Source organism: Anastrepha obliqua, chromosome 1 (assembly GCF_027943255.1).
Source record: "Anastrepha obliqua isolate idAnaObli1 chromosome 1, idAnaObli1_1.0, whole genome shotgun sequence".
Taxonomy (NCBI): domain Eukaryota; kingdom Metazoa; phylum Arthropoda; class Insecta; order Diptera; family Tephritidae; genus Anastrepha; species Anastrepha obliqua.
The window spans coordinates 26,347,183-26,419,271 of NC_072892.1; the positions used below are offsets into that span (position 1 = coordinate 26,347,183).

Sequence of the window (72,089 nt, forward strand, 5' to 3'; positions counted from 1 at the left end):
GACAGGGTTACTTCGGACAATTGATTACCTAATGAAAACTCTTTGATTTTTTGATTTCAGATGATCCAATGCTGAGAAAAACTGTCCACGGCAAATTGCCTTTATTTTCGAGACGTCTGCGTAGATCTGCTGTCAACGGCTCAATTTTGTATATTTTCTTGTGAAATTTTTTGAAAATATTTTTGAAATATGAGTTTACAGTATACTAATTGGATAAATAAATTTACATGAATCATCTTTCCAAAAAAAAATTCATAAATAAGTGCATATTTTTAGTGGAATTAACCCTACCCCCCCTTAATGACGCCGTTCAGAAACTCTGAGGAAGGGTCTCCACAAAGAATATACCACAAACAACATGCTAAAGCGAGAAGAATCATTGAGAGAACAATTGGAGTCGTGAAAAATCGATTTAGATGTTTGTTGCAGGCAACAGCTCTTCACTATTCTCCAAAAAAAGCAACACGGATTATTATTATTACAACATTTGCTTGTTTTATAATGTTCAACTTCCGGATGAAGAGTTATCCGATGAGACCCTCAACGATGATGCTGAAGATATTGAAGTGGAGTCAAATAACGGAGAAGCAGAAAACATAAGAAATGAAATTCTCAGAATATTATAGAAAAATCTAAAAAGTATTAAATAGAGACCTTTATGTCATAGTTTCTGTTTTATTTTTGTTATAAATTTTCTTTATGCAATTATTCGTCATTCGAAAAAAATATGTATTTCAGTTCCTCTACGTATTTCAGCCCATACCTGCCAAGGAAAAATAAAAATGTATTTCTATAAACATCACAAAAACAAAAACCATTATTAACCTTAATCAATTTTGCTGCCGTTCTAATTGGTGGTCCCAAGCAATTCAGCTCCGTTGTAAATTCCTCCCATTTTTTTGCTGCTTGAACTTTGGTGCAAATCCCTTTTGCGAATTGTGGATTCTCTTTCATTAATGCAACTAGCCTTTCTAATTGCTGTTTGGTACTCACGACTTTCGACCTGCATAAAATTAACAAAATTAGTATAGGTATATTTATTATTTGGTTACTATAAAACCATAAATAGCCGCAAACAACTTACATTTTAACAAGTTTTCCCACAATACGCTGCACAATCGGAAGCAAAATTGCATTCGACTCTAAATTCGGTATTCAACGAAAATTTCGACAGGGTTTCACCGCTCATAATACCAAATTGACATTCGATTTTCGATTTTCGATCTTCGACAACCAACGAATATCGAAGATCGAATCCAACTCATAATAGGGGCCAATATTTTTTATTTCCTGCTTGATTTTTTATCTATGGCTAGAATCTCTTCAATCTGGCTTCTTAAATAATCAATTCTCGGCACTTTTTAGGCAGAGTGTATAACCCCATAGTACTTACATGCTCATGATTTGCATGAAGTGCCTTTTTGTAGGTGTAGAGGTGCTTTCAACTGTATGTATTCGTATGTGTGTGTAAGTGGTCTCTTAAGGCCGCACTCCATGTAATTTCGTTGAATAACCATTGGTGTTGGGTATAATTTATGCCCTGCTTTTCGCCTTGATTTCCATGCAAATTTGAATTTGTGACTGGAATTTAAATTTTTGTATTGCTCAGCAGGAAGCCACACGCAGGTAAACATATGTATGTATGTATGTATGCATGTATGTACGATTGTGTTTACGAAGTGTTTTTCTAATATGACTTTTGTATATAATTTTAATGGTGGAGCTTCTTAATTCAAATAACAGTGATTTGCATAGTTACATACATAGATACATACACATATACATACATATATGCATAAGTAAATGCTATACAAAATTAGTATTCAAAATTTCAAATTAAAACCTTAAGTGGAATTATGAACGGACAAATCATAAAATTAAATAATAAATCCAAGCGTTTGAGGCGATTCACTCATATTGCGATGTTGGCTTTTCACATAGAGAGTGAGTCTGTCAGAAAATTATCTTCAAATGTATAAATGATAATAAATATACATATATATAATTGGCGCGGAACACCTTTTTTGGGTGTTTGGCCGAGTTCCTCCTCCTATTTGTGGTGTGCGTCTTGATGTTGTTCCACAAATGGAGGGACCTACAGTTTCAAGCCGACTCCGAACGGCAGATATTTTTTATGAGGAACTTTTCCATGGCAGAAATACACTCGGAGGTTTGCCATTGCCTGCCGAGAAGCGACCGCTATTAGAAAAATATTTTTCTTAATTTTGGTGCTTCACCGAGATTCGAACCTACGTTGTCTCTGTGAATTCCGAATGGTAGTCACGCACCAACCCATTCGGCTACGGCGGCCGCCATACAAATCAGAAATATTGTTGGAATTAGTATTTTTTTCGCCAAATATCCAGGAGTTGCATGATCCATTCGATCAGTGGCTACTTTTTCAGTAAATCTGAAAATCGATAAGGTCAACGATTCCGTTATGATAATACGAACGTCAAAGTTGAAGCACGCTGTTGGGAGTCAATCGTCAAAAATGTCGAGGAAATCATAGAAACCGTCAGTTCGGACCTAAAACAGATGATTCTAACTACAAGGTGAAGTCCAAAATAAACAAGACTGGTGTCATAAAAATGTCTTTGTCTTTTTAATGAGCTAGTGCGTTGGAAGTTACATCTCTAGCTGACTTCTAGTAAAAGCGTGGTGACATTCGATTGAGTGGAAGCGAGGTTATCTATACTAATATTATAAAGAGGAAAACTTTGTTTGTTTGTAATGAATAGGCTCAAAAACTACTGGACCGATTTTAAAAATTCTTTCACCATTCGAAAGCTACATCATCCACGAGTAACATGGATTATATTTTATTTTGGAAATAGGGCTCGAGATATAGGTCAAAACGTGGACCCGGGTAACCTTCGGATGTGTATGTACAATATGGGTATCAAATGGAAGCTGTTGGTGAATGCTTTAGTTCAAAGTATTTCCATCCGCTCCGTGACTAGGGTCTCGAGATAGAGACCAAAACGGCAACGAAAAATTCATGATGATCAGGAAAAAAGACGATTGTTTATTCATATGCGTTGATTTGAAATTTAAAAACAATCTTCTTTTTTCCTGATTTTCAATTTATATTTTATATTTACTCAAAAACAAATAGAAAAACAAAAAATATTGTTTATGCCAAAGCGCTTGAATAAAGAATAAAGAAATAAATAGTATGAAACCCATATATTTTCTGTTCTAAACCATATCTATTCTATTTTAGTGTGCCCAGCGAAGGGGGCCGGGTTTGCTAGTTACGTATAAAGTGGCAGTATGTTTGTGTCACCGGTGCAAAAATGAGTTTCGAACAAAGAGCTAATATCAAATTTAGTTTTAAAATCGGTAAAACGTTTACCGAAACATTTGATTTGATGAAAAAAGTTTATGGCCATGATGGTCTATCTCGCGCCAGAGTTCATGAGTGGTTTACACGTTTCGGAGATGGTTGCGAGGACATAAGTGACAATGAACACACGCCCAAAATCAGTAATCCCCGAAAACTTCATCGAAATTGTTCGTAAATTTATCAAAAATGAACCAAAATCATCGCTGATATTCATGAAATCGGAGTTGAATATTCCAAAAACATCGATGACATACGAAAGGTCTGCGCAAGTTTCATTACGCAAAAGTTAACTGAGGACCAAAAATTGCTCAGAATTCAACATTCGAAAGACCTCATTAAAGAGGCGAGAAAAGACGAGAACTTCATTTACAACATTGTAACTGGTGAAAAAACGTGATATTTCCAACACGAACCTGAAACCTGAAACTAAACGTTAAAGTGCCGAGTGGAAAGCCTCAGACGAGCCACCACTCAAAACATCGCGTTTGGAAAAGTCAAAAATCAAGTCGATGCTCATTTGCTTTTCCGATTCCAAGTGAATTGTACACAAGGAGTTCATGCCAACGGGACAAACAGTTAATGCAATTTTCTATCTTGGCGTTTCAAAGTGTTTGTTGCATCGCATTCGTCGAATTCGCCCTGAATACCGTAAAGGAGGAAGCTGGCGCTTATTGCATGATAATGCACCATCTCATCGATTTACTCTTGTGACTGATTTTTTGACTACAAATCGCATTTTAACCATCAATCACTCACTGTATGCGCCTGATATAGCTCCCTGTGACGTCTACCTATTCGAAAAATTGCATTTGGCCATGAAAGGAAAATGTGTTGCGTCCGTCGAGGCCACCCAAAAGGTTTGTACCGACATCCTGAGGGACATTCCGGATTCCGGTCAATGAGCTGAAACACTTTTTCGAAAAGCTTTTAGATCACGCAGTGTATCGAGGCCAGATGTGACTATTTTGAATAAATAAAATCGAAGTTATTAGAACAAAGTTCCTGTCATTTCTATTTTAGCCCAGTCTTGTTTATTTTGGGCTTCACCTTGTTGAATTAACTGCCATGCCTATCAACTACCCGACTAGAAATTTTGGTAAGGCGGTGATTAGGCGCTAATAAGGCAGACCGCATTCCAAATTTCCGCCTCATAAGGCAGCCAAACTAGGCCCAAGTCCCGAAAGATATCGCCACACATCTGCCTCATTAGGCGCAGGTTCGAAAAACCGAACTTCGGTAATACTCCGGATGCTCTTCTACAAATCAGTTAGGGATTCCAATTTATGCCTAAGTGCACAGTAAAAAATGATGGTTTATATTTAATACCAGTTGCTATTGAATTTATACAATTTTAGAATTAAATTTGATTTTTAATTCTAAAAAGTTTTATTTTAAGACGATGAAATATTCTTGCAATTAATTTAAATCCAAAATGGGTTTAAAACAAAACTTTAATTGGTGCTGAGCGTTGCGTTTTTGAAATTTAATACCTATTAGATTTAACGTAAGACCAAAAAAACATTAAAATGCTCTCTTTAATGTTTCAAGCTATTTCGGTTTCAGTTTCAGTTTAAGTTTCAATTATATTCAATTTAAAATTTAAAAGTAAAACCAAAAAAGTATTAAAAAATTTTCTCACTCTCTGTCACTCACTCACTCTCAGTGTCATTTTTTCCACTATTCTAGAAGCATGTTTTTAAAAGTGAAATACCACGCGGAAGGAAAGCGATGATAGCGAGGTAATTTCTGAAGAAGATCTTCGTTTTTTTCAAAACTGCATAGTTAAAGACGAACTGAATCTGGTGCAGCAGAAATTGTGAGAAACGTTAAAATCGAGACAAAAATTTATCGCAACTGCGTTGAATGTTTTGGAAATATGAAAGCAGTGTGGAACAAATTTTTATTGCTGCGAGTGGCGGTTCTAATTTGGGAAACTGTACAGAATGGACGTCTGAAGTAATACCTTATTTGATTTTCTTAAAGTTGCTGCCATCCACTGCCAGTGGACGCGAACAAAAAAAAGCAAAATTCCAAAAATCTGTCGACAGTTTTATTTTTGAAAACGTAATTTACTATAAATTTTTTCATCATTTTTCGATTTTGTGTACACAATTGAGAACGCTGTATTGAACCAATCAGGCTTTACAATAGCTCATTTTAAAGATAATTAAATTGTTTTCAATGTGACATTAAGTGTTTTTTTAAAAAAAAAGATTTTCATATTTTTTTGTAATTTTAAAGTCAATTTTTATGCATGAAAAATCACTTTTAACATAAAACTGGGTAAAAAATATCAATTTCGACATTTTTTTTTTAAATCAAAATGTCACATCGAAGGTATTATCCTAAAGTTTTAAAAAAAATTTGGTTTTTTTATTTCAGAAAAAAATTCAGAGCGCTAGAATGTACACAGATAGAATGAGGTGCCATGGACGAGGTGTATATTTCCATACTTAAAATGTTTTTTTTCTTCTCCGAAAATTTTTGTAGACAGTCAAGACATTTATTAAAGTACTTTATGAATTACAAAACGTTTGAAGTTATTTTACCTGAGAAAAAAATTCCCAAAAATGATGCATTTTTCGACCGTCTAAATGAGGGTCCCCCCTTAATGGGCATAAATAAAAAAATTTGTTTTTACAGCTTAGAAGAATATAAAATAACGTCTGGTCAGCCCACAATCGTTGCAGTTGGACAAGACAAAGCCACGATTTGCCAATATTTTATAACAATTGATGGTAAGAAGATAGCAGTTCCCGAGCATTATGAATTTAGGCAAGTTTTTGTTTTGTATTTTGAAGCATTTTACGTATTTAATACACAGTTTGATGTAACTTATATATATGTTGTCGATAACGAAATTTACTTAAGTTTAGAAATCTTTGTCACTAAGGAATTTAATTCCATTTTGCAGTGTTATGAAATTATTTCAACAGATCTTTCAGAACTAATTAAATTTAATAGCCTTAAAAATGTAAAACCATTTGAAGTGTACTTTATAGATTCAAAAATGTTTTTATTAATTCCATGTGAAATTATAGAATAAAATTTAAATATATTATTATTTCACTTATGTATATAAATTTATGTCATTTTAAATAAAACGTAAATTTGTATTTAAAAAATTTATTTTGTTTTTTGTTTTGAGGATTCGTCAACAATGTACTAAATCTACTACAATTTTGGTTTGGATTCAATTCCTTTTTGGAATTAAAATATCATTCAAGGGTTTACTTTCAATTCCAAGAAAGTTCTACATTCAATTCAATTTTGGATTAACTTTAATTCTAATTATTATTAATTTTATTTCAATTCTCGTATAAAGTCAAAACCATTTTAGGATTATTTTTAAACCCTTAAAAGTATATAATTTAGTCTCATTCTTGGTTTTTTAAAGAGAATATTTTTATTAACTTCTCTCTCTCTCTCTTTTCTGAAACCGGAATGGTTTTAATCTTATACTTTCTGGAATTGTTATATATAAACACCAAATTGGTATTAATATTAAACTAAAATTTTTACTGTGTGAGACACTGCCACAGATTTTCGTGCCCACAACCAAATTTGGTATTGTTCTGGTATACCAATCTTTGTCTTGCCTAACGTGGGCCTGGTAAGGTAATAGTGAGGCGTGCCGCAGTAAGGCAGTAATGCTTTCCAAAGGACAATCATTCTTATTTATTAAAACCGAAACTGTGGAACAACCCCAAGTTTATTAGCCTCTGCGCGCATAGCGTCGGCAAATGTAGAACATTCGCGAATGCGTCGCGCATTTATCAACATTTTCATATCCAATTATGCATTCGCAATTGTAATCGCCAACATGTTTGTGGTCATTTGCTCTACAATTTTCGCATTCATTCAAAAAAGGTGTGCGTGCATATGTCAGACCTCTCACCCTTCCGCCCAATTATCGCAATGACTTTTACATACATATAAATATTTATATCCAATGCAAAGTTGTAGATATGAAATTTCTCTGTTGAGCGCGTTCCATTTCGTCGCGATAAGACATAAAGTAATTATGATTATTATCCTTATGTTAAGCGGATCCTTCGCTGCACAAATGACGTGCACGTCCAAGGCGCGTTTTGCCGTGGAACAGAAGTGGCTACTTGTGCGTACTGGGCAACGCGCCACTGCGGCGACTCAGACGCGCAGCTGCGTTTTTCACCGAACTAGTTTCCACTGCACTTTTGCTTGCCACACATAAATTTGCGCATATTAATGCGGAAAATCTACTTTGTTGGGCTTGCAAATACACTTGACATTTATTGTTTTTGTTTTGCAATTACTCGTTAGTCAGAGTTGGCGCTTGTTCGAAATGTTTGACAGGCCGATTAAAGCGAAGGCATTTCTGGAGCAGATGTGTGCTATCGGTTCGTAGTTGTGCCAAACCGGTTATTCGGCTGCAACTTAGTGTGGTGAGGTGTCTGCGCGTATTGCCATTTGATGCCACTATCAATTGCCTCAAATTGCACTTGTTGCAAGGTGCAAGTTATTACTGCGTGCTATTGGCTCCCCTAATGCCCTTCTTATTCGTCTTCATATGCTGTAAAAAATTGAAAATGCAACTGAATTGCTTGTAAGAATTTCCAATGTCTTCATGTTTTAATCGGAATTGTGCGCATAACTGCATTCGAAATTAGTCCTTTGGGCTCGCTTTGGTGAATACCGACGACACACGAGTACCTTGGTATGTTTATACCTACTTATGTATGTATGTGAGTGTGTCATTTTTAATTTCAATAGGCAGCACAGGAGTAAATGTCTTTCATGCAGCAGACAAAGTTTCGTTGTACAGTTTTTCTATTGCGGCGCATCACGTGATGTGATATCACATCACTTCTTCTTTGGATGGCGCATAAAAGGCATGCGAATGTAAACTCAAGGGCTTGAATATGGGGAAGGCTAACCTGATAGTGAATATCAAAGATAGGATAACCTGCCAATAATCAATCTTATTATTCCTGAAAAGTGGAAGAGCTTCACATGACACCTGGGGAATCCGCAAACCAAGAGCAGTTATTTCTTCTGATAACGCTTCTTTCCTCAGTACTGGAGATTCTTTAATTTGTTTTTTCATAAAATGTGAATATAATCCTTTAGAATGTAAATTTAAGTATTTCTTATATTATAGATCGTCAACCGTGACAACTTTATTCTTTACGTTCGAGCGCTGGGAGAGGAATTTTCATGCATTCAAACTCTAGACGCATTTTTCTCATAATTTCTCAAAATTGGCGTACACCATAACTCAAAAAGTTATTGACCGATCTCCCTGAAATTTTGCACACATATTTTTTATGATATTACTTTCTATGGGAATTTACAATTTCGAAATTTTTTCAAAAAAATATTTTTTTCGAAGCAAAAATAGTAGGAAAATTCGACCCAAAATTTATTTTTTTTGAGGATTTTATTCCGTGAACTTTTTTTTCATTTGTTTTTAATTCATATAGAAATTATGACATTAATAAACAAACAAATTTTTGGTTTTTGTATTCAGGTCACTAACGCCGACGCTACAATACCCGCCGATTGAGAAGCCCCGCTGCGACCTTCCTGGAAGAATTGGTCCCACCCCTCGACCAATTTGTTGATGCCGCTCCGCCAAAAATCGCCTGATCTGGTGTCAAAGAAGTTGTTAAGCAGTTTCTAAGGTTTTCTTTATTATCGAAGGTAACACCCTTCATATGGTTTGACAGGGAGCGTAAAAGATGGTAATCGGTCGGTGCAAGGTCTGAAGAATACGGTGGATGCTGTAGGACCTCCCATCCGATATCTTGGAGTGTGGCTTTGACGACTTGTGCAACATGGACCCTGGCCTTGTCGTGAAGGAGCATGGCTTGACCATGTCGATCAGGTATTTTCAGTCGAATAGCCTCATACACGCGGTGTAGCTGGGAAATGTAGAGCTCCTTGTTGACCGTGGTATTCTTTTCGCGCATTTCCTAGTGCAACACGCCCTCCCAGTCCTACCAAATAGCCTTCATGATCTTCTTTGGATGAAGAACCGGCTTGACTCTCGACTTTGGCGTATCTCCTGGAGCCACCCACTCCTTTCTTTGCCTGATATTGATGTACAGTCACCATTTCTCATCTCCTGTGACGTTTCAGTAGAAAAAGTATTGTTTATGACCGCGTGTTGCTCGATGGCGGGCGAGATGCTGAGAAGTAATTTGAAGGCGACTTTCTTTGTTTATTTTTTGTTGAGCTCGAGAGGCACCCAGGCTCATAGGCTCCCAGTTTTTCGAGAAATCCCATTGAATGAAAGTGACTGAGAATCGTTTTATGATCGCAGTTTATTTTTTCCGCCAATTCACGGTTGGTTTGGCGACAGTTCTCCTTCAAAAGTGATTTGAGACATTCTTCATCGAACTCAGAAGACCTTCCGCTGTGGGACGTGTCATCGACGTCAAAGTCATCTGTAGACTCGCCTACGACACCTTCTTCGTACATGTCGCAAATGTCCCGTACTACTTCGGCAGCTTTTTGACCTCAATGAAAAGCAAAGAGGAGCAGGTGTCGAAAATTTTGATTTTTGCCTTCTGGATAGTCCTTTTCTAAGTCTCAAAACTAATAAAAAATTAAATAACTCAAAAATAGAATTAAAATAGTTTTGTAGAGCAGAGAGAATTCTATCGAATGAATGCTTAACCTTTGCTAAACAGCAAACAAATCGTTGTAAAATGAAAGAAAATAGAAAAAACGCTATGAACTTATTCCCCAACCCAAAATTAGATGGCCGTTTTAATATACATTTGTATTTTACATTCAAACGTATATCATTCCTAAAAATCAAAGGAAGCTCAAATCAATCACAGCGCAATTTAAAAAAATTATTTAATAAAAAAAAAAAATAAAAAATAAAAAATTACACAGCTGATCATTGCTCCCAGATCAAAAAGCGAAAAATTCAAGCAACCAACTGCAATTGCATTGTAATTTGTCGGCAACACGCATTTGCCAGCAATTCACTTTAAACAGATGGTTATTTAAAAACAAATATGTATTGTTGTTGCTGCCGTGCACGCTAAATGGGCGGCAACGTTTAACCGATCAATCGTCTTATTAAATGCAATCAAAGTGTCAATTGCTAGCGACGAATAGCCCAACCACCCCAAACCCCACACTATCAAATGCCAATTGGCAATCGCAGTGGCAATTTTTCCCATTGCCATAAATTGTTGTTGACGTAAAAATGTTAAGAAACTAACGCGCGATTGATGTTGGTCGTATCGTTAATGCAGTTGTTGTTACGATTTACTGCATTTCCATGAGCTGCTAATACATGCCGACGCTGCTTGTCTAGCTGCTCTCTCGCTCACAGCTGCAACCAATCATCCCAGCCAATCAATCGGTGAGCAAAAACAAAAAATAAAAATGCAAAAAAAAACGGCAATCGTTCAAGCAATCGCTTGATCGCACGATCAACCAGCCGCTCAATCGTTTTCCCAATGCCGACTATATTGCGCTTGCACTTTTGTACAATCGACCGATCCATCGATTGGATCAATCGATTGTATCGACTGGCTTCGTCTACTCAATCGGCAAGTGCGAGTGTGTGGGGTGCGAGTGCTAGCAACTGTAGCAGCAGCAGTTGGTTGTCTATCAAATGTCAAATGGCGCTACCTTGCAACTGCTTTATTTTCCATTTATTTGTACGTCTCTTTAATCTCCGCTTTTTAGCTTTTTCACGCTGGGAAAATGCTACATGCGTGTTATTTCGTTCAGGTGGTCGTTATAAATTTAGGTGAAAGAGCTGCACGCAATCGAGAGGAATTTCTGCAACTCAATGTTCATTATTATCTCCTTTTAGCCATATCACTTTTGACCTTGGCTAATAAAGTGAAGCAAATCGAAGGTGAAGCGTTATTCATTATCGGTTTCCTGTTTTTTGTTGAATTATCAATATTTTAACAGAAATATCTTACAATTTTTAGTGGGGTTGAATATATATTTACTCGACTGCACTAGTTGGTCTACCCTCACTTGAGGTCGTCATCCAAGGAGAGGCCTTGAAGGCCATCTGAAGGCTGAAACACAATGGGAATTGGTATGGCCTCTGTTCGGCATTGGACAACAGAGTAGGCATGGACTTCGTTCCAACGATCCTTGCCATGCCTCTTGACTCCATGCCATCAAGAGTCGTGTTTGACAAGAGGTACAGTGTGGTGCTGCCAGAGTCTCAATCGTGGTCAACTCTGAAAATGAGCCCGGCAACACTGTTTTCGCATTTTCACGGATGGCTCCAGGACCGAGCACGGCTCCGGCTCTGGGGTCTACGTGGAATCCAGCAGGACAAAACTGCACTTTGTTCTTGGAATGCATTCATCTGTGTTTCAATCGGAGGTGTATGCTGTTCAGGAGGCGATAAAATTTGTTGTGCAAAATAGATGGAGAGACTGATCTTTATGTGTCTCCCTTAGACAGCCCCCCATCCACATCGGGAGTAGTCGAGTCCTGTAAATCCAGGCTGAACTATATCGTTAGACATAATAGCTTGATGCTAACATGGGTCCCGGGACACGTGGGTATCGCGGGTAACGAAATCTCTGACTCTTTATTCAGAATGGGCTCTGAGGCCAACTTCCCAGAGCCCGTTCTGCCACTCCCTTCTGAAGCCATCAAAGCCACGTTTAGCAAATGGGTTACTCTAATCCACAAGCGAGCTTGGCAGGCTGAGAGAGGCTACAGATGGACTAAACTGATGTTACCTGTCATGTCCGAGCGACTGTTGCAAATAAGCAGAAGGGACTGCACACAGCTGGTTGGACTGATGACGGGTCACTTTCTGTGGGCGAAGCACATGGAAAAGGTAGGCATCTCAGACAGTGTACTCTGTCCAGCTTGTGAAGAGAATGATGAGACGGCGGAGCACTTCCTGTGCGTCTGCCCCGCCTCCGCTCGAATCAGGCTTGAGGTCCTTGGCACTGATGTGTCAAGAAGCGACCACCTGGGCTCCTTGGCACCACAAAATCTACTGAGATTTCTGGAGGTCGAGTAGATTTAAAGAAAATTAGAAGGAAATCCGTGTGCAGTACAATGGACTTAATTGTGTCTGAGTGCTGTACTTGCTAGTTGACAAAAAAATATATATATTTACTCCTTCGAACATCGTACAAGTATACAAACAGTGAGAATTCAAAAACGCACACACAAATTTAGAAGATGCGCCGCTCTTAACTGGAGCATAGGGCGGAGTAAACTAGACTCTTTCAGCGGTTCCTATCATACGCATAGTTCTTAATTTGACTCCATGGGTTCTTTTTCCTTGTGGGTTCCATTCGAAAGCCATTTTACTGCGTTACTGTTATCTGTACGCAACGTGAGGTCAATTCAATTCCATTTTCACTTCTTGATTTCCAGATTCCAGACAGATTTTTCGGAGGAATTTATTTACGAAAGCTTGTAGTTTATTGCAGATCACATTAATCACTTCCCAAGTTTCCGATCCATACAGGAGAATAGATTTGATGCTTGTATTGAAGATTCTGAGTTAAGTCTTTCGCTGGATAGAATATTGGAGTCCCAAATGTTTTCCAATTTGCACAAGCGCGCATCAACATCTGCGTCTGCACCTCGGTCCTTTGCTATCACACAGCGCAAAGAGGTGAACTGCTCAACATCAGTGATTGTCTTAGTGTTGCCATTTATCCGAATGCTTAAAGGGTCTTTCACTGGTGTCTTCATGTGTATAAGTTTGGTTTTTGCCATGTTTTCTCACCAACTCCGCGTTTTAAACAAGGATTTCTAGTTTCATCTTAGTGCCATGCAGTGAGTAAGACAGGAAACAAATATCAACTGCATAGTCCAGGTCGTTCAACTCTTGGAAGGGATTCCATTGAATTCCATCCGGGGCTTCGTGACCAGTTTTCCTTAAGACTCCATTCAGCGGTAACCTTTCTCTAATCTGGGTTCCAGGACATAGAAACATAGAGGGAAATGAAATTCCTGATGAGATTGCCAGGAAGGGGACTGAATTGGCCTAATTGACCCCCTACCCGGGCATCCGTATCCCCCTGACAGTTGTTAAAAGGAAACTGCACAGATTATTTTCCACGAAAGTGCCGAAAAGATGGAGCTCCATTTCTATTTCTATTCCGAAACACTTTTGACCTCAGTACGCTATATATCAGAAAATCCTTTGGACTCCTCGCCATTCAATTTCTAAACTCTTAGTTGTGTTTACCCGACACTGGACGATCGGTACACACGCAGAAAAGCTAGGATTATCATTTAACCCCCATTGCAGAAGCTGTGGTGACCTTTCAGAGGAGGAGACTGTTGAGCACTTTCTCTGTAAATGTCCAGGCTTGGCAGCTAGACGGTTAAGATCACTTAGGGCTCCTTTCTTCGACAGCCTGGGTCAGTGCAATAACCTAAATCTCATCAATCTTCTCCATTACATCAATAGCTCTGGCTGGTTGTAGATATCTGCCTATTGGAGGTCTCATAATGGTAACAAAACGGCGCTTCAGTGCTACTTGAGGACCGCCAGACTGGTACTTTAATCATTCCACCTACCTACCATTCACCGCTAATATGAAAGCAGAGATGACAAAACACAGCCTAGATGTACCGCTTTAGCTATTCCAAATTTCTTGCTATCCTTTCCTTCGAAATGGATGCTACACATCCGCATTTTATCTAGAATGCCTCTATTTTGTAGTGCTTCCCAAAAGGTGCATCTAGTTTTGGTATCAAATGCTCTTTTAATGTGCCCAAAAAGTACGAACGAAGAAGAGTTCCATTCAGCTGAGTGTTCGATGATGATCCTGAAGGTGTTTACGTGGTCAACGCTGGATCTTTGTGGGCTAAAGCCATGTTGCTCTGTCCTTAGCAAGGTGTTCGAAATCCGAAAAATACGGTCGAGAATGATAAAGGATGGACTTATTTGAATGCTGTTTAGCAGTGGGGCATATACTTAGGCCCTCTTTCGTAGGTATTGTAAGTACAACTCCTTTTTTCCATTCTTTAGGTATTTCCTCCGTTGCTCACACTTCCTTCAATCGCTCTGAACCGTACCTCATCAGCTCAGTAGGTATGTTGTCGGCCCTATCAGCTATGCTATTTTTGAGTTTTCTTACTGCAACTTTGATTTCTGCTAGCGAAGAGTGATCAGTGGAGATATTTCTATTTCTATTTCTATTTGGGTTGAATAAGATTCTCGCTAACTGCATACAATCGACTGCGATCGCACTTGTAAAGGAAAAAAATGGAAAACAACGCGACTAATGAATACGGCCGTAATTGACCAGACGTATTGAAATACAACAGAAGATGATATAGTCGATCTTTGTTTCTTTACCAGCGAGTCTGAAGACGCACTATTAGAAATACAAAACATCGTTTGGGATGTACCTACTATCGAAGTACAGAAACCATTTAGATTGTCGTTAGATTAGTTTGTTGGTGCTAATTACCTCTTTATAGTTTGTTCCATTTTGGAAACTTGAGCTTTGAATTCATAAACTAGACTGTAGTTTGTCTTGATAAAATTGATACCGCATTCCAAAAATGTGAATTGACAGGCAAGATGACTATAAGTAAGAATTTTTTTCAGGAACATTCAGCATATACCCAAGGGTGGCAGTAAGAATGATGTTTGTAATTAAAGACATATTTCTAAGCTACCTAAGGTGTCCAAACTCTTTGAGGACATCACACTGTGTGACAAAAAAAAAAATTAAATATACTTTTATGGAGACCTAGCACAACTTGTGGGTATAGAAAAACTAAAAAAAATGGTATAGCAGAAATTTCCAATACACCCCAAAATCTCATTTTATGGCCAAAAAACCGTTTAGTAGGTTGATGTGAATAATCACTCCTAACTTCGCCAATTTCCATCCGATTTCGAATTTGTTTTTTTAGTTCGAAAGAACAAAAACAGGCCTTTTTGACAGTTTGTTGCAAATTTTTCTGAAATGATAACTGACGAGGCTGAGACGGAAGTATTTGGATTTTTTTTATTTTTTCTTTAATTTTTCAACTTTGACATCATTTTTACGACATTATCCGATATTGAGGATGTTTTTTGGTACACTACTGTTATAGTAAATCTAATTGTGCATCGAATGAGCTATATTTGACTGTAATTGAATTAAAATTCATAGAGTTGTGTGAGTTTTAATATTTTATTTTTTTTACTAATTTTGTAGGTACGTATAGCTGAGCTAAATGGGAATAAGGGCGCGTTTCGAAGCATGAAAATGATAACAAGTAGTCAGTATAAACACATCATATTTATTGGAGTATAGATATACAGTACAGTGCAGCACTGTACGGTATGGTACGGTGCGGTACGGTGCAGTATACAACGGAACTAGTTCCAAACTTAAAAATGCATTGGAAACGGCTCTTTGGAGTTTATAATGGCACGGTACAGTATATTACGGTACACTATAGTACAGTACAGTGTAGTATATTACAGAACAGTACATTAAATAACAGCATATTGTAAAACAGAAAAAAAATGACATAACATTACTTAACCGGAATAGAACAGTACCAAACAGTACAGGTTTAAAATTTTAAAAGGTTTCGGGAAAAACTAGTCTTGATTTTAAAAATGTTTGCTAGACCTGCTCCGTTTTGCTTGTTTTACGTTTCAAGGACCAGCAATAATCAGCAAGCATGTTGATGGAGTTCTTCCCTTGAAAACGTTTTTCGATGACTCCTATCTCCTAGTGAAATCGTTCACCCTGTTCATCGCTCATCTGGCCCAGGTTTTCCGGGAAAAAATTCAAATGTGAGTGCAGGAAGTGTATCTTGATGGACATATTGCATTCCATTTTTTCGTACGCACTCAAAAACTCTTTGACGACTTCAACACAATCAGAGCTCTTTTCATTTCCAAGGAACTTCTCACACAATGATTTAAAACTTCCCCATGCCCGTCTTTCCACTGCACTGAGCTTACTCGTAAATTTCTCATCTCGCATGAGTTTTCGAATCTGAGGCCCGACACGGATCCCTAAAATTGTAATAAACTGTAAACTACTATTAACAAATATGAGAATAATGTGTTACATCCTCTTAGCTTTGCATTGCTGACTTTAGGGAATGCAACTTCTTTCATGCGACGAAACGCTTCGCCAACGACTTTTAGTTTTTTCAAAAACTGCTTCGCATACCCAAGTTTCAGGTGCAGTGGTGGCAAGATAACATTTTCTGGTCGGACAAGTGAACTGTTCAAAACATTTTTTTGACCAATTTTGTAGAGTTGACGAGTTGGCCATTCAGTTTTTGCATAGCGATTCGGGGCACGGCTATCCCATTCACAAAGATAGCAAGGATACTTGGTGTATCCACCTTGCATACCGAACAAAATTGTCAATACTTTTAGGTCGCTTACTATTTGCCATTTATATGCACTGTAATTGATAAGGCGAAGTATTTTTTCCAAATTTTCATATGTTTCCATCATGTCAGTCAATTGCGTATGCTAATAGAACTGATGGTAATATATTTTCGTTGTGTAATAACACAACTTTCAAACCTAGAATAATAATAGTATCACACAAATTTTAATTTCAAGATGCAAGTGGGGAATATTTATTTATTTATTTGGGAGAGCACTTACTCATGCATGCTCCATCAATGAAAAGTCGCCACTCATTTAATTCGTGGTAATAGTCCAAGAGGTAGAATAATTCTTTTACATTCGAGCAATAAACAAGTTTGTCATTCTCTTCAACAGTTTTGAATGCTTCCCTGTGAGAAATTCGATCATCATCTTTCCGGAAGTCGTCATCAACTAAATTCCATTGTTTTAATCGAGAAGCGAGCGTTTCAGATTGTCTTCCCGATAGAAGTAAATCACGAAAAATATCCTGAAAATCTGAATTTGATACAAAGTGTCGTTCTGAAGACTTAAAACCAGACGGAAAGTACTCTTCATCATCACGTTCATTGTTATCAGTTTGATCATCATCAGCAATGAGTTGAACTTCCTTCAATTCATGACCTGCAGTTGGGGCAATCATATCGTCCAAGACTACGGATTTCATAACAGTTGCAACATCAGCATACTTTATGTGCTTTCGAGTTTTATAATGATGACCGTTTAAGTCCGTTTTACAAAAATAACCATATCATCGGAGAATATAAGGAAATTCGACTTTTCAAGCAACGTTTTGATTTATATCTCTTGAATTTCAATTAATACTCAGTACAAGCAAATTCCGGTTCATACCAGCGATCAGAAGTAGTATATGTAAGCTTAAAGAAATCGTTGTAGCCATCAACCAGAGCTTTATTATTCTGTAACTTCAAACGATGCTTTTGATCCACCAACAAACCACATATGAAAAAAAAATTATTGCGATTATCACACATTTATTTTTCACAAATTGAAGCAAAACAATAAATCTTTGACGTTTTAATAAGGTTATTTTATAATAACAAACTTCAATGTACAGTGTGAACTTAGGTACACTTGCGAGCTTTTTCATATTTCTATTGAAAAAGAAATGCGTGATAATATGTTAGATATTTTCGAAAGTTCTAACCAGTTCTGTTATATGCAGTACAGTGTACTCGTATGTATACATATATACTCCAATAAATATTATGTATCTATCATATAATATAATAACGCATTACAACACGCCCTTATTCCCATTTAGCTCAGCTATACGTACCTACAAAATTAGTAAAAAAAATAAAATATTAAAACTCACACAACTCTATGAATTTTAATTCAATTACAGTCAAATATAGCTCACTCGACGCACAATTAGATTTACTATAACAGTAGTGTACCAAAAAACATCCTCAATATCGGATAATATCGTAAAAATGACGTCAGAGTTGAAAAAATAGCGAAAAAATAAAAAATACTTCCGTCTACAGCCTCGTCAGTTATCATTTCAGAAAAATTGTCAACAAACTGTCAAAAAGGCTTGTTTTTGTTCTTACGAACTAAAAAAAAAATTCGAAATCAGCTGGAAATTGGCGAAGTTAGGAGTGTTTCTTCCCATCAACCTACTGAAAAACGGTTTTTTGGCCATAAAATGAGATTTTGGGGTGTATTGGAAATTTCTGCTATACCATTTTTCTTAGTTTTGCTATACCCACAAGTTGTGCTAGGTCTCCATAAAAGTATAATATCACTGACGCACAGTGTCATTAAAGATAAGATGTATTTTGCGTCAAAATTTTTGATGTCGCCAAACCAGCATGACTTTGTTTGCAATCATTCTACAGTTACCAATCTTATTGTTTTTAGTGAATACAGCATTTCGTCTTTTGTCTATGTGCATCAAGTTGATTACCTCTATACGGATTTCTCTTTTTGCATTATCTATCAGTCTAAAGTGTCGCATTCTTTACTCATTTTAAGTTATCTTGTATGGGCTTTCATTCTGTGTTTCTAAATTGGGTTAATTCATTTTATATAAAAGGAATTACACTGTAACAATTTCAGGAATTTCTTCTGAACCTTTCTTTGCTTCTCCAAAATTAAGAAGCCATTTACTTTTGCTCAATATGACCACCTTTTGCCTTGACTATGGGCTTGAGACGGTCCAGGAACGAATCGAAAGCTGCCTGAATGTGACTTGCAGGTATTTTGGCCCACTCGCGGACAGTCGCTTTTTTCAGTGTCTCGAGACTGATGAATCTTTTAGCGCGGATTTTGATCTCCAAAATGGCCTAAGGAGAATAATCCATCGGATCCGCGTATGGTGAAGTTGAGAGCCATTGTGTGGACGCTATGAAGTTGGGAACGTTGTTCTTTAGCCATTCTTGGTTCACTCGAGCTTTGTGAGATGATACCGAGCCCTGTTGAAACGTCCATGGTGCGCCACTGAAATGTTTGTTTGACTACGGCTTCAAGGCAACCTCCAGAATACTTTCCCGATAATATTTTGTATTTATCTTGACGCCAGGCTCGATAAAAAACGATTGGAGAGCGCCCATCTGTGGTTACAGCGGGACAAACCATTACCTGTGCTGCCGGCGGGTGCTGCCTCCTGGTGGCCAATCGATAACTCAAATTCTCGTATGAACGGTCGGCCAAATGAACCCTATCGTTTTGGGAGTTTACGAATTGCTCAAGTTGAAAAATTTTCTCGTCAGAAAACACAATGGTCGGAAATTGACAGCTTTCAGTCAACCGAAGCAACTCCTTCGCTTTCTCAAGTCTGACTTATTGCTGCTTTGGTGTGAGATCATGCGTCTTTTGGATCTTGTAAGGATTGACTTTGAGATAATTTTTCAGTTGCGTTCAATTAATTGTGACACGTTGGACCTCGACTCAGGTTCATATTAATTAGCTCAGGCTTCTTCTTGTTTAAGAAATCCTTTTATAAAGTCGTCTTATCGGATTTCGCTGGGCAGGTTTAAAGCCACGCTTGAACACTCGACGCACTGTTGCTTCTGAGCTGGTTTGAGCGTTCTCGGGATCTATTTCATACTGACCTTATTACCAGTTTTTTAAGCTGACTTTCATTCTCTGAATTGGCATTTCTGCCAAGAAAAAACTTCTTCCAAAGACAGGTGGCATAAAAACAACTGAAATTGCAGAAAACCGCGGCCACATTTTCTGTTTAATTTTAAGGAAAATTCAATGCTTTAGTCAATTAAAAGGAACCGATCCTGACAGCTAATTAAATTTAAGAAACCTTGCGGTTTTTATGCCCTTGCAAAAACATTTTTTCGGGCCATGTTGGCAGCGAAAAGTGTGTGAAAAACTTGTGCAACCTTTTATTACTGCTGTCCAAAAATCCATAATCCCTTGATTGACACGCACAGGTGCTCGAACGAAGGTGGTTGAAGTGGCTGAAGTGGAAGAAGGGATAATCCCTTTAGGCAGCAATTGGCTTTGTATGAGAGGAAAATAATAATAGTCACTTGGCAAATAGTACTTATGCTCATATTCATACCCAACATGTGTTTTGCCGCGTGGAGTCAACGACTTCTTTGTTGGAATTTCATTTGAAGCCGTCTGAGGTGATTTAGAGATTATGTCAGAAAAATTATTGTTGGCATTTGTTCTTGAGGGCTCTTAAATCGACATGGTTTTGTGGAATTAATTATGGGCCTATTTTTTTTTTTTATGTATTTTTCGAATGCCGTTATCAACTGTGCCGCAAAGTTGCACTTGCGTTGCTGTGGTTGAGAAATGTTGCTAAGCTTTGAAACGCTAAAGAGAGAAATATTTATGTGCAGTCTTGACAATCAAAGTTGGAAAGTGAGTATGTGTGTGTATGTTAACTGCCGAAGAAACAATAGCCTAGGAAAATATTGAATACGTAAACAAAGCTTATAAAAAAATAAAATTAAAAATCCAATTCAGGAGGCAGCACCCGCCACAGGCAATGGTTTGAGCCGCTGTAACCGCAGATGGGCGCTCTCCAATCGTTTTTTATCGAGCCTAGCGTAAAGGGAAAACTGGAATATTATCGGGAAAGTATTCTGGAGGTTACTTTGAAGCCGTGGGCAGACAAACATTTCGCACATTCAGGACTTGGCACCGTCTCACAAAGCTCGAGTGAACCAAGAATGGCTAAAAAACCACGTTCCGAACTTTATAACGTCCACACAATGGCTCGCAAATTCACCAGACGCGAATCCTATGGATTATTCTCTTTGGTCCATTTTGGAGTGCAAAGTCCGAACTAAAAGATTCACCAGTCTCGAGACACTGAAAAACACCATTGTCCGCGAGTGGGCCAAAATACCTGCAAGTCGAATTCGGGCAGCTTGCGATTCGTTTCTGGGCCATCTCAAGGCCATAGTTAAGGCAAAAGGTGGTTATATCGAGGAAAAGTAAATTGATTCCTAATTTTGTATTATTTTCACACATTTTTTAATTTGAATTGAGTAAAAGTAATTTTCCAAACTATATGTATGACTTTTTTAATTGGTTACACTTCAAGTGCCGGACCCTGTATTTATTGAAAATTTAGTGCTTTAGTCATTTAAAAAATTGAATTAAAGTGAAAATGAAAATCTCTGTATGTATACATCCTATAGTTCCACGTGCATATTGAATTTTTCTTGGATAGCTTCTACTGTCGCACGGTGTCCAGGCATGAGACAGTCGGCACCAAAAAAAAAAAAAACAAACAAACACCAACACCCTGACTACGGCCGCCATAATCATTGCTGCATTCAATGCACAATCGCAATCACTTCTTCTATTTTGGTGACTTCCACCACCAACGCGAGCGCCACCACCACTGCTGTAACCACCACCAACACCGCACACTGGCAGCCAAAGCAATTTTAGCCACTGTTGACCGACACGCCCTGCGGTCGTAATGGCCCATTGTTTTTATTGTTATTACAAGTAACCATTGTGCTGTGATTGTTTTTCCACACACCCATACACACATGCACACATACACACCTGCGTACTTTCGTGTGTGTGCGCTTGCGTGCATACAGATATTTATGTAGATGCGTGTGTGTTAGTGGTAGCCAGTAGCCACACCCTTCTGGGCCAGATTTCTCTGCAGATAGTCAAGACATGCAAGTCGCAACCAGGCGCAAAGTAACCCAGTCAACCTGGCAGTCGGATAGTGAAAAAGCGTGTGCGAAATTTGCACAAAGCGGTGTATGTGTGTGTGTGTGTGTGAGTCTATGTAGGTGCTGCATTTGCACTTCAGCCACCGAGAGTCGCATCAAATCGCATTGCACCGTCGTTTTATCGCCGGCATGCGAGCAGTGAGAGTGAATTCAGTTCGTTTTTAAATTGGCTGTACGGAGGAGCGTCGCTTCGAGTTGCATGCACATTTTCTTTCCACCGCACAGATTGCACTTTTGTTATTGGAATTTCCAATGGAAATGTGCGGGTTGTGTGCGCCGACAAGTAGTCCGTGTAAGCGATTTGGATAATAATCGCTAAGTTGTGCATTTATGCACCCGATAAGCGAATGAGAACAAGCTAAATAGTGATTGATTTGCTGGTTTGAGTGGCGAAAAGAAATTTTATGTAAATTAGCGCTTTTTATTTTGTTGCGAGTAGTCTGCTTGAATGCGAATTTCGCTTAAGCGAAATGAAAAATGAAACTTAAATCTATAATTTTTAGATTATTTAAGTCGGATTGGTGGCAGAAAACTTGGAAAAGAAACAGTTGATTGCGTTCCGTTTGCTTTATCTCATCCTAAGTTGGGTTACGGTGAGTTAGCTGCCACTTTTCAAGCCTCACTTTGGCCACTAGGCCTCTTGTGTTAGGGGTTATAAAATAGGCTTCTCACAAAATTTAATCGCTTTAATGTTCCCTTAATAATAATAATAGTTTTATGTCTTTTGGAAGTATAGGGGTTTTCAGTAAGAGCGCTTCAACTTTTGAACTTTTTTGAATAAAACACAAACGGTTTGACTTTTTTAACTAATTTTTTTTTTTATTATCGAGTTTGAACATATACATTTAAGTATGAAATTCGATTTCTTTGGCATGACCACCGCGTGCACGTTTTACGAAGTCCAATCGTTAAACCCAATTTTCGACCACTCTTTTGCATAAATCGGCCGAAATTCCAGCAATTTCGCGTTCAATATTGGCTCTGAGCTCACAAATCGTCGCCGGCTTGTTACTGTAGACCAATGACTTCACATAACCCCAAAACGGGACGGCTTGTTAAATGGACCGTAAAATGGCCGTAATGCTCTTAAAGTAGCAGCAACGGAACGATTATTTTCATAAAAAATTTGCACGATTTGCAATCGTTGCTCAAGTGTGTAGCGTTCCAAGATGAAATGTATACTAATGAAGTCTACAAATGACAAGCGCACCTATTGAAAAACCCTATAGTTAGTACTAGTCCTGAAGTAGTTGAAGTCGTAGGACTACTCCTATAGAAGTAGTTAATACTTAGTGCATTAATGCACATGCTTTAATGCATTACTGCACATCAGGTTCTACTTAACCTAGATATTCCCTGCATTAGGTGGGGAATTGGTTAAAAGCCAAATTCTTTCAATTTATATCTGCAACAAAAGATTCGGATCCATTTGAACTCGACGACAGATGTGCAGATTGTCTTTGCCAAGGCATCACAGTTGCACAAGATATGCTCTGTGGTTTCATTATCCTCCAGAGAGAGAGAGAGAGAGCGAGAGTCAACACCCTGTGTCATTCCCAATATGAATTTTTGAGAGATGGTAATTTAAGTAATAGTGACCTAGCAGAGAACCGACTATTTTACTGATCTCTACTTTGCGCAAGTTATGCAGTTCCCTATTGTACAATAGGTAAAAGGTCATATGAGCTCTTTGGCTTGATGGAGTTCTTGTGTGGCTTCTCAATGTGTAATTCTTTGAGTATTCTCCCAACTATTGTATTTACCCTGTATTCAGCTTCAGCTCAGTTCATACCACAGTATGGTTCTGGATCGTGATAATTTCCTTTTAAAAAAGGTACTCTTAATAATTTTTTCATAATAATTCCCACGATTCGTAAAAAGTTTTGAAAACTTGCTGAAGAATCGAAAAAGTGCTTGTGGAATTATCGATATCGTGTTTTGGTTTGAGCTTGATAGTGGATGCGGTAGTGAACAACACTCGTCTCTGTAATTGCAGCTGGTTGGTGGAGCCTCTTACCATGTGGAATCATCAGGCAGGCGCTGATTACCAAGTTGATGGAGGAATAATTGAGATATAGAAGATGTGGAGCCTTATCCGAACGAACTATTTAGACCCTATTTGACTTGTTATTTCACAGTTAAATTTCACTTAAAATAAGATGGATTCGGACTGCATTTATCACAAATCATTCTGTCTTTCACTTCCTAGTTTGTCATATGGATATTCCTGTGACCAGCCAAGCTAGCTCGTTTAGGGGTATACTACAATCTATAACTTTCACTCCAAAAATGGACACTTTGAAGATGTCATCGTTTAGTTGTAACAGCAGTTTGGCTGTCAAAGGAAATTTTTTAACAGAATGAACTGTCTTTTTACTAGAATCTCCTTCTCTACTCTTGGTCGATGAGACCAGCTCCAATTTGTTGATATTCTCCAATATTTGTGGCCTTAAGGTTGGCCCAAATGCGATACGCAGTTGGGAAAGGATCCCCAATTTCTTTTCAATGATTTTCATAGACAATTTTTTCAAATTTTAAATAACATCGCGCATTCCTTTGAGGTTTTTTTTTTTTTGGAGACAATCTACTCTTTAACCGACCTTAGAAAATTCATAAAATGTAACGTCAATTTTTCAATTTTTTAGCTGCATGAGAGTTATCGATATCGATAACTATGATTTGACAGTTGAGAATGGCAAGCTGTGTTGAAATTTCTGTTCTGTTGTGACAAGTCATCAGGAATCGTTTAACGAACAATGCTTCCAAATTGTGGAAATTTACTTAAAAATAATAATAATCTGGGCGGGAAGTGTTGAAGAAGACGCCGAAAATGGCTCTTGCCCTTCGATTACGTGGATAATTTTATGTAAGGGTCTTGGCTTATCTGCCTATAAAATACAACTCTTGAAAGAATTGAAGGCAAATGACCATCGTTGCGTCGCATTTTTGCTGATTGGCCTCACTTAGATTTATTCTTCAGATTTTTTGGGAAAAAGTAGTCAAAAATTGGGCCATTTAACTCGTAGCCGTGGCGGACATACATATGTATGCCGGAACTCTTATCTCGAGCTCTTAAAAACAATTTTTTCAAGGTGGCGCAAAATCAATAATCCAATGGACCGTCGTTTATATGGGCCTTTAAAAATTTGAGAAAAAGGCAGAGAGTAAAAATATATAATATTATCTGAGCGTTAAGCTGCCTTTTAGAAAGCGAATTCGTGGAAAAAGTCAGATTTGTGTAGAAAATGTTACATTTGAGCCATGGCTTGTTGCAAACGAATTTCTGGCTAAGAGTTCAACAAATATTGTCGAACATTCCCCGTGGTCAGTTTTTATGACTCCTTCTGACTTTTCTCTTATTAAAACTCAGATTACTATTGTATAACATTTTGAAGCATTCGTTTTCAGTCAAATGCTTTTGCTAGGCTTCAAAATGTATGGCGCTTCAACAACATCAGAACAGAAATTTTTAACGCGTGCATTAATAGAGTCCTGCTGTTGTACGGATCCGAAACTTGGCTTGTGACATCGACCACGACCGCAAAGCTGGGTGTCTGCGTGATGTACTTAAGATATGGAGGCCAAGAGTAATAACAAACGAGGGTTCTGGAGAATTACCCGCGAAAAAAGCATCAACTACGAAATAAAGAAGAGAAATTATGGATGGACAGGCAGGACCGACCGAGGGGGGGGGGGGGGGGGGGAGGCGTGGTGGGTTGCTGGCCTGGGGGGTGTGATCGGGGACTTTTTATCCCGGGCTCGGAATTCTCAGAGGGAACCGGACTCGAGATTATACGTATTTATATGAATTCGACATAATTGGAAATGGCCCGCATTTGCAATTTTCCCCCGGGGCCCGGGATATGCTCTCTACGGCCCTGTGGATAAGGCGAAAGTCCTCTGCGAAAGCTTTACGATGAAATGTGCTGCATGCCGGCTTGATTTGGGACCCGCAAGAAACGTGAAGACTTGGCAAAGGACTATTCGCAACGAAACTGGAAAGCCCTTTAGTGCATGAATTAATAAAATATTGAAAAGAAAAATTGTAAATAAGACCTTTGGCAAAAAGTAGTGTGCCTATGAAAATATAAAAGGTGGCGCAAAATTAATCATCCATTTTTTTTTAAATAATTTTTTACTAAATATTTTTTTTTATTTTTTTATTTCCATTATAAATTACAATCTGTTAATATTAACAATAAGTAATTGGTGTTAGAGTTTGGAATTAAAATGTCCCTTCCCTTTGAAAGAGAACATTATTGTCTTTGGTGGTATAGGTTGTCAAAAAAGTATTGCGGTATTTCCGCAAGCTTGTCTTTGCAAGCGCGTAGTTCTAGTTGTATTCGTCGCATCGGTTCACGCTAGAGCTTTTTGGAAAGCTCTTTTCACGTGCTAACACGTGTTTGATTAATTGTTGTTTGCTTTTAGTCGTTCGTGAGTTATAGCGTCGCAAACATGGAGCAAAATAAAGAGAAAATACGGCATATTTTACAGTACTACTACGATAAAGGCAAAAATGCATCTCATGCTGCCAATAAAATTTGTGCAGTTTATGGACCCGATACAGTTTCCATTTCCACCGCACAATGATGGTTTCAACGTTTTCGTTCTGGTGCAGAGGTGATCGAAGATGCGCCACGGTCCGGAAGGCCTGTCGTCGAAAATTGCGATAAAATCGCTGAATTGATCGAAAGAGACCGGCATAGTAGCAGTCGTAGCATCGGCCAAGAGCTGGGCATGAGCTTATAAACCATTTGAAGAAGCTTGGATTCAAAAAGAAGCTCGATGTATGGGTGCCACACGACTTGACGTAAAAAAACATGTTTGCCCGTATGGATGCATGCGAATCGCTTCTGAATCGCAACAAAATCGACCCGTTTTTGAGGCGGATGGTGACTGGCGATGAAAAGTGGGTCACTTACGACAACGTGAAGCGCAAACGGTCGTGGTCGAAAAGCGGTGAAGCTGCCCAGACGGTGGCCAAGCCTGGATTGACGGCCAGGAAGGTTCTTCTGTGTGTTTGGTGGGATTGGCAGGGAATCATCCACTATGAGCTGCTCCCCTATGGCCAAACGCTCAATTCGGACCTGTACTGCCAACAACTGGACCGCTTGAATGCAGCACTCATGCAGAAGAGGCCATCTTTGATCAACAGAGGCCGAATTGTCTTCCATCAGGACAACGCCAGGCCACACACATCTTTGGTGACGCGCCAGAAGCCCCGGGAGCTCGGATGGGAGGTTATTTTGCATCCACCGTATAGTCCGGATCTCGCACCAAGTGATTACCACCTATTTCTGTCCATGGCGAACGAGCTTGGTAGTCGGAAGTTGTCCACAAGAGAGTCCTGTGAAAATTGGCTCTCCGAGTTTTTTGACAATAGGGAAGCGAGCTTCTATAAGAAGGGCATTATGAAGTTGGCATCTCTTTGGGAACTCGTCATCGAACAAAACGGCGCATATTTGACTTAAATCGCATTATTATAACCAATTTTATGAACAATTGAAAATTCCATAAAAATACCGCAAGACTTTTTTGCCAACCTATATTAAAAAAAAAATAATGAAAAAATTTTAAATTTGGTTCGTTTTTTTACAGAACCATATAGAAAAACTAGTTGTAAGGTATAAAAAACAGTTGAGAAGCGGAAAAATTATTATCCGTTAAGAAAGATGTGTATATCGACTCAATGAATATACTTTCTTTTGTCAAAAAATAATTACGTTTTACTCTGCTATCGTTTTTTCATAATGGATCACTCGAACTTTAATTCTGCTTATTTACTCACTTGCACAAAATTGAGGTTATTTTGAAACGCTAAAATTTTTTTTGGGTTTTATTATTACCATATATGTTTGATGGATTAAAAAAGTTTGAGTTATTTTATAATACATAATTTGGAAATAAAATGGAATCGAAACTGGGCCCATAAGTGGCGCCCATGTGTGGTAAAGGGTTAATGAACTGAGACCTATGGCTAGAAATAGAACTGTTTGGAAAACTTTTGCTTAATCCTTAAGCTCCTAAAGGGGTATGGAATAAATATATATATTTTCAGTCGATAAAACTCATTAGACAGAGTTGGTCGCCATACGAGAAAAAAAATTGCAAATGGCCACGCCTGTATTTAAAGCTTACGTTGAGAGGGTTTCCTCCTCCTTTTTTTGTAAATAACTTGGTTATTTCACATTCGATTGTCAAAAACAATATATCGTTTCCAGTCTTGAAGAGCTCTATATTTCGTTTTAATACCCTCTTGAGATCCGAAGGCACTTTCATATATTTGGGTCAGTTATTCGAAGATACCCTTTTCGTTTCCACAAATCGTTTTGATAAATTCAGAAAGGAAAAAGTTATAATACTTCAAATATTATATTTAGCATATTTATTATTTTAATCAGCGGTGGTATTAATACTTACTTAACTTGGTGTAAGAATCTGGGAAGACTGGCAATCTAGCTTCAGTTTTCCAATACAGAACAAATGAGACAGGCGTGACTGCAATGATTTCAAAGGCATATCCCTTTTAAACTCGACCTATAACTATTACTAGTTTATTCATGGAGAGAAGTATCTGGTGGTAGAGGATTTTCTGGGCGAGTATCAACGTGGATTCAGAGCGAACAGATCAACTATTGATCAATATTTTGTAATGTGCCAAATTTTTTAAAATTGTGTGCAAACGAACTTGACATTCACTGCGTATTTGTGGATTTAAAAAAAAAAAGAGGTTGTATGTAAAGTCGGTTTACTGACGATAGTTTAACGTGATAACGTCATAAGAAAATACTGATTGAATGGTTGCATTTTTCAAAAGAAAATTTTAATTTTATTTGTTTGATAGACATTTTGTATGGATATAGAGAATGAGTTAACATTAACATAACATAATATACTTTAACATAACATAACATAACATAACATAACATAACATAACATAACATAACATAACATAACATAACATAACATAACATAACATAACATAACATAACATAACATAACATAACATAACATAACATAACATAACATAACATAACATAACATAACATAACATAACATAACATAACATAACATAACATAACATAACATAACATAACATAACATAACATAACATAACATAACATAACATAACATAACATAACATAACATAACATAACATAACATAACATAACATAACATAACATAACATAACATAACATAACATAACATAACATAACATAACATAACATAACATAACATAACATAACATAACATAACATAAAATAACATAACATAACATAAAATAACATAACATAACATAACATAACATAACATAACATAACATAACATAACATAACATAACATAACATAACATAACATAACATAACATAACATAACATAACATAACATAACATAACATAACATAACATAACATAACATAACATAACATAACATAACATAACATAACATAACATAACATAACATAACATAACATAACATAACATAACATAACATAACATAACATAACATAACATAACATAACATAACATAACATAACATAACATAACATAACATAACATAACATAACATAACATAACATAACATAACATAACATAACATAACATAACATAACATAACATAACATAACATAACATAACATAACATAACATAACATAACATAACATAACATAACATAACATAACATAACATAACATAACATAACATAACATAACATAACATAACATAACATAACATAACATAACATAACATAACATAACATAACATAACATAACATAACATAACATAACATAACATAACATAACATAACATAACATAACATAACATAACATAACATAACATAACATAACATAACATAACATAACATAACATAACATAACATAACATAACATAACATAACATAACATAACATAACATAACATAACATAACATAACATAACATAACATAACATAACATAACATAACATAACATAACATAACATAACATAACATAACATAACATAACATAACATAACATAACATAACATAACATAACATAACATATCATAACATGCTGTTCAAGCAAGGTAACGACGCATGAGCAAGATAACGACTCATTTTTTGGTGCGTGCAGCCGGCTACATAGAATTATAAGACGTTATCACGTCAAAAAATAATAATAATATTAAAACAACTGGTATTATTAACAAACTCGGTTTTATTTTAAATTCTTCAAGTAAATCACATTAATAATAATCAATAAGAAGGCATATGCTTTGACTTTGACTTTGACTTTGACTTTGACTTTGACTTTGACTTTGACCTTGACTTTGACTTTGACTTTGACTTTGACTTTGACTTTGACCTTGAATTTGACCTTGACTTTGACTTTGACCTTTACTTTGACTTTGACTTTGACTTTGAATTTGACCTTGACTTTGACTTTGACCTTGACATTTACTTTGACTTTGACTTTGACTTTGACTTTGACTTTTACTTTTACTTTTTACTTTTACTTTTACTTTTACTATGACTTTGACTTTGACTTTGACTTTGACTTTGACTTTGACTTTGACTTTGACTTTGACTTTGACTTTGCTTGACTTTGACTTTGACTTTGACTTTGACCTTGACTTTGACTTGACTTGACAACAACATCCAAGGTGGCGATGTTGTTGTTTTTATTGTTGAAGTGGTTGAGTATTTCTTCTGAAATAATCCTAATTAGCGACCAGCACCGTTTTACTACCACTGTCCTCGTGTGATGATGTCTTGTTGTTTTTTTTTTCTTCTAAGTCAAACCATTTTGTGAGATCCAAATTCTTTATCTCGATGTCTGAGATATCATTAATTTGCTGTAAGAAAGGCTTATCGAAAGAGTGAAGTCGTGCCCTAGCTAGCCCTGGACATTCACATAAGTAGTTGAGAAGCCTTTCCTTCACCCCTTCTGCTTGACAATTTCTGCAGATGGGATTGAAGGGGAGGTTGAGTCTGGCTGCATGCTCCCCTACTTTCCAATGACCTGTGAAGGTTACAGTGATGCGTGAAATGCTTGGTCGAGAGCGTCCTAGCAGGTAATTCGTCCTTTGGATTTTATACGACGGCCATGTGTTTTTTTGTTGTAATACATGTAGTTACTTACTTCCACATTTTTTCGGCTAAAGCATGATAGTGTGAAACAATGGATGCTTTTATTGAGTTGAGTGGGATGGCGACTGCCACCGCCTCTGCTATATCTAGTGTCGAACTTTTTCTTGCTAGCTCATCCGCTATCTCATCACCCCGTATGTTTCTATGAGCGGGAATCCATATCAGAGAAATTTCAAGCCATTGACTAAGCAAATCTAGTTCCCCTCTACACTGTAAGACTAGTTTCGATGAAATGGAGTTTGAGTCTAAGACCTTGATAGCGGCTTGACTGTCTGTAAAGATAGCCACTCTTGCACCAACTTCCTTGTAGAGTTTTAGTGATTTGCATGCTTCTTTGATCGCTAAAAGTTCTACCTGGAACACGCTTCCTTAGTCAGGAAGTCGATTTGACTGAGATAGGTTGAGTGGCTCCGAATGGAAGCCAGCTCCCACACCAAAGTTCATCTTCGAACCGTCAGTGTAGATTTCGTAAGCGTATCTTCCAATCACCTTCCCTTTACCCCATTCGGCTCTCGGTGGAAAACATACCGTAAAGTCTTTCTTGAAGTTAAGGTCGGGGACTGTGTAGTCTGATCTGTTTTTGAGCTGCGAGGGTCTCTGTAGGAGGGTCTTGTACGGTCACAGTACGATCTTGTTATCCAGTTTCCTATATGTCTGAGTCTCACCGCGCTGCAAGTAGCAAGGTGGTGATACAAGGACACACTTCAAGTTCCTGAAAAGCGTTAAGATCTGTGGCTATGCTATCGTTGCGAGAAACTAACGCAAACTTGCTGACTGTACGCTAATGTTGACAACTAAAGCAAAGCTTGTCGGCCTTGCAGTTAATGCCGATAAAACAAAATGCTTCGCTCGCTATAGCAACCTGGAGTTCAGTACGTATGTATATTTTTCACAAAGTGAAGAGTTTTAAATACCTGGGTGCCACAGCCTAACAGATGTGAATGATAGACCAGTTGCTAATGGGAGTTATTTTGTTCCCCTGAAACTTCTAAAAAATAAATTACAATCGAGGTCGTGTAAACTACAAAGCTACAGGACGCTAACAAGACCAGTAGCAACATATGGCTGCGAAGCAAGTGCTAGATATCAGACATCCGCTTTGAGCATAAAATCCTAAGAAGGCTATTTGTATCAGTAAGGGAAGCTGATGGGTCTTACAGAACTAGATACAATGAGGAGATCGCACAGCTGATGTGAGCTCAAAATGTTGTGTATTTCGCTAAAGCTCAGCGGCTGAGATGGTGTGGACATCTACTTAGGATGGACGACAGCAGAATTACGAGAAAGAACTTCAACTCTTTTTTTATGGGCAGTAAAAAGCGTGGGAGACCGCCAAGAGAACGAAGGGCAGACGATGTTGATGTAGATTTGCGCCTTATGAGTGCTAGGAGAAGCGGCGCAATGAACCGAGTCGTATGGAGCGCGATTGTGAAGGAAGCACTGACTCACCCCGAGCTGTAGTTGCTATGGTGACGATGAGCCGTTTTATAATCTGCACTGTTCCATGAGCACTCATTTAATTTTCTATGTTTTTCTATGCTTTTTTCAACTCTAGAATCTAGTCTGGGACACCTTTATGAAAATGGCTGCGCATGTATGTGTGTATGTGTGTGCTATATGCACATAAGAAATGCTAAGCAAATAATAAATTATTATCTATGCAGTTCCTCTAAGCAATTCAACACTTCCCTCAATGAGCAATCAACACAATTCGCATGCATCGACTTGCACCAACACCCTGAAATCAATATCCACAATTCGTTGCCGCCCCAACAATTGCCAAGTGGGCCATAATACAAAAACGAAAAAGGCCAAAAGATTAGACTGTAAATACATAATAGTGGCCCAATGTTGATGGGCACTGAAAGTTCGATACCGTTAAGTGGCTATGAATAAATTAAAGTGTCAAACATTGACAAGCCATTAAGGCGATAAAATTCACACAACAACAAACAGGCAATCAAAGCACACAAACAAACTTTCACACACACACACACGCACACAGTGATATAAAAATGAATACCAATTCAGCGCACAAGCCAATGTCGCCTTCGATTGTCAACGGCATTGCAATTTTCATAAGCAACCGCAGCAACAATAACGACAAGCACAACAGTAAACCGCGTCATTCTTGCAAATGTCAGCGATTGCTGTCATTACGTATGCCATTATGGGCATTAAGCCTCGGAATAGGCAAATGCAGGCGGACACCGCTGCCGGCCGCAATGGTCGTTAGGACGTTCGAACTATCGATGGCGTAAGTGTCGCAAATTGCCTAGACAAGTGACGGTGTGGTGCTTGGCAGTTAGCAGCGCAGGACCCCGCCATATACATATTAGGCCGACAGTGAGGAAGTGAGGAAGGTACGACTGCCCGTCTATCGGCTTGCTTGCGCCTGCCTTAAAGTGTGTATGTATGTGTGTGTATGTATGCATGTATGGACACGCATGCATGCCCACTTGTCTGTGTGCGTTTTTGCAGTCATTACTTTTTGTTGCACAATATTTACTGTTGTCATTGCTTTTGCCCTGGTTGTTGCTGTTGTGGCAGCTCGTTATTAATTTGTAAGCGATTCCAGTGTAAACGAAGCCACTACCATTAAATCGCAACTGTCATTTTAGACCAACTCGATGACACGCGCACGCATGAAACGCAAAATAAATAGAACGATGATGACGCCAACAACAGCAACAACCAGAACATTGCTAAAGCACAAAAATGGCATTATGCGCCACCCGCGCCTCCGCTAAATTGTCCGCAAAATACAAGCAAATAAGTGATATGCCAAACGCCATGAAGTGGGAACTTTACCCGCCTTACCCGCTTGGCATTACCACCCGCTGACAGTGCCCGTCGTCTGGGCAGGATTGCCATGCATGCACGTCGTCTCATGCATAGCTTGTCTGCAGCGTCACAACGGGCGGGTGTGTGACGTCAGCTGCTGCCGCTACTGCTGCCCTTGCAATGCGTGCAACACATATCGCCGCCAATCCCCCCTCCGCGTTGTCTGTTGCCAAGGTGCATGTGAGCGGAGGTGGTGGTAGCCGGCAATTGGCGGTTGGCATTTTCCGTGCAGGTACTTTGCAGTCGTTTATCGTTGGCGCGTTCGATTGTTGCGTGCAGCAATGCATTCTGCAACTCAATTCAACGAATGCGTAGCGTTTACGGAGCGCGTCACTGAGTCAACGCGCCAAAGAGTTCCGATCAAATAAAGCAATTCAGAATTTAAAATGTAGAGTGACGGAGGATGAGTGGGGTGAGGTTGTGCTTACGAGTAGAAGACACGAATAGCTTTAATGGGATGTGAAAAGTTTGGAGTAGGTCGAGCGATTTTACATTATTTTCTGTTGATATGCGATTTGGTTATAGAAGATTTCGTCTTCGGTGAGGTGGAGCGGACGACTTCCGATGCGGGTTAATAAAACACAGTCTTGCTTACATCGTCACCTGAGAAAGTTACTACTTCCTCAACCCTAACTATAACTCAATCATCCTCATCTAAAGGCAAATATCGCCAAATTTTCTAATAAGATCCTGGTATAATTTTTAGACTCTTCAGACGCGCAATTAGGATTCCATTCTTTGCAAGGTTTTGTATTATCGCAACAAATGTTAACAAATGTTAACGAATTTAACCTCTTCTTAAGCTCTGTAATTGAAATATAAATAAGAACTCCATTTCCTGGCGGGCAAATAGTCAATCATGCGCCGTTCGCATTCTGTCGGATACTGAAAGTTCTTTACCATTAAGTGGCTATGAAATTGTGAGGGGGAGTAGAAATATTCGCCTTGCTAAAACTTTATTGATCAGAAACACCTCACCAACAACACAACACCACACTTTGTTGGATTCCCGGCTCCTCTGAAGTGGAGAGCGGATGAGTGTGCAAGGATAGGCTTTGACATTGACCTTAGCGAGTTCAGCGAGTGGTAGAGAACATTAGGACTTTTTCTAAACAAACTGTACACTGCTATTGACTTGAGCGTAATCACGGTGCCGAAAGCGCTCTGACCAAAACGGAATCTTAAAAGGTAAAAATGTCTGCTTGGATTCAACAGATCAACTACCAGCATCCTCATAGGTACTATAACGGATCACTGCGCTATTAGCACCCTGGCCAGTAGAATGAGTGTACCTCACAATGATTTCTGCTAGAGCTGTGGAGATGCAAAAGAAATTGAGTCGGTACGTCATCTCCTTTGTGAATGTCCTACACTTCAAAGAAGCCGTGCCAAATATCTTGGCGATTATTTCTTTGAGGACCTGGGAAATTTGCAAAATGTCTCACTGGAGGGACTTCTTAAAAAGATCTAAGTGGCTTAAGCAACTTAGTTAGAAATCAAATGCAGGTATCCAGGCCCGTGCGCAGGGGGGGGGGGGGGTTTGGGGTAAAGAAATTGAAACAATTTTGTAAAACCAGATGGGTAGAGCAGCACGAGTCCGTCGCAACATATCTTCATTTGCAACCAGCAGTGATTCGCGCTCTTGAAGTGATTTCTACTACCTGGAAAGACCAAACGACTTCGTCTGGAGCTTTTCAACTACTTTCAGCTATAAAAACCGCGAATTTCCAGATATCCATGCATATTTTGAGCTCGGTGCATTCTCTCACATTGTCCCTGAGTCGAGTACTTCAAGGAGAAAATCAAGATCTGGGAGAGGCTATCAAATTGGCTGATGCAGCGAAACAAATTTTGATGGAAAGAAGAGAAAACGCTGAGGGTGAGTTTAGACAAATTTTCAAAAGCGTGAGCAAAATTAGCGAACACTATGAAATTGAATTGCGAAAGCCAAGGATTGCGTCGAAACAGACCCAACGTTCCAACGTACAAACTGATTCAGCTGAAGAATATTTCCGCATAACAATCTACATACCGTATATTGATTCGTTTCTGGTACAATTGCAATCTCGATTCTTAAATCACCGCAATTTTTTATCAAATTTCGCTTGCCTTTTTCCCAACAAAATGCAAATTTTCGAGGAAGAGTCCTGCGCTCAACTATTCCAACCATACTGTTCAATTTTGCACGACGATTGAAATCTGGGTGAACGGAGTACAACTTTGGCGGAAGCTCATTGCCGGAAAGGAAATAAAAAACTCACTTGAAGCACTCGATATTTGTAATGAAGATGCGTTTCCAAATGTTAACCAGATGCTTCGCGTGATGGCAGTTTTGCCTGTGACAACAGCGACGAATGAACGATCCTTCTCAACTTTGCGACGACTGAAAACGTATTTGAGATCAACAATGTCTGAAGATCGCCTGAACGGCTTAGCCTCACTCAATGTACATCGCGATGTCAAAATCGATCCGCAAATAATTTTGAAAGAGTTTTTTTCAGTACCTCGAAGAGTTGATTTATTACATATGTACCTAAATGTAGCTAATTATTACTTTTGACAATAAAATTTCTGTACTCTAAAAATTTTTTTTTTCTTTTTTCATTGATTACGTAACTTGAGTTAAAACCACCCCCTCGGAAATTTTCTGCGCACGGGCCTGCAGGTATCACAATGGGCCTTAGGGCCGTCCAGTGTCTTGTCTTAAACAAGCAACCTGACTAACCTTACTTAACCTACCAGCAAACCTTATTGGCTTTTTACCGTTAAAAAGGTTCTAGAAATGTATTGCCTCTCTTTACACATTTCAGGTATTGATGGGCTTAAAAAGACTTGACTGTCGCAACACAGGCAAATTTGGAATTCGGCAGATGCATCTCGCTCTAAAAAATACTACGCTGACGGGAAAGTCCGTACCATTCCATGCGGGAGTCCCCATTCAAAAATACTAGTTCGCTTTTCATCTTCTATGTGTGGCGATAACATATCAGCTATCGAGAAGGCGAAAGATGGTTGGTTGAAGTGGTGATTCATTCAGACTCCGACTACCACTTCCGCACCATTTTGTTGCCACATCCTCGTTACCAACTTGTTTAACGGTTATTTACAGCGTTACAGTCTATGCGGTTTAAGAGCATTATTAGGTTTTTGACGTCCAAGCCAGACAGATGTTCGAGGCTATCGAACAGTGCTTTGCCCAGGGCTAACATTCTCTCCTTCCATAGGGTAGGGCGTTTACAGAGGAAGTGGAAGATTGTTTCCTTTTTCTCTGGCTGCTTCCAACTGTGACAGTGTGTATTGTGAGCGATGCCCATTTCGGTTGCTTATTCCTCGACAGACCAAAAGCCAGTTATGACTGTCGTGAGTCTCCAAGCGTCTCGTCGTTTCATGTTTATCAGTGTTGACGTTTGTTTGATGTTGTAGGTGGGCCATAACGTTCTGCTAATTTTGCATGACGTTTAGTCTTTCCTTAAATAATTCGCGATTCGGAGATAGACGAAGGATCTTCGCACCACTTTTCTCAGCTTGGAAATGGCAAAGTGTGGCGCTCACTCCATACCAACCCCAAATATCAGATACTACAAGCAAATTCGTGAAAAATGGAAAATTTTTCAGCATGGAAATCCAGTTTATTGCAAAATTTTGGTTTTAAAACCTCTGCATAAAATCTCTAATTCATATGAAATTTAGAGGAAACCGTTAAAACACCTTTATCAAACGTCTTTACATAGCGAAGAGTTAACGCAGTAGCGACTTTTAAATTTATTTTTGTGACAATATTCGAGTATTTGGTTTTCATCTCCTGTGAGTACCGGAGCACAGCAATATAATAGTTAAGGAGGCAGCCGACGAGCTTGCAAGAAATGGCAGTTCCATTCCACTTTCGGAGATGGCACACAGTTCGCCATGACTCATTACAAGGAAATTAATTCTCAGAGATAAAAGCTTAAAATGGAAACATAGTCACTCTTGCAATACTCGAATTTTCTGCGAAGAAAGACCATAACATATTGGAAGACATGCGGAAAGGTTGATAGTCCCTAACAACTATTTCTGCAGAAGTTGCAGAAACGAAGAAGTGCCAAAAGGTTTTTGCGAGGAAGAGAAGGTAGTTAAAGAGTTCAGAATTTTTGAGGATCTGGATGACATAGCTAAGTTAAGGATAAGGAAATTGTTCAGATTCGTCTACTCTACACGTCGGTTTGTAAAGGAGGGTGGATTTGATCCTTATGGTATCTTAATGAACCCAAGCGCAGGCTTAGTCGTGTTGGTATGGCGTTTCGGGAACCACTTCAGCCTCAACTAACTTTTTTTAATTGTAATTTAAATATTAAAAATACAAAAATAAACGAAATGTGACCTTACGAATTTTCTTTTTCAGATTTCATTATATCGAAGCAGAGAACTTGGGGAACTTATAAGTTCTGAAAAGAGACAAACCTTTGTGTGCAGTATTCATTCTATCATACATTCTATCATATCACACCTCATCTCGATCAAAAGGCTCCCGCAATATATTCAGAAATTAAAAAATCATATTTATTCCTCAAAAGTGTTATTATCGCCTTCAAAGTGCCCCCCTTGTCGTCTGCAACGCTTTTGTGCCAGCGTTTGATCCAGCTCTCGAATCATGTCTGGAACTCTATTTTCTGTATAGCCATCAGAGCCGTCTTCGATTTTTCCATTACTTCCTCTTGGTTGCAAAAACGCGTTCCTTTTAGTGGTTTTTGACTCAATCAAACAGAAAAAAATCGCAATATATTAGGTGAATTCAACGGTTGTTCGACGGTGCGTTGTTTTGGTGTAAAATCTTTGAGTTGTTTCCCCCCACTGAGGTCTTCTAGCTCATTAAAAAATTGTCTACCCAGAATAGTAAACCTCCGCCTGGATAGAGCAGGGCAGTGGCATAGTAGGTGCGAGATTGTCTCTTCCTCGTCCTCATCTTGACAGCTTCTACAGAAGTCATGTGTTTGCACACCCATCCTTTGGGCGTGTCTGCCTATTAGGCAGTGCCCCGTTATGACTGAGATCAATGTGCTAAGACTGTGTTTATTTTGGCTTAGCAGAGATTCTGTGCGTTTAGCATTTAGAGTTGGCCAAAGTTGACGGGCGATTTTGCAGGTTGCTTCATTTCGCCATCTTTCGTTTGCTTTCTTTACAATTTCTTCAAGGATGTGTAGCTTACATGTTTGTAAGGGTATCCCTATGTCATTATCTATGTGCTCGTCAGACAGTTTAGTGCCGAGTCTTGCTAGTTCATCGGCTCTACAGTTACCCTCAATGTCGCGATGGCCAGGAACCCATGTTACCTTTAAGTGAAATGACTCAGCCATTTCGTTAAGAGATGTGCGGTATTTCATGGCTACCTTGAAGGTTGTCGACTGTTTTGTGAGGGATTTTATCGCCGCTTGGCTATCAGTGAAAATGTAGATATCATTTCCGGATATCGCATCACACTGTATCAGTGTCGCGGCTTTTATTATTGCCATCAGTTCAGCCTGAAAGACACTACAGTAGTCGGGGAGCCGAAAACTGAAGGAGATCCCCAGATGATCAGAATATACACCTCCGCCTACCCTGCCCTCGAGCTTTGAGCCATCTGTGTATACATGGATGGACTCGCCCTGTCTCACGTCGTCCCGTTCCCACTCTTCCCTTGAGGGTAGGAGGGTCGTAAACGATGTAATGGCAAGTATAGGCGGGAGTGCATAGTCCACCAGTTCGGGAAGCCCCAGAGTGCCAGCCAGGATTTTACCGTGGCCATAATCCGTGTTTGACCACTTGTTTAGAGTGTTCAGCCTTATTGCCGCACTGCGTGCGTTATATATTGCCTGCAGATCTACCGGAAGGAGGTTTAGTGTCGCATATAATGCTTTCGATGGTGTGGTTGACATGGCACCGGTTATCAGAACAGATGCTAGTCTTTGCACCTTGTCAAGTTTCTTGATGTTCACACCCTTCTGAAGGGCATCCCACCATATTACTATACCGTAGTAGAGAATTGGCCTAACCACTGCTGTGTAGAGCCAATGTATCATTCTGGGTTTCAATCCCCATTTCTTCCCAATGAGCCTTCCGCAGGAATACATTGCGGTCATAGCTTTTCGTGCTCTGTCTGCGACTGTGAGTGCTTCACGTAAACGCCTCATTATTATTTTTTCCTTGTTCACTACTCTCGGGAGCATAGGGCCTCGACAAGACTCTGTCTTGCATTGGTTTCGTTCATCTATTTTGATTTCTGACAGTGTAGGTGATTAGCCTGCCGCTATCAGTCCTAAGTAGTGGGAATGATCACCTGTCGTTGTTTAGGAACAACGCCTTCTTGCTGCTTGGAGCGCCATCTGTGTTTCACATTGTTCTGGCAGAAGGATCGCTAAATTTGTTCGTTGAGGACTTCACTAAATTTGGTATGTCTGCGCTTTTACAGTGGTCGCCCGCTTCCTTTTGCTGGCGCCAATGATGCAATGTGTAACAGTGTGTTTCTCTTTGTTTTTTGCAATGCAAATAATGCGCTGACTATTGTGCGGGAGTAAGGTTGGAAAGAATAAGTTTTTGGGGTTGAGGAAGGATTTCTTCCTTTTTTTTGTTATAAACAGGGAAAGTAAGTAAATTTGGAAAAGTGCGAGGACTGTGCGTTACGGGGGATTCGAAACCCCAACTTCTGGGATGGCAGGCTAGTGCACTTACGCTAGACTACCAAGGCCGTAAACGCATCATAACGTCCAAATAATAGTGCTTATTGAGTGTCTGACCTTCTGGAAAATGTCCGTGGTGTACAATACCGTTTTAATCCATAAAAACCGTGAGCATCGCTTTCTTTTTTGACTGCAAATGACGTGGTTTTTTAGGTATTGGTTCATTCAGAGCTCTCCACTCAGTCGCCTGATGTCTGGATTGCGTGTCGTACTTGTAAACTCACATTTTGTCTCCAGTAATGATGCATTTGATGAGTGTTGAGTGGGTTCGGCCTTGGAAATCATGTTTTTGGCGATATTGACGCGCCCCTTTTTTGCATGAAATTCAGGCTCTTTGGGACGAACTTTGCACCACCACAGTGCAAACCAAAATAATCCACTACGATACCCTGAATGAGTCCATAGGTAATGTTTTGACAATGAAGTCCTCTGTCAGTTCTGCTCTGATGGTTAACCTCAGGTTAATGATCAACTTTTCTTTCAATTTATTGATGCTTTCATCACTTGACCTTCTGCCCCTACGTTCGTCATCCTCGATGGTTTCACGATCGCTTCTGAAGCGTTCATGCCAGTCGTAAACAGCTGTTTTATTCAGATTATCATTACCGAAAGAGTTTTCCAACATTTTTAAGGTTTTCGCACCATCGAATCCATGCTTAATGCAAAATTTACTCAAATCTCATTGTTGCAAATTCAAGTCCATTTTTAAAACTGTAAAAACGCGAAAACACGTGTCGAGGTAGGTTTTCTTAAGACGGCGTAACTTTAACAAAAGTCAGCAATGGCGATAAAATTGTGGTAATGCTAATCTCAGATGTGGCAACCTAACAAAAGAAAAAAAAAAACAGAACACAAATCCGTTGACTTAGAGTGTCACTTGGCGGTTCTTCCGGGAACATTTTAGTCAAGGTGGAATTATATTCCAAATAGTACGAAACTATCGACATAACGAAGTATTCCATTCCATTATACCTTTCTTTCAGTCGAAGTTTTACTATATTACTAAATTTACTTCAAGGTCTTTCTATGGGCTTTCGGTAAATGTTGCCTGAACTAGGCGAAAGTGTCACTCATGCACTAAACCCTGCGACCCATATTCGCTATGCTGAAACATAATTCGATTTTCGGATATTCTGTATGGTAAATTTCACCCGAGAATTTTGGTAAATGAGTTGCAGCTGCTCTGTTTCAGGTGTTCTTTGCTTGAACTATTTATAAGTACAGTGCCAGCTCGCTAATCCGAAGGTGTGTAATCCGAATTATCCAGTAATCCGAATTGAATTTATGACGCATTACGTGCTCTATAGTCCGCATTCATTGCAAGCTCGCTAAACCGAATTTTTGTTTTTTTATTTTTGAGTCTGTTTTTTTATAAAACCATGAACGGAATTTTAAAATTAACGGGACATTATTGAAATACAGAGCCTTCTATGTATGTAAGTGTGTATTTATCTTGTTGTGAATAGTTTAGTTGTGGTATTAGTCGCGAAAACATCAATTTAAATAACATGGCAAAAAAACGTGCACATAAAACACTGTCATTAGCTGATAAGCTTAAAATAATAGAAGAAGTAAATCGTGGACAATCAGGAAAAGTTTTAGCAAAGAAATTTGGTGTAGGAGCTTCAACAATTTGCGACATAAAAAGAAATGCTGAAAATATTAAAAGGTAAAAAACCTGTGTAAAAAATGTATTCTGTAAATATTATATTACATATTTATTCTTTTATAAGATTTGCTGAGAATTCTGATGCCAAACTTTTAAAACAGCGCAAGACACTCAAATCGGGAGAGAATGAAGAATTAGAGACTAAGTTGTATGCTTGGTTTGAAGAGAAGCGGTCACGGCATCAAACCATTTCAGCAGAAATTTTACGACAAAAAGCTAAATCACTTCATCAAAAAATGTATTCGAATCAATCATTTCACGCTAGTGACGGATGGTTGCAAAATTTTAAGAAGCGATTTTCTGTGCGAACTTTGAAAATATGCGGCGAATCCTTATCTGCTAGACCTGATCTTGTACCTGATTTTCAAAATAAGCTCTATGACATTATGGAGACTGAAAATCTGATTGACGACCAAATTTACAATGCTGATGAGTCTGGACTCTTTTGGAAAATGTTTCCAGAAAAAACTTTAGTGCATTGAAAAGAAAAGTCTGCTCCTGGTACCAAATTGAGCAAAGAGAGAATCACCTTCTTGTGCTGTGCTACCAAATCTGGAACTTACAAGCTTAACATTGCTGTGGTTGGGAAATCAAAAAATAAACTTTCGTTTAAAAAACAACATATTGTTGAGTATTACGCATCGAAAAATGCATGGATGACAACATATATTTTTACTGAATGGTTTTTTAAATCGTTTATACCACAGGTAAAAGACTATCAAATTGAAAATAATTTGCCCAAAAAAGCTTTATTGTTACTGGATAATGGGAAGTGTCATGGAGAGCCGCTGGTATCTGAATGTGGGCAATATAACACTGTGTTTTTACCCCCAAATTGTACTAGTATTATTCAACCCATGGATCAGAACGCGATACGACTAACTAAGCTGTTTTACAAAAATGATCTCTTGTGTGAACTGGTAAGCTCTGTAGCGGATGATTCAGACATTTTTTGAAACAATTCAGTTTAAAGGACGCTTGTGAATTGCTTAAACGATCTTGGGACAGGGTGCCTAATTCTTCTATAAAGTCTTGTTGGAAGCATATTCATTCTCAGAGGTGGGCTTCAAATGATAACATCCCTCTATCATTATTACAACAAGAGTTGCCAGAGAATGATCGTATTTCAATAGATTGGGCAAAGGAACGAGGTCTGCAATCAGATTACATATTAATGCTAAAAGAATTGCGGAACAAGGCTTTAGAAGCATGTGCATTGAAAGACAAGCAAACCTACATCACTAATTATCTACGTTTAAAAAAACGTAATATGTATGTAAATACATACATACATACATACATATGTACATATGTATTTATGAAAGTCTTTTTCATTGTTGATTAATAAAAATAAAATAAGTTTGTTTTGAAATCCTGGCTTTTGTTTTATTTTCGAATATAGTGAATTATAAGCATAATAACAGCACATCCAGTAATCCGAATATCTCGTTAATCCGAATCAGGGTCTGCAATCATTAATTCGGATTAGCGAGCTGGCACTGTATTACGATTTTCAATGAAGCTGCCACGGATTTGACATGAAATCATTTTGTTTGCCACTTAAAACTCGCTTTTCCAAAGCTGAAAGTTGTAAACTTAACTTGAAAGCATTCATCTCTTCACAATTTATTTTTTTTTAGCTAAATTTTTTTGAATAAATTTTTTTCTTTATCAACAAATGTAAACTTATTCCTGTAGACCGCCATGAAAACATCAATTTCGCTTCAATTTACCACTTATCTGACTTTTTGCCTTATTTCTCAACATTTACCGTAATTTTGCTTTACGATGATTACTCCCTTTCGCGAACTGTATTTATTTCTTTTTTTTTGCATACCTTTTCTGTAATTTTTTCAGGGTCATTTGCTTAATAAAGTTAAGAGAAAAGCGAACCAAACGCTTCAACGGCCGCATCTGCAACGTCAACAATCAACAATCATCAACCATCGATTGGGGCAATCGGGCGCCTCTGGCCAACGTCAGACGGCATCCCCACTCTGGCTGATTGTAGCAACACACCATTAAAATCCCATTTAAGCTGTCAATCATGTGCGCTAATTTTTCGCTGCAGCGAAATGATTCCCAGCAGCCAAATGTGTGTGCGTGTGTATGTGTATGTATATGTATATGTGTGAGTATATAGTAATATAGAGGAGACGAATATGCGCTAGTTGCTGTGCACAAAACAACGGTCCACCTTCATCCTGTCGATTTTCAAATGAAGATTAATTTCGAAGAAAATCAAAATGTAAAAAAAAGTTCATAAATACCAAATCGCTCTAGTCCATTTCATGCGCCGCAACTAGGCTCAGCCAAAAGTCAGAAAGCATTTCTTCGCGTTGACCCGTTACCGTAGTCTGACCCAAAAATAATATGTCCATTGCGCGCATTTCAAAATATTTCTTTATTTTTCACTGCACTTCGCTTATTTTTTCGCATTAAATTTTGTATGTCAATGCTGCTGACACTTGACTTGTGATTTTGTTGCCGATTAATTTAATTTGCACGATCAGTTACGAGTACACTTGTTGTCTGTCCACCACTTGGTCGGTTGTATTGCATTATCGCCGATGTGAGAAGACACGTTTCAGGTCAAGGAAGGTGTGCCTTTACTCACTTACGTATACAATGTTTTCCTTTCAGCTGTGCCATTTCCAGCGATCGATCTTGGCTGTGCTACACGATCGTGCTCCTGGCCATGCTCTGAAGGCGAAGGCAGTCACAATTGAGTTTCGGAGTGTAATGGCTGTGCGGTGTAGTTGGTTGCCAGGATGAATATGCAAATTTTCCTGATACGTGGTATTGATGTTTGTGAAGGGAAAACATAGTAGGGATCAAAGCAACTAAATACCTCAGGAATTTTTATAAAAGGAATGCAAAAAGAAAAAGTAATTTATTAGTTAAATGAGCGTACAAGCGTACACCTGTAAAACAGCAGCCAGTTATTAGAATGCAGGCATGCGAGTCGTATACTTCGATGAGAATATAAAAAGTTAGTTTATTTATAATCTAAAAAAACCGTTTTTGGTTCTGTCAAATGTTTTTCGTCACCATCAAAGTGAACTTCCCCCAGTAAATTTAATTATGCCAGTGTTTTAAGTGGTTAAGCTCGCTTTGCGAAGCGGTTTTCAGTTAACGCAGTGATTCATATTGAGTTTCTTCTGGGAATTCGAGTCCCCGGGTTGTTCCTCTTAGTTCATTAAACAGCCAAAAGTCACTCGGAGCTAAATAAGGTGAATGCTGTGGATGTGGAATTATATGGGTGGGGTGCACTGTGAGGCACAGTTTTTGTTGTTGTTGTTGTTGTTGTTGTTGTTGTAGCAGTAATAGAAGCCCCGTCAGTGTAGGGTATATCACCGGTCGTCTTCGTCTGGCTCATCTAAAGGTAGGCCCCGGAAACATGCTGTTTCGATAGGTTGGGTCCAGAGGGCGAGAGGGATTTTAGATGAGTAGGTTTTAAAGGGCATGTAAAAAGGTGGTTAGTGTCGTGCGGGGTATCTTTACAGGCCGGACATATGTTTGGTATGTCGGGGTCAATTCTGGATAAGTAGGTGTTTAGCTTGCTACAATACCCAGAACGTAATTGTGCCAGTGTTACGCGGGTCTCGCGGGAAGCTGAAGCTCTTCATCTGCTATAGGTGGTGGTTGGACTCTACTTGAAAACCATTTTCCGGCTAGTAGAACGTTTTCAGAAGTAGGAGGCAGCTTTGACATTAAAGGTAGCGATAGTGGAGCCTGGTATATTACAAGTCAGATTATTACAACAAAAAACACATGGCCGTCATACAAAATCCAAAGGACGAATGATCTGTTAAGATGCTCACACGCATCACTGCAACCCTTACATGCCATCACGCAGCTAGACTCAATCTACCCTTCAATCCTATCTACAGAAGCTGTCAAGCGAAAGGAGCGAAGGAAAGTTTTTTCCACTACTTATGTGAATGTCCAGTGCTAGCTAGGGCACGATTCCTTTGGCAGGCCTTTCTTGGAGCAAATTAATGAGATCTCATATATCGAGATAAAGAATTTGCTGCTATACTTGGACCTCACTAAATGAATCTGAGTTAGAACAACAAAAAAAAAAAAAATTATACGAGGACGGTGGTAGTAAAGCGGTGCTGGTCACTAATTAGGATTATTTCAGTGAAAATACTCAACCACTTCAACAACAACAACTAGTCATATAGTGAAGAGGCTTTTCCTTATCTTCCTTTGAAAGCTATAAGTCCCCCTGGACATGTTGGAATGTATCTAATAATGCTAAAGAAAGGAGGAGGCAGGCTTCAGTCTCTGATCCCATGATATCATATTCGGCTCTTCTCATGCTTAACAGTCCCTAGAATTCGTAGGTCTATACTGTGTCTGTCCTTTGCTCGTAATATTATATCATTACTGGAGTCGTTGATTGCCCCTATTTCCTGGAATGGATTCGATTTAATGTTCTCCAGCCATCTTTTTAAAGGACCCTTATTATGGGGAGGACCTTAAAGCTAAGTATGCCAGTAATGCGCCCATTACTCGCGCTATACGTGAATTAAATTCCATTAAAAATGTTGTTGTTTTTGAATTTTCGCTTTCAGTAGTCGGCATTGATTGGAATCCTTAGACTTAAATATATAAATAAATAAATAGGGTTCGTACTGAGAAAGTTAACACAGTGGAGCTCATCTTTAGTTTTCTTGTACATTATAAAATGCACGATCTTCATGAGATTTACATAGAAATCATAACCCCAAATAAAATGGTGGTCTCACGAAGTGGCTCATACCTTACAGGGTCCGGCACTCGATGTGTAACCAACTTCAGATCGCTCGCGCAGCTGATGCGCTGGTCATCAAAAGACTGCAACGTCACGTGAAATGGTTTAAAAAGTGAGGAAGCGACTTGAGTGAAATCCCCGACGAAGTACCAATCAAATAACGAAAGAACTGAAAATATCAAGCATGACAAGATCCAAAAGCCGCCTGATCTCCGAAAGCGGTCAAATTCCGAACAATGTGTTTTTTGACGAGAAAATTTTTCAACTTGAGCAATTTGTAAACTCCCAAAGCGATAGGGTTCATTTGGCCGACCGTTCATACGAGAATTTGAGTTATGAATTGGCCACCAGGGGGCAGCACCCGCCACAGATAATGGTTTGGGCCGCTGTAACCGCAGATGGGCGCTCTCCAATTGTTTTCACTGAGCTTGGCGTCAAGGTAAATACGAAATATTGTCGGGAAAGTATTCTGGAGGTTGCTTTGAAGCCGTGGGCAAACAAAAATTTCGGTGGCAGACCATGGACGTGAACTAAGAATTGCTAAAAAACAACGTTCTGAACTTCATAAAGTCCACACAATGGCTCTCAACTTCATCAGACGCGAATCCGACGGATTAATCTCTATGGCCCATTTTGGAGAGCAAAGTCCGTACCAGTCTCGAGGGGCTGAAAAAAGCCATTGTCCGCGAGTGCGCCAAAATACCTGCAAGTCACATTCGGGCAGCTTGCGATTCGTTTCTGGACCATCTCAAGGCCACAGTCAAGATAAAAGGTGGTCATATCGAGCAAAAGTAAATTGATTCTCAATTTTGTATTATTTTCACACATGTTTTACATTGAATTGAATCAAAGTAATTTTCCAAACTAAATTTATGGCCTTTTTAATTGTTTACACTTCGAGTGGCGGACCCTGTAGTATTAATTTTACCTTATCAAAGGCGCATAGCTTTACGTTAAGTTGGGCAACACATTTTCGTGAATACTCTCAGAATTACCGCTAAAGGTACAATGCATTCGCCGCCATTTTTATTCGCCTAACTGCCGATAATGATGATTACCATCAGCATCAGCTACCGCAACAACAAAAACAGAAGCAGTTGGCTTGCAGCAGCAAAAGCAGTTACTAGAGAGAGTGTAGCAGCAGAGCTGCAATCAAATCCTATAATTGGTCGAAATTGACGTTGATGGTTGCGGGTATCCAATACCTGTACACTCTTGAGGTACAGCTACCTGAGCATAACCGAAATGCCAATAATAATCGACGTATTGAAATTTAGCTACAAACACATGTCTATATATGCAGATGCGTGTGTGTGTGTGTTTTAAAAACATATGTGATATTGTTTTAGATGCCCCTGCAGACTGCTGCATCCCATGCGAGAGTGGCGGCATCAGCAGCAGCTTCAGAGACAGCAAACAGGCATAAGAAAAGCAATTGTGCCATCAACCGCCATACCATCAATCAAATCAATTATTATCGATTCCTTCTCTACACTAGCGAGCAGTGGTTGGTGACTGCTCCTTGACGTTTTATTTTAGTCTTGTTTTTGTATTTGGAGGTTGTTTCCATACCCATGTGCCGGCGTACTAAACAAATTATGGTTGCGGCTGAGCGAAACCGTTGCTGTGTCGTAATTCGTGGAAATGTGAAGTGCTGAAGGTTCTTTTACAGAATATTTTTTATTTTCCTCAATATCGTTTATTATGATTGCTTTGCTTTTGTTGCAGTTGCTGTTGTTGTTGCTGTTGTCATTATTGCGGTCATTGTGACTTTGTGTGCAGCATGGCGGCCATAATAAGCGGTTTCAGCGCTTTTCTGACGGCAGCTTTGGTGGCGGCATTTGTTTTTTGATTGGTAAATTGTGATAATAAGCAAATGCATGAGTGTACAAACATACATACGTATGCACATATGTAGGTATACAAACACAACTAAGGTTAAAGGCAAAAAGTATTAGGTACCCGTAAAAGACGAATAGCGGCGACTATGACAACAAACAATAAGCATTGTATGTATGTATTCATAAGTAGTAGGTATGTATAAGTTACTAGGTGGGGCCGATTCGAGTGTGCCCAATCGAGAAAATAGTTAGACAAACGTCTTTAATATGCTTTATTCTGCAGCCGTGCCGTAAAAAATTGGAGAAAAGAGTTAACATTTTTTATAAAAAAATATTTATACGGTTTTTTAGTACGAGTCATTTCTTTTAGAGCGGGAAAAGTGAAAAATTTTTACATTTTTCACAATATACAGCGCACGCTCGATAACGTGAATGCTCTAAAGCGTGAACACCCCAAAACGTGAACAGACATTTTTGTGCATTGACTACTCTAAAACGTGAACAAACCCAAAAAGCTCTATAACATGAACAATAAACGTTACAATTATTTGAATTCAGTTTACATTGATCTCAAGTAATTCTTATATTGGGGAATCCCCTAATTATAAAATAGGCATTTTATTCGTAATTGCATGTAAGGAGTAAAATATAAGGTTGGCCAAAAAGTCTTGCGGTATTTCCGCAAGCTTGTCTTTGCAAGCGCGTAGTTCTAGTTGTATTCGTCGCATCGGTTCACGCTAGAGCTTTTTGGAAAGCTCTTTTCACGTGCTAACACGTGTTTGATTAATTGTTGTTTGCTTTTAGTCGTTCGTGAGTTATAGCGTCGCAAACATGGAGCAAAGTAAAGAGAAAATACGGCATATTTTACAGTACTACTACGATAAAGGCAAAAATGCATCTCGTGCTGCCAATAAAATTTGTGCAGTTTATGGACCCGATACACTTTCCATTTCCACTGCACAACGATGGTTTCAACGTTTTCGTTCTGGTGCAGAGGTGATCGAAGATGCGCCACGGTCCGGAAGGCCTGTCGTCGAAAATTGCAATAAAATCGCTGAATTGATCGAAAGAGACCGGCATAGTAGCAGCCGTAGCATCGGCCAAGAGCTGGGCATGAGTCATCAAACCGTTATAAACCATTTGAAGAAGCTTGGATTCAAAAAGAAGCTCGATGTATGGGTGCCACACGACTTGACGCAAAAAACATTTTTGCCCATATGAATGCATGCGAATCGCTTCTGAATCGCAACAAAATCGACCCGTTTTTGAAGCGGATGGTGACTGGCGATGAAAAGTGGGTCACTTACGACAACGTGAAGCGCAAACGGTCGTGGTCGAAAACGGTAAAGCTGCCCAGACGGTGGCCAAGCCTGGATTGACGGCCAGGAAGGTTCTTCTGTGTGTTTGGTGGGATTGGCAGGGAATCATCCACTATGAGCTGCTCCCCTATGGCCAAACGCTCAATTCGGACCTGTACTGCCAACAACTGGACCGCTTGAATGCAGCACTCATGCAGAAGAGGCCATCTTTGATCAACAGAGGCCGAATTGTCTTCCATCAGGACATCGCCAGGCCACACACATCTTTGGTGACGCGCCAGAAGCTCCGGGAGCTCGGATGGGAGGTTCTTTTGCATCCACCGTATAGTCCGGATCTCGCACCAAGTGATTACCACCTATTTCTTTCCATGGGCATTATGAAGTTGGCATCTCGTTGGGAACTCGTCATCGAACAAAACGGCGCATATTTGACTTAAATCGCATTATTATAACCAATTTTATGAACAATTGAAAGTTCAATAAAAATACCGCAAGACTTTTTTGACAACCTTATATTTCAGTCGCGGTTTTGGTTTCGCAAAGAGCGTTTCGTCTTATGTTTTCTCGTGAAAATGAGTTCTAAACAACCCGTGTGCTTGATATTAAAACAAAATGCTAAAATTCTCGGATTTTTTAAAAAAAGCTCATCTGTGACGATTTTAACAAAGAAATATAATGTTGCTAAATCAACAAGCCGCCGTAGCCGAATGGGTTGGTGCGTGATTACCATTCGGAATTCACAGAGAGGTCGTTGGTTCGAATCTCGGTGAAAGCAAAATTAATAAAAAAAAAAAAAAAAAAAAAAAAAAAAAAAAAAAAAAAAAAAAAAAAAACATTTTTCTAATAGCGGTCACTCCTCGGCAGGCAATGGCAAACCTCCGAGTGTATTTCTGCCATGAAAAAGCTCCTCATAAAAATATCTGCCGTTCGGAGTCGGCTTGAAACTGTAGGTCCCTCCATTTGTGGAACAACATCAAGACGCACACCAAAAATAGGAGGAGGAGATCGGCCAACTTAAATCAACAATTTGTAACATTAAAGCGAAAAAGCAAGTGATTTTAAAATGCGTAAACAACACGTATTGTGGACCTGGAAATTGAAAAGTACTGCGTTCTTCAGAGTTGCCCTTTATCGTTGGTTTATCCGAATGCGAGACAAAAACTGGCCAGTAAGTGCTCTAATGTTGAAAGAAAAGGCAAAAATACTGCATGAAAAATTTAAAGAAAATGAAGCAAACTTCTTCTCTAGTGGCGGTTTAAAAAAAAAATGGAAAGCTGAACTTCGCACCTTGATGAGCAACACCGTCGATCTCCTTAGTAGTTTAAATCCTGAGATTCGTTCGTGTTCGCAGATATGCTCAAAGATAAGTATGTGGGTTATTGAAAAATCTTTTTTTTATTAAAAATTTTAGATTGAATTCACTTCACCAGCCATTCATGAATGGAACGAAGATATCGAGGAGGGCAATGCAGATGACGATCATCAACAAGAGGGCGAATCCGATGATGAGAGCATATCAGAGCAACTGGAGAAAATTAAGCCGACTGAAGCAGTTGAAATTTTCAACAAGGCGTTAATATGGGCTGGTCATGAAGACGTCGATCAAAACGATATCAGGGTGCTAAGACGGTTAAGGGAGAAAGTTGTGCTTCAAGTTTTAGAAAAACAGAAGATACAAAAAAAGGTGACTGATTTTTTTAAATAAAACAATCGTATGACTTATTTTTCAATTAATATGTAACGAAAACAAGAGTAAAATGTGAATTTAAATGTGAAAAAATATATTTACTTAGTCTTTTGGGGCATTCCAAAACGTGAACACTTTTGTTAACGTGAACTGCCTTGGTTTGAATTAGTTCACGTTATCGAGCGTGCGCTGTAAAATAAAGCCAGTTTTGAACGAAAATGCGTTCTCAGGCCATCGGTATATTGAATTTAAAATCGACCTTAGGTCTCCTCAAGTTAGTAAGTTTAGAAATATGCGGAAAATCGGCAAGGGAGTTTAGAATAATAAGAGCTTACTGCCAAAGATAGCCTCAAAATACCCTGCTGCATGTGGTGCCAGCTAATTGTCCAGTTGTCTGACTAAGAGTGGAGTCTAAACCACCTTGGTTGACTCGCCAACTAACCTCGCTACGATAATCACATATAACTTTATTCAACCTGCCCAATGCCACGAGAAGCTCAGAGGATTGGCAAGCGTATAAGGCTAAATTGGAAAGTTATGAAAAAGCAGTCAGCCATCATCCTTGATTACATTATGAGCCAACTGACCCTGCACAAAAAAGGCATCGTATGGAGTTTCACCAGACATCTTGAGGACCTGGACTTCGCCGATGACATCTGTCTCCTCACAAACCCTCTGACATGCAAGCGAAGGCGGAAAAACTAGTCGCGCTGGCACGCACTGTCGGAGTGGAGGCCAACATCACCAAGACCAAGGCCATGAGAGTTAACCACAATAACGCAAGGCAGATATTGGTTGCCGGATGCCTGGGGGAGTTCGTCGAAAGCTTCTGCTACCTCGGCTGCAGATGGTGCATCAGATGAAGAAGTCAACTGCAGGCTAAACAAAGCAAGGGCGGAGTTCGCAAATCTCCAGTCGAACTAAACTACGAATATTCCGCTCCTGCGTGAATTCCATATTGTTGTAGGGAATCTGGTCTCTGGTCTGGCTGGTCTCTAACACCATCACATAGAGACTACAATCCTTCATCAACAAATGTCTCCGCATCATCTGCAGAATATTCTGTCCAAACACCATCAGCAACGACGCGCTGTGGAGATCAACGAATGAAAAACCCATCCTTAGGCAAATCAAAAGCACTGCGCGGCGTGAATCGTGACCAAATTACTGTAAATGAATTGAAGAAAAAATTCTTTCAAAGACGTCACACAACTTAGCCTATCTACAGGGTCAAGGGAATACATGGACTGCGTCAAGTGAGGAATTATTAGATTTTAACCAGGAAACAAGTCGGTGGAACAAAATGACGCCGCTAATAAGGAAAGGCAATTCGACCCAGGAAGTCTATTAGTTACAAGCGCAAAGATTGAATGGGCCATTAACGCTATTGGCCCTTACTAGGACTAGGACTTAACGGGATCTATCCTGCTGAACTGGAGTAATCACGGAATATTGTCGTACCGTTGATTGAAATTATTATCAGAAGTTGTCTTAACAGGGGTTGCATTCCTCTAGGCTAAAGAGAGACAAAAGTCTATTTCATACCCAAGGCAGGTAAGTCCTCAACCAATAACTTAAAAGGCATGATGCCCATTAGTTTTATGTCTTTTCTCCTCAAGGTTCTATGTAGAGAGGATAGTGAATGAACCAATAAATAAGTTTTCCTCGGCGCAACGTGCCTAGACTAAGAAAAAATCCACAGAAACCGCCTTATATTCACTCGTCGGGTTTGTAGAAAAAAGTTTATGAGACAAAAAGTTTGCCTTGGTTACTTTCGTAGATATAGAAGTTGAAGGCGCCAATAGAAGATTTTGGAGTTGAGCCAGCCGTTGTTTTCCTGGTTGAAGCTATACTCGTCAGAAGAAAGGTAATGGCTAAATTAGGCTTCACTACTCTAACTAGACAGGTCTGCAGAGACACACCTAAAGGTGGAGTCCTTTTCTCTCTTCGTTGGATTTCGGTGGTAAACTCTCTATTGCCGACCCTGGAGAGATGGGGTTGTCACGTCACTGTTTACGTAGATGATCTAGCTATCGCTGTTAAAGGCAAATATCCTAACACCCTTATGGATATTCTGAACTCTAACATGGCCACACTAAGAAGCTGGATGAAGAGTATAAGACTCGGTAAACCCAACATAAATAATTCTTTTTACAAAGAAGCATAGAGTTCCTAAAATCTCCCCACTAGTTTTTAAGGGTGTGGAGATTTCTTTGAGGGAGAATGTCAAATACTTAGAACTCATATTAGATAGGAACCTCACGTGACGCAGCGAGTTACACTAAAATCATGAGTAAGGTCCAAAGGGCTTTAGAGGCTACCCTAAACAAAGCGCTAGATGTGCTAATCAAATTCCCTGCACTAAACCTTGTAGGGAAACATGTGGTAACCGCCTCGGCGTGCCTCTATTTTGCACACTCTGAATAGTCACAAACAAGACTATTCTATTTCTAGACTTACCTTCGAGAGACTCTTCAAGACGAGCATACCGCCAAGAAGGGAGTGACCGACACCAAGGCTATGGAGAAAGGGGAATTAAATTTCTATACAGATGGTTCCAAGCTAAACGATAAGGTCGGTGAAAAAAGTATTTTCGAAGGAATTAGGGCTTTAAATATCCATTCGACTACCAGACTATTGCAGTGTCTATCAGGTAGAAGTTCTAGCTGTAAAAGACGTATCTAAATCTACGTGGAATTCAGCGGGACAAAACTGCACTTTGCTCTTGGAATGCATGCATCTGTGTTTTAAGCGGAGGTGTATGCTGTTCAAGAAGCGATGAACTTTGTTGTGGAAAATGGAGGGAGAGGCAGATCTATATGTGCCTGCAGCGACAGCAGAGCTGCGCTCATGACATTAGAGTCCTGTAAACCCAGGCCGAATTATGGCTGTACACATAACAGCGTGATGCTAACGTGGGTCTCGGGACACTCAGTATCGTGTGTAACGAGACCTCTGACTCCTTAGCTTAGATGGGCTCTGAGGCCAACTTCTTTGGCCCGGAGCCCGTTCTGCCACTTCCTTCTGCAGCCATCAAAGCCACGGTTAGTAAATGAGTTACTACAACCCACAAGCGAGTCTACCAGGCTGAGAGAGGCTGCCGATGGACAAAACTGATGTAACCTGCCATGGCCGATCGACTGTCGTAGTTCCTTTTGTCACTAAGCAGAGGGGACTGTAGGAGGCTGGTTGGATTGATGACGGACCACTTTCTATGAGCAAAGCGCATGGGAAAGGTGGGCATTTCAGACAGTGTACTCTGCTCACTTTGTGAAGAGGAGGATGAAACGGCAGACCACTTCCTGTGCGTTTGCCCCGCCTTCCGTCGAATCAGGCTTGAGCTCTTTGGCACTGATGTGTTAAGAAGCGACTACCTTGGCGCCTTGGCTCCACAAGACCTACTCAGATTTCTTTGGACGTCGGGTCGATTTAAAGAAAATTAGAAAAGAGAATGCAATGGACTTAATTGTGTCTGAGTGCTGTACTTGCTAGCTGTCCCGACAAAAAAAAAAGTTAATGGTTGCACAGGAACGCCAGACACTGTCGTATTGGAGGTTGTAGAGGTGAGGAAAAAATAATTGAGCACTTCCTTTGCAATTGTCTAATCTTAGCGAAAATCAGAGCCGGTTTTCTAGGTAAATATTTTTTTAATTCTCTCACGTAAATGTCTGGCATGGGCATGGGACTAATCCTACACCTCATAAGAGCAATAAAATAGTTCCACGAAGAAAAATAAATGAGGTTCCCGTGGTATTTCAATGGACTGTAAGGTCTAAGTGAGTTGGTCGTACAGACCGACTATTACTAATATATAATCTAACCTAACTTCTCTTGTGCACGGATGAATAGACAGACAGGCAGATTGAAACGGAAAATCGGATTACTCTGTTATAAACAACCGTTATGTGAACCAAGTTATAATACTCTAGTAGACTAATAATGACTTTAGTTATAACAAAAAAAAAAAATGTGATACGGATTAATAGTTAAAATGGCTAGCGGGGAAGAACTGAGGAATGACAAAATATGAAATTAAATTAAACTGGTATTTGGAACACCGTGAACACAAGTATACATACATACATACATAATAGAAACGCGTCCATACCAAAGAGAAAAATTTCCGAATTCACTGCTTAGATGAAAGGAAAAAAAAGAAATACAGTAGGTTCTGTTTTTATGCGGCTTTTTTTTATGCGGTTTTGAAATAGTGCGGTTTTTTTTTAAATTACAAAATGCATGTCGACCTATCGGGAATTGTACATATAAACAAGATTCTAAACCAGCTAAGCAAAAACCCATCACAGATTACATTAGAAATGCTAACCCTACAAGTATGGAAGATATATAAAGATATAATTTTCATAGATACATTATTTTTTTTTGCGATTTTATTTAATTATTTCAGATTCATGCGGTCTATGGAACGTATCTATAGTAATAATATGGGACTAGTGCCCTTTTTTATGCGATTTTATTACATTATTTCAGATTTATGCGGTTTTAGCATTTGAAACGTATCTATAGTTTTACTATAGAACTAGTAGCTTTTTTTATGCTGTTTTTTTTTATGCTGTTTCTTGCGGAACGTATCTACCGCATAAAAACAGAACCTACTGTATAAGAAAAGAAGTAATTACAGGGCAAGCCAAGCATAAAAAAATATTATATAAGCAACCACACTTTTTTGGTTTTAGGAAATAACAGTGTTAACATACAAATACATAAACGAACTTGGGTGTGTATAGATACATATACACATACATAAGAGCAGCAGAGCATTTTTTTTTTTTGCTTTATCCTTTTTGGTGCCACCATTTGCATTTTCTCTAACTAATTTCGCTTTTTTTCGGCGCTTTGGTGGCGTTAGTGAAAAGCCTATAGATTTCAATCAAGCGCACGCAATTCGAAGGCAACCAAAGCAGCCACAACAAAAACAAATACATACAGTTATGGCCAGCAATAATACGAAATTAAAGAACGATGAAGTCGTGCAAGACACATAGAAACGCACACATACATATACTTATTTATATTTTATTATTTTTTATTATTTAATTTACTAAAATATGGGATTGTGCTTTCGCTGTGCAGTTTTCACTGCCCTTTGTTGGAAAATATCGTCGCAATGAATTAGTTTTACTTAAATGGCGGCTGGAAAGGTGAAATATTTCCTTTTATTGATTTTTATTTTGTGCATTATATTTTATGTAGCCACCCAGGTGTATTGGCACAGTTCCGCAGAACTACAAGGTGGCGCAAAATTAATCATCCTATCGGTAGATTTATAATTTTTGCAAATAGCGCCGTACGTCGATTATATTTGATATTTGTGAAAGGTCAAAATAAAGATTTCCATCACTCAAAAGATTTCTTTTATTTAGTGAAAAAGTTATATAAAGAGAAAAAATTTGATGATTAATTTTGCGCCACCTTGTATAATATTATGATTGCTCTTTTTTCATAATCATTTTGTAGTGGAAAACTGCATTAGTAGTTGAGCCGTCTCTATGCACGAAACCAGGATAATCAAAGCTAATATGAGAAATACCAACAAAACAAAGAGGGTCAACAGCGGATCTCGACAGGGAAGAGTGCTATCACCACTTTTTTTTTTTTTTTGTTTTTTACCCTTTATTATTGTTTCTATTTAAACTTAAAATATTTACAATTTTTCTTTCTTTTTGGGTTTCAACAGTAGTTAGAAGCCAATACCTATAGCCTAATACATTTATTTAAGAAAAAAAAGTAACTCGTTATTTAATTAATTTAATTATTTAATGAATAAATATATTCATAAAACTGTGACACCATTTACATCTGCATGTCAGTTGGTCGTTTGCGCTTAAGCCTCCTCGTCTCGGTTTCCTCTTTTAATGGAAGTTGCCGAATTTCCCTGTTAGAATGTTCTAGTAGTCGGTTTGTGTGTCTTAAGCTGTTGTTGCGTATTTCTTCATGGACTGTTTTTACTTTAAGTTCTCGATGGATATTATCGTTTAGTATATATATTACCACTCTGCTTTTGATATTATACGGAGTATCTTATTTAGCGTTTGTTGTATAATTTTTATATTTGTACTGCTCGCAGTTCCCCAAAGCTCTGAGTCATATTTCCATATTGGTGTTATAATTACTTTGTATATTAGTAGGGGAGGGGGCCCAGTTGTGACGCGGGTTTTGAAAAAAATTAAAATTTTTTCCTCAGTTCCGCAAATTGAAAATGAAGAAGTTTAACATTTAACTATTAACCAAACGCAACTTTTCTCCAAAGAAAGTATGTTTATTTGAGTTACTCAAAAAATTTTGGAACACATTTTTTCAGGATAACTTTTTTTAGGACAAAAAAAAGTGGCCCAGTTGTGACGCACCTCAAGAAATTTACTGGAAATGAGAAAATATGAAAGGAATGTCACACCAATTGTTGTGATTTAATGATTTATTTATTTTGAAGGCTTTCAATGGCAAAAATAATGAAAAATACAAAAGAAAATGTCCTTCAATGGCCATAAATGACAACGATTTTTATTCATCATCGTCATCTAAATATTCCTAGTCGTCGTCCACGTCACTTTCGCAGTGTTTGCAAGTGAAATAACTTGCCTGCATGTTGGCGCACTTCAAATGAACTGGACGCTTGCATACGTTGCAATTGATCGAGTTGGCAGTTGGTTTTTTTTAAACAACAACAAAAATGTAGGAATTCGGCAGTTCTATATGATCGTAGTGCACAAAAAAGGTGCGTCATAACTGGGCCACCCGCTGAGTCACAACCGGGTCACGATGCTATTTTGTGTATGACAAGCAAGATTTTTATAGACACCACATAATCACATAAATCCATATAGAATCACAAAATATACGGCAAATACAATATTTTGATGCATTACACTCGCCTTTTCACTGTTAATTTCACAAAATTTTGGTACTTTGAAAAAAATCAAAATAACTTTTTCGCACGATTTTCAACACGATGTTTGGTGCGTGTATACACAATGCGACTACTAACGTTGGTGTCTGCACAAAAACTGCTGAACGTCAAACGAACATGATTGGCAGGGCTCAAACTGTCATTTTCATACCGCATGTCAAAAATATTTAGCTGCGTCACAACTGGGCCTGCGTCACAACTGGGCCCCCTCCCCTATCTTATTTTCTAGTGAGAGCGTTGAATTTTTTCCCAAAAGCCAATGAAGCTGTTTAAACCTAGTCTTGATTTCGCGTCGTTTTTGTCCAATGTGTAACTTCCAGTTAAGTTTATTGTCTATAATCATACCCAAGTATTTTGCCCTTGTGTCGTGGTGGATTTGTTTATTCTTTATGAATATTGGATTGTATTGTTTTTTTCTCTTGCTAGTGTATGTGACGTGGGCGGTTTTATCTTCGTTTATTTTGATTCCCCATTTCTCGAACCATTGAGTGGTGTTGTCAAGTAATTCCTGAAGTTTATAAGCAGCCGTTCTTGGATCTTTGTCTGATGCTAACAAGACAGTGTCGTCTGCAAATGTTGCTATTAAAGAATTCTTAGTTGCCGGTGTAGGGATATCAGCTGTGTAAAGAAGGTAAAGAAGCGGCCCAAGGACACTACCTTGCGGTACACCTGCTTCCATTGTTAGTATATCAGAGTACTTATCTTCGAATTTTACATAAAATTGTCTTCCAGTTATATAACTTTTCATTAATTCGTAGTACTCTGTTGGTAAATAAGTCAAGAGTTTTTGTAGCAGTCCCGCATGCCATACTGTGTCAAAAGCTTTGGCTACGTCGAGATATACTGCTTCACACGTTCGTTTTTTATCGATGTCTTCAAAAATTTTGTTTGTAACTCTGTGAACTTGTTGGATGGTGGAATGTTTTTGCCTGAATCCGAATTGGTGGCAAGGTATTATTTTGTCCTTTTGTATAATGGGATCGATTCTGTCAAAAAGTAACTTTTCAAAAATTTTTGATAATACTGGTAGTAGACTTATAGGTCTGTACGAAGTTACTTGCGTAGGATCTTTGCATGGTTTTGGTATTGCGATAATTTGAGCAATTTTCCATACTTTTGGGAAATATTTCAAGCTCAAGATTTGATTGAACAAGTTCCTTATATAGATAAGCCCCTTTTCTGGGAGTTCTCTTAAAATTTTTCCAGTTATTAGGTCGTATCCTGGCGACTTCTTAGGATCAGTTCTCTTACATATGCATTGTTTTATTTCTCCTAATGTAACATTTTTTGGTTTGCATGGATCTTTTTTTGCGTGGGTCGGGAAAAGGTTTACATTAGGCTTATTGTTCGTAAAAGTACTTTTGAAGTGTTTTGCGAGAACTTCAGCCTTGTCAAGATTTGTTCTAGTCCAGCTGCCATCAAGTTTTCTGATAGGTGCTTTGTATAAAATTTTATTTTTTGGTTATGTGGGATAAATAAACTTGTTAGGCTTGTTTGGCTAAACCATGCTGATGACGATCAGTGGGATCATTCAAAGCGCGCTTGGGGAACTCAATTCTTGTACTACAAACTGTGGCTTAAATTTGAACACACGTAAAACAGAACTCATGCTTTTTACCACTAAATATAAGGTACCCAATTGTATCCTACTACTAATTAATGGACAAACTCTCCCAATTTCATCCAGCGCAAAGTACTTAGGATCAGTTTTTGACTCCAAACTTAGCTGGAAACTGAACATTGAAGAACGGATAAGGAAAGTAGAAAAAGCTCTGTATGCCTGCAAATATACGCCTGGAAGAAGATGGGGTAGTTTGGCGGAAATTTCTTGGAAGAAATTACATATCAAACTACTTAGTAGAATTCAAAGATCAGATAAAGTGCTTTTGAATGAGAGCTGAGTGTAAAGGTTTCATAAATTTTAAGCGGCTAAGCGGTTCCTAATTTTTGGACAATCACGCACTTAATGCACAATATTTTGCCCGTATCGATGGGGCTTAGTTTTTTGCGCCGACCACTTATTTTTTCCAGGTAATATAGTTTTCGAAAATGTGAACCAAGAATGGCTAAAAAACAACGTTCCGAGCTTCATAATGACAGCACAATGGTTCTCAAATTCACCAGACGCGAATCCGATGGATTATTCTCTTTGGGCCATTGGGCCATTTTGGAGAGCAAGGTCCGAACTAAAAGATTCACCAGTCTCGAGGCGCTGAAAAGAGCCACTGTTCGCGAGTGGGCTAAAATACCTGTATCAAGGCCATAGTCAAGGCAAATGGTGGTCATATCGAGCAAAAGTAAATTGATTCTCAATTTTGTATTATTTTCACATAAATTTTTTACTTTGAATTGAATAAAAGAAATTTTTAAAACTAAATTTATGGCCTTTTTAATTGGTTACACTTCGAGTACCGGACCCTGTGGAATTATTGTGAGCCATGTTCCTGGGTTACCACGTTCTTGGGCTGCCATTCATTTCATCGCTTTGAACACCAAATAATGTAGAAAATAGTAAAAACAGTAAAACAGCACGTGAATATGAAGTAAAGAAAACATTTCACAGATTATGTTTAGTTTCTTGACCGTTTCGTGTAGTTTATTTTAATAAATTAGACTGTTCAGAGAGGTTTTGTGCGCTTTGCTTTGGGCTCGATGAATTTTGTTGATCCCATTCCGTCCTTTTACTCCCGTACTATTAAATCTCTGGTCCTTAGAGTCTAGAGTCAAGTGTTCTGTAGTTGATGTGTTTTGTCCTTGATATTTGTGCGGATTCATAGGTTGTCCGTATCTGTTCAAGAAAGTGCATTTTAATGTTCCTTGACGCGTTTCTCGTTGTAATGAATTGTGTTTTGTGGGTATTGCTCAAACTGTTTATGGGATGAATGCTCCTTTTAAGCAGACGCTAACTTAATTTAATGCTCATTTGAATTTTGTATCCATGTTTCTCTCTGAGAACTCCAAAAGTGCTCTTTAACGTTCAGCGGTGAATGCAGGACCAGTTTATGTTTTACTCGTATAAAGCCCGCCATACCAGTCCATAAGGGACATGAGAAATGCTATTCACAGCTCATAATAATTTATGTAGATAATGATTACAGATCGCCTTTTTTCAGCCGTTTCCATAATTTTCAGGACCTCTCTGACTATCAAGCATTTGATATTTTTCAGTATGTGAACTGAAACTAATAAATTTTTCAAAGGAAACTGCTAGAAACACATCACTAACGTCTTACCCATCTACCCATCTATTTTGGGTCGGCTCTCCTTGTGCGAAATCTCCAGATCACGTGGGCCTGATTCGTTTCTTCGCTGACGTTTCTGCATCGCATGCCATTTTCAATGACGTTTTTCCAGGTTTTTTGTGGTCTGCCTGGCCCAGGTGGTGGTCGCTACCTCTAACTGCAACACTTGCCGCACTGCGCGATCCTCTGGTCTTTTCATTACATATCATACCAGTGCAGGCGGTTTTCCTAGAGCTTTTTTTTTTTTTTTTTTTGTCGGGACAACTAGCAAGTGCAGCACTCAGACATTAATTGAGTCCATTGTACTACACTTGGATTCCCTTTTAATTTTCTTTAAATCTACCCGATCTCCGAAGAAATCTGAGTAGATCTTGTGGTGCCAAGGAGCCAAGATGGTCGCTTCTTAACACATCAGTGCCAAAGACGTCAAACCTGATTCGGGCGAAGGCGGGGCAGACACACAGGAAGTGGTCCGCCGTCTCATCCTCCTCTTCACAAGCTGGGCAGAGTACACTGTCTGAGATGCCCAACCTTTCCATGTGCTTTGCCCACAGAAAGTGGCCCGTCATTAGTCCAACCAGCCGTCTGCACTCCCCTCTGCTTAATGACAGAAGGGTTTGCGACAGTCGATCGGACATGACAGGTAACATCAGTTTTGTCCATCTGCAGCCTCTCTCAGCCTGCCAAGCTCGCTTGTGGGTAGTAGTTACCCATTTGCTAACTGTGGCCGTGATGGCCGCAGAGGGGAGTGGCAAAGCGGGCTCTGGGCCAAAGAAGTTGGCTTCAGAGCCCATCTTAGCTAAGGAGTCAGAGGTCTCGTTACCCGCGATACCCACGTGTCCCGGGACCCATGTTAGCATCAGGCTGTTATGTCTGCCGACACAGTTCAGCCTGGATTTACAGGACTTCACTGCCCCTGATGTGGTTTGAGGGCTGTCTAAGGCCATAAGCGCTGCTTGGCTGTCGCTGCAGACACATATAGATCTGCCTCTCCATCGTTTTTCCACAACAAAGTTCATCGCTTCTTGAACTGCATACACCTCCGCTTGAAACACAGATGCATGCATTCCAAGAGCAAAGTGCAGTTTTGTCCCGCTGGATTCCACGTAGACCCCAGAGCCGGAGCCATGCTCGGTCCTGGAGCCATCCGTAAAAATGCGAAAACAGTGTTTGCCGGGCTCATTTTCTGAGTCTCCCCACAACTGAGCCTCTGGTAGCACTACACTGTATCTCTTTTCAAGTACGACTCTTGATGGCATTGAGTCAAGGGGCATGGAGAGAATCGTTGGATCGATGTCCATGCCTTCTCTGTGTTCCAATGCCGGACAAGGGCCGTACCAGTTCCCACTGTGTTTCAGTCTGCAGATGGCCTTCAGGGCCTCTCCTCGGATGAAAGCATCAAGTGGTGGTAAATCAATCAGAGCATCTAGTGCCGGGCCTGAAGTAGTCGGAAAAGCTCCGGTGCAACAGATGGCCACAGTGCGTTATAGTCTCGATAAGGTCCTCCTGACTCCCACTAGGGATAGTCTACTCATCCAGACCACTGATGCATAGGTGATAATGGGTCTTATCATAGCTGTGGACCTTGCTAGGAGAGAGACCCCACGTTTTCCCAAAGACACCTTTGCACTGCCAGAAAGCTGTCAGCGCTTTGGATGCCTTTGTCTCAACGTGTGATTTCCATAGGAGCTCACTATCGAGGATTACTCCTAGATATTTAATTTCCTTGGATAGCTGAATTGTGACTCCTTTTAGCTTTGGCAGAACGATTCCGTCAAGCTTCCTCCTTCTGGTAAAGAGGACAATACCAGTCTTGGCGGGATTTGCCGACAGCCCGTTCGCACAGCACCAAGTGTCAATCCGATCCAGAGTTTTCTGCACTTTCCTGCAGATGTTCATAATCGAAGAGCCTGTTACCAAACAAGCAACGTCGTCCGCATATGCTTGTGCGTAGACTCCCGAATCGTTTAAGGTGGTGAGCAGAGGATCGATTACCATGCACCAGAGTAACGGAGACAGCACACCGCCTTGGGGGCAGCCTCTGTTAACCCCAGATGACACCAGCTGATCTTCCTCTGCTCGCACCGAAACGATTCTTTGGGCCAGCATCGAACGAATCCAATTTACTAGCACCCGGTCTACGCCATGCCTACTAGCAGAGTTACACATACTATCAAAAGTGGCATTATCAAACGCCCCCTCTATGTCTAAAAAGATACCCATAGCGTAGTCCCTCCTGTCGATGGCCAGCTCTATCCTAGCAACAAGGTTTTGCAGTGCCGACTCGCAGGATTTTCCACTCTGATAGGCATGCTGAAATAGAGACAGAGGGTGAGCCTTCAGCGACTTCTGACGTATGCGCAGTTCCACCAGTCGTTCGAGACTTTTCAGCATGAAAGAGGTCATGCTGATTGGTCTAAAGCTTTTGGGGCTGGTGTAGTCGTCTTTTCCAACCTTTGGGATGAAAGCGACCCTCACCATCCTCCAAGAGCGTGGTATGTAAGCCAGTGCCAGGCATGCCGAGAAGATTTTCTTCAGGGCTGCTGTCACGAACTCTGCACCCTCCTTCAGCATGGCAGGAAATATGCCATCTGGTCCGGGCGACTTGTAGTCGCCAAAAGATTTGATGGCAAATCGAATGGCGGCCTCATTCACCACAGATCTGGCAACGAACCAGTCATGCCGAGAAGGTGTAGCAGCTCTGACAACTGCCTCTATCAATAAGGGCTGTTGCCGGCTGATGCTTATCTGATTACCAGGAAAGTGAGACTCCATCAGCAAGCTGAGTGTCTCACTTTTCCGCTCCGTGAAGGAGCCATCAGATTTCCTAAGTGACCCCAGCTTTGCCGTTGGGTTCCTTTTCAGGATCCTAACCAACTTCGCCGTGTCACTCAGAGATTCAATACCGCTGCAGAATTCCCTATATGAGGCTTTTTTCGATTCCCGAATAAGCCTCTTGTAGTTCTTTTGAACATCACGGTATCGCTCCCAGTCCTCTGCAAGGTTAGTCTTGAGGGCCCGGTTTAGAAGTTTTCTCGACTCACGCCTCAACATCTGGAGCTCTTGGTTCCACCACGGAACGGGAGTCCGGCTCGGGAGAGGTCGAGTTGGACAGGCTGACTCAAAACAGTCGGTTAGGGCAGCGTTGAGTTTCTCAACAGCCGCCTCAATGGCCTGTTCTTTTCGAAGTCTTGGTGGCGCAACGTCAAGGTCCCGCAACGCCTCCCTAAACTTCTGCCAGTCTGTTTTTCTTGGGTTTCTAGAGGGCAATGGCATTTGTGCCTCCTCGCCACACTGAAACTCAATGTACCTGTGGTCCGAGCACGAATCTTCGGCAAGGACTCTCCAGTTCTTGATTGACCACCCAAGTTTTGAGTTTGATAGGGTTAGATCAATCACCTCCTGTCTTCTAGACGTTACAAACGTTGGCTGTGAGCCCTTGTTTTGTATGTCTAGGCAGGAGGACGCGATAAATTCGAATAGTCGAGAGCCATTCGAACCGTCCATTGCACTTGCTGCTGCCCCAGATTGTATGCTGGGCATTAGCATCGCAACATAGGATGAGGCCCAGACTGCGCCGCTCACAGAACCTCACTAGACTAGTGGCCTTCCCGGGTGGTGGCCCTACCAGAGCATCGTAAGGGAAGTAAGCAGATGCAATCACAAACTTCGACCATCCGCGTCTACCTCTATAACACACCTCAGCCGCTACCAGGTCTTGGCAACAGAATTGCTCAAGACCCGTCACAGTGAGATGGGATGATACTATAAGACCGGTCCTAGGTCTGCTAGAACTCCTGTCATATAGTAACGTGGCCCCTTTCAGCGCACTTAAGCCACAGAGACGGCCCCTAAAGACCCAGGGCTCTTGCACTGCTGTTATGTGGGGTAATGTGTGCAGCTGGGAAAGCCTTCTACTTATTCCTAGAGCTTAGTGCTGATTGAAGCAATTGTTTTGCTACTAAGAATAAAGGTGTTTTGAATCTTTTCCAGTAGCGTAATGTCGCTGGCCCACTTCAGCATCCGCATTTCTGCCGCGTGCAGTTTCAGCTTTAGTTTACGTATCCCAGCACTCGGATGCAAATGTCATTGCCGACCTGATCATGCTTTTATAGATTTTACCTTTTAAGCTTTGTGGAATTTTCTTGTCGCACAGGACACCGCCGGAGACTCTCCAGTTTTGCCATACACATTGAATTCGGTGAGCATCTTTCGATGTTATCAACTATTTTGAGGGGGCTGTTATTTATTGTAAGAGCTGGACTCTCACAATCCGCAGTGGCAAAATGAAACTCGATTGCTTCAGTCTTTGTGCGGCTTATTAGTAGCCCATTCGTGCTAAATTTTTGCTTTTTGTTAAGAAATCTCCGATTTACTACCTTCTCTTGATGAGTTAATTGATTTCCATGCAACATTTTTTTTCGTTCCGAGTATTTATTGTAAATTTCGTATACGATCTAAAATAAAAATAATTGATATTTATACTTTAAACGCACGACCCAACGAGTTATTTAAACAAATTTAAAACAATTAAACTTTCATACGAATTAATCTATTGCAATTATTATTTTTTTCAGCACTAATTCTAATTTTGTCTCCATAGAATAAAAATTTTTAGAAGAATTATCAACTTTAGAAAGCATTAATCGAATGTGTGCAATAATCTAAAATAAAAGCGCACAACCAACGCAAAATATTAATTTCAACAACGACAATAAAAAATACGTTGTTTCAGCAAAAACAAATAAAAAAAAAATTTTTCAAGCAAAGAAGTTCCTCAGAAAAATTCCAACCGACAATTAATGAATACTAAATTGCAAACCACCTCACCACCACAAGCCCGACGCCCACTCACTTGGAAGCAAAGAAGCCGACAGCATAAAACAAAGCTGGAGGCACTTGATCGCCGACAAACCAAAATTATTGACAAATACTCGCAAGAAAATGTAAATAAAACCCTTTTCGGCAAAAAACACACCCGATTTCAAAGTAAACAATTTAAAATTGTAATAATGAAAATATGGGGGCCCAGATCCTGGATCCGAAGAATCCACTTGGCGCCATAACCGCTTATTCGATTTTCACCGAGTTTATAAAGCGCGCCAGTCATTCCTTTCTCCTGTTAAAGGGCGCTGGGTAGAAACATCAAGTGAAGCCAAGTCCTTCTCCACCTGATCTTTCCAACGCAGAGGAGGCCGTCCTCTTCCTATGCTACCACCTGCTCGTATCGCATCGAATACTTTCAGAGCCGGAGTGCTTGTATTCATTCGGAATACATGTCCCAGCCAACGTAACCGTTGGATCTTTATTCACTGTGCTATGTCCATGCCGTCGTAAAGCTCATACAGCTTATTGTTCCATCATCTACGATACTCGCCGTCATCAGCGTGCAAAGGTCCAAAAATCTTCCACAGAATCTTTTTCTCAAACACTCCAAGGGACGTCTTAAGGGATATTGTCATCGTTCAAGTTTCTGCACCATGCGTTGGGACGGCCATGATGAGAGCCTTATAAACTACTTGTTTTGTTCATCGAGAGAGAACTTTACTGATCAGTTGCCTACTTAGTCCAAATATCACTTGTAGGCAAGAGATATTCTTCGTTGTAAATCTTGAAATCCAATGAAGAATCTCTCTTGCTGGTGTTAGTGCTGGTTCCTAAATAAACGAAACCTCTTACAACCTCGAAATCAGAACTGTCAACAGTGACATGGGTGCCGATACGCGAATGCCCCGACTCTTTGTTTAATGACAGCAGGCACTTCGTTTTGTCTACGTTAACTACCCGACCCATTCGCTTTACTTCTTTATCCAGTTTGGAAAAGACAGAACTAAAAGCCGGGTTGTCCGGTTGCTCAGAAATATATAGAGTAGGAGTCACTTTTAAGTTTAATTTACGTTACCGGATCTTGTTACCTTTTTCATTTTTTACCTAAATCTTCGTCCTCGGTTTAATTAGTTAGTTCGGGCCTTCTCATGAGTCAACCAACGCGTGGGGATGAACTCTTTTCGCCCTTCTCGCAATATTTTTGTCTCGCTTAAGTTAATTTTTAATAAATTCACATAACGGATGTCTCGCGATGGGTCTCCTAATTTTTTCACCACACACTTCTTATGTATCGACGTCTCTCGAATTCACTTTTTAGCCAGTTGAAGGAAGTGAAGCCGAACATCTTATTGGCTTAGTCGGAAAGTACATCTTTGTGCTAATATTACAGACCCATTCAAATACATATTCGCCGCAATCTATTCGTCCATCCCTTCATTCATGTCTATGTTGCTTATTGATTCAGACCGTTTGATTTACAATTTTCTTTCGGATATATGAAACCCATTTGCAAGCGGATGGGTCCTCCTACCGCACAACTTTCAGCGCTTAGTGTATCAAAATATGTTGGTATCCCTCTAGATGTGGCAGGTCTACATCCCGCAACCCAACGGATCCCACTTGTAAGATAACTAAGCAGGTTTGACCTAGAAGGAAAGCACTGAACTGGGTCCCTCATCAACCTAGACCGGCCATCCATTAATATGGTTGTTGGTATCATCGCTGGGCACTACCAAATGGGAACACATGTTAAACGTATGGGGCTTCTCCCAAATGACTTCTGTTGCAGCTGCAGGAACGAAGAGGGGATGGAAAGCATTGAACACTTCCTCTGCCATTGTCCCGCTTTTGCCAGAATGCGGTATCGCTGTCTTAATTCTTACTTCTTTGGATGCTTACTATACTTGGAATCGGTAGCCAACTACAGTATTTTACCGTTTACCCGAGAGACGAAGTAGTTTCACCTGTATGGAAATTAGAGACGAGGAACTTGAGTCCAAATTAGTGATATCACAATCTTCGGATCTTCGGATAATCGGATCTTCAGACCTAAGTGGGTCCTATGGAGAGTGGCAACCAGCGTAATCTAACCTAAGCTTATCTCAGCAAGCTTCGCGCGATATAGAAAAATAAAAAATAAAAAAAATGCCGAAAAGCATCAAATACGAGTTCGAATTGATAACCTCATTTTGAGACGTCGATTAAGAAATCGAAACAAAACTTGTGCACAAATTAAGAAAATTTTAAATGAGAGAAAATAAATTAACGAAAATGCGATTGCGGCAAGCAACAAAAAGAAGCCGCCAACAAACAGGGGGAGGGTGGATAGCCGATGGCAAGTCGTCAGATGGACGGACGCTGAGTACGTACATATAAATGTATTTGGCGGTGGTCAACGTGAAGATCACACATACACTCAGTCTCAGATGCCAGAATAGCATCCATAACTAGCCATATAAAGGGTGGGCCAAGGGCTGGTGTCTTTCAAATCGCATGTTATTTGAAGACTTACAGCAATTTCGCCCTCACACAGCGCTTAAACCACGTTTTCAAATATTAAAAATAAGTTACCAAACTAGGCGTTTATTGAAGAGAAGCTCCGTACGAGCTGCATTTTAATTTTGACGGTTTTGTTTGCAAACGAAATCGCCATATTTCGTGGTCGGAAAACCGACGCGTGATAGTCAAGAAGCCAATGTATCGGCAGAGGGTGATAACTTGCTGCGAATTTTGCAGTTGTGTCACGCAGTTGAACAAAAAATAGGGTTTTTGGGCTTTAGGTTAGAATCTACTAGACCATCTTGGACATTTTTGTCGAATGTCGTTCGAGAGACTTGTCCACCGTTCCAGACTGTTCAGTTCAGTAGTTTTTAATGCAGTAGCAAAAATAAATACTGATTGGGAAATGTGTGTATACGGGCACATGAAGACGAGTAGAAATATTAGAATGAGGGTATTTCAACACCGTTAAAGATCGACGTTATGCGGAAAATCGCGAAACGATCCGAGTCCTTAACACAAATATTGACCGAGCCATACCTGAGATATGGCGAGACAATATTTCTCGTTCTGTAAATACCGTCACTGAAGAAGAAACCGCATTTCGGCGAGCCCGAAAAAACAATTGGTAGGACGAGGAATGTCATGCTACCGCGCAAAGAAAGGATGTTGCCTATAGCTCCATGTGGGATCCCTACCGGGAGCTGAAAAAGGAAGAGCGATGTATTATCAGAATGAAGAAACCAGAGTGCGAAATACGTGAGTGCAATTGGAAAAAACCCGAAAAATTCTACTAGAAAGTTCGGCGGCTTACAGAAGTTTAAGACCGGAGCGTTTTCCTATAAGAACAAAGACGGTGATCTGGTGACTGACATCCTTAATTTATGGAGCGAACAAACTTAATAGGGACAACTGCGCATGCCATAGAAAATGCGGAGATACCACAAAATGCCCTGAACTGTAGGCAAACGGGGATGGTGATGCGATTATAATGGGTTATTCAATAGGTGCGCTTCAACTTTTTTCCGATAGGGAGGGCGAACGACGCAATATTTTTTATTTTTCGCTTCTCATTTGTAAACTTCATTAGTATACATTTCATCATGGAACGCTACACACTTGAGCAACGATTGCAAATCGTGCAAATTTTTTATGAAAATAATCGTTCTGTTGCTGCTACTTTAAGAGCATTACGGCCATTTTACGGTCCATTTAACAAACCGTCCCGTTTTGGGGTTATGTGAAGTTATTGGTCTACAGTAACAAGCCAGCGACGATTTGTGAGCTCAGAGCCAATATTGAACGCGAAATTGCTGGAATTTTGGCCGATTTATGCAAAAGAGTGGTCGAAAATTGGGTTCAACGATTGGACTTCGTAAAACGTGCACGCGGTGGTCATGCAAAAGAAATCGAATTTCATACCTTAATGTATATGTTCAAACTCGATAATAAAAAAAAATTAGTTAAAAAAGTCACACCGTTTGTGTTTTATTCAAAAAAGTTCAAAAGTTGAAGCGCTCTTACTGAAAAACCCTTTATAGCCTAGCCCTCCAAATGTCAACTTCACCTTTACGTGGTAGTCACTGTTCCAAAACTAATAAGACTAACGAGTATAAGCGATATGATCTTGCCATCCGTGGCAGAGGAAATGCTGTTTGAAACAAGTTGGCAACACTTCGGGTGGCTCAAGCCGACATCTTGGCATAATAAACGGAGAAGTAGACTGATAACCTGTAGATAATCGTAAGCCCAATTCTATCAAAGAAACCACAGTGGCATTTTTTCCGCGCGGATCTATGGGCATATACATGCGGTGAAAAAATGTTAAAAAGCGAACCCAAAATGCAGATGGTTCTCCTTCCAAAAATGTACAGTCAGCTTTATTAGTCATCTGCTGTTAAAGAAAATATCATTGGAAATGTTTGATATTTCTGTATCTTAATAGAGCTGTTAACTTCAGTTAAGTTATTGGCCATTAAGCTTTCAAATAAAACAAAAATCGTTGAAAAATATTAAAAAAAAAATGTCTCTAGCCTTTTTAAACGAGAACCGGCCATTGACGCACCCTTTATCAATATGTGAGGACCAAAGTATCATACGCTCATACGTCTATGCAATGCAGATGAAGTAACAAAGATAAATTGCGGCGATGATATACGGTGGGAAGTGACATAAATCATTTTGATTGACAGCAGGAGCGCAGCGTGCACTCACAAATTTTTACATACTCTCTACACCACACACACACTCTAACACATACCCATTCATTATTAGCTTGCCAGTGTCGTAGCAAATGACCAGCTGCATTAATCGAGCTCATATTTAAGTTTTCCTGGTGAATGGACGCTGCCATTTGGAGAAGATCACTGCACTTAGCGCTGCCCAGCGTATTTCCTTTCTTTTGCCGCCAACGAAAAGCGTTTAAATGGACGCTTATACGCGCAATTCTGCGAATTAACGCAAACAACAAAAATAACAACAGCAATGAGTTGTCGGCCAGCAATGCATTATTCGTTGAACAGCTCGCTATGGTCATTAGCTACTCGCCTACTCGAATGTGTGTGTGTGTGTGTGCACTACCAGATCGACAGCCAAATGTCTTGTGAACTCATTTAAATTTATTTTAATTATGTGTGTGGCTTTGTGCAGCATAAGTATTCTCATATTCATTGTTTCATCATAATTACAGGGTGCACTAATTAAACTTCAACAGCCACATTTGTAGATCAATCATTCGCTTGGTTGTTTTTAATCGTTA

General features: G+C 39.5%; 1 long non-coding RNA gene across 2 annotated transcripts; it reads right to left on the reverse strand.

Moving 5' to 3' along the window:
- Positions 1–1,337: 1,337 nt before the first annotated feature.
- LOC129252982 (uncharacterized) lies at positions 1,338–36,412 on the reverse strand. 2 transcript variants are annotated; one of them, XR_008583685.1, is made up of 3 exons: positions 36,124–36,412; positions 35,895–36,061; positions 1,338–1,581 (listed from the first exon to the last, which is right to left on the reverse strand). It is a non-coding gene; the product is annotated as an uncharacterized LOC129252982 (long non-coding RNA). The 2 variants fall into 2 exon arrangements; XR_008583686.1 differs by lacking the exon at positions 1,338–1,581 and adding an exon at positions 35,428–35,681.
- Between the last annotated feature and the right edge of the window lie 35,677 nt (positions 36,413–72,089).